Consider the following 72089-nt stretch of genomic DNA (forward strand, 5'->3'; position numbering starts at 1 on the left):
GATTTCAGGTTCCACTGAAAAAGTACTAGTTGTGAAACTCCTAAGAGAAAGGGGAAGGTGGGATGACCTTCTCAGGCCAAGTGCAGGCATAGGGAGGCAAACCTGCATGAATTACAACTAATTCGTTGATGACACAGGAAAAAAATGAGTATTGAAAGTGACTAAAAAGACTTCTGTTTATGACAAATTAAATTATTCCATATGTGAAAATAAAATGCTTTTTTAGGGTCTTAAAGATGCACAGCTGAAGACTTTCTTCTTGTCCTAAATGCAAATGCTATTAAAATCACTTTTTCAGCAATTAAAAAGCATTAGGTAGACTTTCAGTTAAGATAAATTTACCTCAAAAATGTATTCATCACTCTCTTCAAAAGTAAAGCCCCAAAGCAAAATGCACATAGTTGCCAGCAGCTTTAGTAAAAGCTAAAATTAGCCATGCTGATTAAGTGGATTTTGCATAACCTTAACTATTAATCCTTCATATTGGTCTTCTTTTCTTTGAAAAATCTTTAAGTACCAATAACCTAAAGGTTTATAAAGTCACTTTTTAATACTACTTAGTTAAGATTTAATCCTTTGTATAATAGTTAACATTGGCACCATCTTTTAATAGCCCAAGATTTCTAACATGCGCTTGCTGAACAAAACAGACATTTTCAATTCCAGGGAAATAATGGCAACATGCATAGAGCAGGAGAACTTTGATTTAAAGAATTAAAAAATGTACTTACAAGAGATAAAATGGAGCTAACAGTAAATTAATCTCTCAGTTTTCACCCTTTCCTTAAATAGTGTTCTTTTCATGCTTAATTCTTTCCCCTTCCATTTTCTTTAACTCAGCTCCTTATTTTCTAGTGGCCAGATTGCCTCCCATCTTACCTGGCTAAGCAAGGCATAAATTACATTTTCCAGGGAGACCAATAATGACTTTGACTTCGAGTCTCTTCTTGAAAGCAGCCCCTGTTTTATAGACACCTCCTCTGAAAAGGTGAGATAGTACTGAGGCTTGGATCATTCCGTTGCTGTCAGAGGGAAATTAAATTACCGCCTTTAAAAGTTGAAATTGTTCCTATTTTCAGAGTAGGTCAAGGAGGAATGAGGTAAGTTGTTCTTCATAAAGTGGTGCATCTTTGCAAACTTTGACTCTTGTTTAGGGTTGGTCCTGCTAACAGAGGGTGCTCTCCCTAAAGATTTATCTAACACCTTTTGCTTCAGATTTGCTCGAGGCTAAGAGTGCAAATATTAGTTACCCAAGCTCAGCCGACACCTGGAAGCTCATTAGTTTACCGTAACTCCTTTGTGTGCCCCAGCCTTGCCTCAGCATTTCATAGCATTTGCTCATCTGCCTGTTTTTTTTCCAAAAAGTAATCAACCTTCACATTTTGTAATAATTTGCATTTTCTGATATTTATTTTTTTTAGCACCAATAATTTGAAAAGAGTTTGGCAGCCTCAGTATATCCTGCTTCCTTTACTTTGGAAATAATTAACAGAAATCAAAAAAAAACCCGCAGAGCTATTATAGGTGGCTGGTAATTTTAGCTCGCACCTCTGTTTTGCCAATTAAACAATTAAAAAAATCAATTAGAAGGCAAATTATTAATTGAGCACTAAACATTTTTACTCTTTTATATCAGCTAAGCTTTTTTCATCTGTGTTCAAGCATTAATTCTTTAATTGTTTTAAACATCACTTCATCAGCAGTAAACTCAGAGCAGCTGACAGTTGTGTTTTGTTTGTATATTTGATCAATACAACCAGCTGAAAACTTTCAGATCATTGATCATGTCATGTTCTGCTGAGTAATTGGCCAGTAAAACTGAATGTTTGGAAACTGATGACTTAGTGGTTCAAGGGTCAGTCCAGCAAGAAACTGAAGCTGACTAAAACAGACTTTCTTTTCCTCTTTGTCTTTTTCTTCAGTAGGTGGTCTTGTGGATGATCCATGATCTCATCTGCAGTCTTCATGATGTTTTTCCTCTTTATTAAGGACAGACTGTTGTTCCATTGATCATCTTAGTCTGCTGCCTGAACTGCATTGTAAAAGTAGTAGTAATGCTATTTCAGATGGAGAGCATAGTGACATTTATGGGGTTTTTTTAATGTTTTCTTTCTATCCTTTCCAACTATTTATGACTTTGTCAAACTTTCACCTTCACAGTTGAAATTTCTCAGATGTGATCATTGACCAAAGGTCAATTTTATCCTAGGTCACTCATTAAGTTTGAGGAAAAAAAAATAATTTAGTTTTGTGATCTTAAGTCATGTAAAAGTTTGCTTTTTCTTACACAAAGGGTTGTGGATTTTTTCTTACAAAACTTTAAGCAACACTCATATCTGATGACTTTGAAATTTATCTCAGAGGACACTTAGTATAGATATTTTTTCAGTGCTTTATTATCAGTCTGTTCCTATTTGGTAGAGTTATACAGATTATCCAAGCTATTTTTCCTTTTAAATGGTATGGACCATGTGTGGACAGAAACAGAGCTTTAAGAAACAAATGAAATTATGAAATTGCCAATGTTTGGGGACTTGAATTATTTCTTCTCCTCTTGATGGAGTTCCTGTCTTAGAATAAGTGCATGCAGGTATTTTATCTTCCTAAATGATGCAGTGACTTTGCATGAGAAACAAGCACCTAGGAGAGATTGCACAATGGCCCAAGAATCATAAAGAGACATAGTGCCTGCAGAAGTGAGTGGGGTGAGTGAACTCATGAGATTTTTACAGGATTTTTACAGATGCTGTGAGTGGGATAATGGCATTATTCCATAGTATTCCCTGAATTGTGCTCAAAAAGCCAAACCTTTTTTTTTTTCTCTATTTTCAGCTTTAAACAAAAGTTTCCTTCATTTATCATAGTGATGAATGTCTACACAAACCTATGAATATATATACAAATAGAGTGTGAGAAGAGTTTGTATTCAAGCTTTAATGATTGTCAAGAGGATAAGTTTTAAAGTGGTAGTTGGGCAATGATAGAGATAAACCACAGTGGAAAAGCATAGCAGTTTTTTGATGCTGCTATTGTTTGCAGATAGGTTTGTCACATCTGTTAAAATTCTAGTCCTATAGTCAAATACTTATCCATACTCTTAGTAGATTGTGATCACAACTCACTTCAAAAGCAGTTATAATTATGTCTTTTATAAAATCACCTCTTTCCCTTACAGACTCATAGGAGAAATTTGAATGATAAAAAGGTAATCTCTAATGTCATTACAGTTTTCATATTTGAATTGGTTGTATACTGAACACATGCATTTAATATTTCCTTCTCCACAGAAGCTGAGATTCCGTAGTAGTGACTTTATTAGGCAATCATTCAACTTTTAAAATACAAAGTAAGTTAAGTACAGGAAACGCTATTGTGAAGTTATGGATGAAAAGATACATTTCAGCATCCACTCAGCAGTACATGCAGGTTACTGCAGAGAAGGGCAGAGCTATGTGAAGTTGGGTTTCAGGTCTTCTTTCTGACATTTTAACATTTCAGTTACAAAGCTCTGTTAATGTCAGTTTTTGAAGGAATATATGAAGTTTCATATTCTGCTGAGCATTTCAGCAGACGTGCTTTCCAGAACAAAGCAGAACATATACTTACTTTCAGAATATACACAAATATGAAACACAAAGCCAACAAAAAACTTCTAGCTCTCCATTTTTCTTAATTACATATTGTAAAGTAAGCATATATCTGCATGTTTTCATAGCTCTTCAGAAATGTGCTCAGTGCGAGGTAATTCTGCAGTAGATGTGAGAAGATACAGATAGGTATTGTCCTCTGAAAGGGACATTTGCCTGATGAAAGATCTAAATATTTTCCTAATCCTGATATTGATTTCTTCTGTGGCTTTTGAGAAATCATTTCTCTTTTCATTAGGAACTCTTTTCTCCTGTGTAGTGTCTTTCCAGGGACAGAGAAAGATCTGTGCATAACAGCACTAAAATATTTTTGCACTGGAGTGCTTCCAGTATTGTGGCAAGAAGCAATTGGTATCAGTTGATTTTTTTTTTTTTTTAAGGGTTCTTTGTCTTTTGGCAGTGTTATTTCCTACTTGTGTTCTCCTTCCTTTCTTTCATCTGTGAACTTTTCTTATTTTAAAACTCAGCACATTCAAGGGAAAAAAAGAGAAAAAAACTTATCAAAAAATTAATATCACCTTACTTTTAAATACAGGACAAATCAATACCTAGAGAAATTAATGGCTGTAAAGTATGCCATGCAAATAACCAGGCATTGCAACAAACAGGAATTACACTAATCACAAGATCTTCTCCTAAGAAAGTGCTCCCAGCTTGCTTTGTCATGCTGACATTCTCGTTGAACTATTGTAGGAGAACAAAGATTTTGTTCTGTTTAAACCTTCTCCTTGAATGGCAAAGGTATGCTTAAGGCACTAATCCAGCTGGATAACAATTGCAAGCTCCATAACCAATAGCACATGACAGAGCATGCTGAGAGATACACACCTTGGGTCTGTTCTAGGCATCAATCCAAGGCTCTGTGCTGTAACTGCAGAAAAAATACTGAACCTACAGCCTTTAGGAAGCCCTTAAAAATCTTATATATAGCATATGGTTATGAGGACTTGGCTAATCTTGACTGGAAGAAGGGGATTGAAATAAAAAATGCAAATCCTTTTTGCGATACCCATTGAACATCCTACTTCCATAGTGGAAGTTCAGCCATGTTGAAAGAAGACTGCAAAAATAGCTTTAAAAATATCAGTAACAGTCATATGAAGAAAGATATTTTAATGGAAGAAAAATTTAGGTAGCATTTATGTGTTATTTTCTCCTTTTAGTCCAGTTGATTAAATTTATTTTGGTGAAGGCTAAGATCTGATCCAACTGCCAATGACTTTAATGAAAAGCTTTTGTTGATTTTGTTTGTAGAGCCTGTGTCCATATAGAGTCCAAAATGGAAACCTTTTGGTATTCTACTTGTGGAAGTGTGGGGAAAAAAAAAAAAAGGAGAGAAATTAAGAAGTTCAGTACAGGATAACCAACACATACTGCTTAAGACACTCAGCTGGCTATTGAGGAATGCACATTTTAACCTGACTGAGGCTAAAAAAAACTTGGATTCTTGGAACTCTTTCAGCTAACATCTCTAATAATCATTGGATCTATTCTTCATTGTTTTGGACCACAAGTCTGGTTTGCCCTTTTCTGTTTCCAATATGTACAGGTAGTATGCATCAGAAGTGTCTGAAACATGAGGTTTTTGCCAAAAGAAGACAATATAGCTTTAGCATCTCTAGACACTGAATGAGGAGTGAATCAAAATTGGGACACCAATGACTCATGCTTGTCAGCATACCTCTCTTTCCCTATCTATTAAGATTCCTTAAATTTTGACCCAATATAAGCCTTGGAGAAGAAATACACATCACATAAGCTCAGTGGAGAACTTGTTAATTTTTGGTTGTGTAATCTGCCAAAGATTCAGTCTGCTTTGAGAAAGCTTCAGCCCCTATCAACTTCTGTGCATTAACTGGATTGGACTGTTCCTACAGACACGGAGCAGGCTCCATGCTAAAATTCAGAGGCCCCAAAAAATTTTCCCTGCCTTTTTTCTGCTTTTGCCAAAGGATGTATGTTAAAATAAAACAAAGCAAAGCCGCATGAATACAGGCCAGAAGCAGTACAAAAATTATTGATAATCAGTAGAACACAATCTGCTGGATAACCTGGAACTCAGCGTAAAGTTACTCACTCTTTGGCAAGGAAACAAATAATTGAAACCAATGACAAGCTGCAGTAATAGTCTACATAAAAGGTAACAGCTTTGTGTTGCTACAACTTCTTGCCTTGGTGCAGACTGAGAGAAAAATGATGTGAGTAGCAGCACCACCAGTGGGCAGATTTTAAATACATTTATATACTGCTATATTTATTCTGCTAAAATAATGATAATTTACAAAAATCTGCTTTTCAAAAGCTAGAAAATGAAAGGTTGCTTTTGCCCTCTCTACCCCAATCTATACCATAGATCATGAGGTAGTCTTTTATTTACATAAGCACCCGTGATTTTTTCTGCAGACCTCCATGGAATGTGAGAAACAAGAAACATTTCTAAGAGCTCAGTGTGTAATTGCACCCAACATCTACTGCTCACTGCTCTTAATATTGCCTTCGATGCAGTATTGATTACTCAGAAGCCAAAAGCTTTAATACCACAACCACCACCAGGTCTATTCACCGGTTCAGTCTGAAAGAGGCAATTAAGAGAGATACAAAGGAGATGGAGGCAAAAATGGGCTTGCTTACCCATAAACAGTTTTGTTGCATGCTTATATAAGTCTGGAGTATTTCATCATAGGAGGAAACTGCATATGATTTCATCTACACTATATGACTGTTCAGTTTACTCTGGGCCAACCTAAAACATGAGGGAAGATCTAAAGAGCTCAAATGAATGAGATGCTGTATTCATTCATGTGACTTCTTTGCTGAGGAGACAACCTCTAATGGTAAAAAAGGCAGTGCTGCACCATTATACCTACCATATACTTTAATATTTTTTTTATTTGTGTATTGAAATCAGGCAAGAGAGAGCTATGCTAAACAGTTGTGTCAGTTTTTTTCTTTTGATTCTATTAGTTTAGCTTCAGGGTCAGGTTCATGTTTTGTGATATTTCCAGAATAACATAATCCTAAGACATCACTGCACATCTGTAATGCTGTTTAGAAGACTAAAGAGAGAGAGAGATAAAACACAAGTTATTTGAAAAATAACCTGTATTTACTGAATTTCAAATAAGTATTTGAATTACTTTGTCAAATTAAAGTACTGCCATATTACTTATCTCCCTTTCCAGGTGCAAGAAGTAGTGTTCACTAATATTTTGCAGGATAAAATTAAGGAGTACAATGTATAGTATTTCTTGCAAAAGGAAAAAATATTTACAGGATAATGGTGTAGCACAAATCTTTTGAAAAGCAATATCAGCTTCTGTCTCTCATAGTGTGCTGCTGCTTAATAGTAGATAGTTCTATACTGCTGATATAGGGAAGTGAATTTTATGTAAATGCACTAATATAATGGGATTTCTTAATCCTGACTGGTGGAAGAAGCTTTTCAAGCATATTTGCTAAAGTCATAGTCAATGTCATTAGTCATAGTCAGTGACATGACAGACAGCATTTCTGTAAGAAAAAGAAAATGAAAGATACAGTTTCAGTGCTATAAAAACTAGTTGCACTATTTCAAACTAATTCTGAAAACAAATTGTGAGGCTCTGCAGAATTTTATACATATCATAAATGTTGAAATAATTTTGTTTTGTCACTATATCCCAAATACAAAATTGGTCCGAACAGAATCCTTTCTTTTAATGTGTTAAAATAAATAAATAATAGTGGTAATTAGAAAAAACAAACCAAAAGCGGAAAAACCAAACAACAACAACAACAACTCCCCTGAACAAACAAACAAAAAAACTTGAAAGGGAAAAAAAACACAGTAAAATGTGTTAAGAATTTTAAGAATTTTTCTAGGTTATTAGTGTTTTGGTGAGAAAACCTGCATATGACTGAAAAAAAGAAATATTTCTATGATCATTCAGTTTTAAAAACAGGTTTATCTGATGGTTTTGATTTTTACTTTATTGTGGTCTTATGCATCTTGCTTGAAGCATTTCCCTTGGTATCAGCATCTGTAATGTTCTCCTCAAGTATATTCTCTGGTACCTAATAGTATAGTTGCACCACCTTTTCAGACTTTGCATCAGTTGCAACAACAATATCAGTCAGATACTTATTCAGATACATATTCTCACAAACATTAGTTTTCTTTCAAATTTGGTTGGGCCTGGCTAGGGATTCACACTGATACTGTGCCTGTGAGCATTCAAAATTCCCACCAATGTTTTTTACCCACCATGTGATGTGATGAGCACACACCTCTGTCTCCTGACAATGCAGAGGTAACAGGTGGCTGCTGACATCTAGTTGATGGCATGGGGGTGAGAAGTAAGAAAAAAAATTCCTATGCTAGAAAATATATAAGTTGTTAATGTAAGAATGGGAGAATAATATAGACATGGTGTATATAATCTTTCTGCAATAAAAGCTAATAGTATGACAGGTTTCTAAGGGTAAATGGGATTTAGCTATTAACAAAGGAGAAGTTTCAGAAGCACCAGATCAACCAGATACTGGGCCTGTATTTTCAAACAAACCAAATTTGACCTCTGGTTTTGTATTCATGTGGACACTTAAATGATGATCCAGAATGAGGTAACCCTTGGATAAGGTGCTGGGATTTTGAAGCGTACATAGTGGAAAAAAATGGGCATACTGGTTTTAAAGCAGAACTTGGCATGTGCAATGAAGATTCTATGTACATGATTTTGAAAATTTAGCTGTGTAGTGAAATAGCCTACAGATTAATGACATAAATAGGGAAATTATGCTGCTTTTGAACATATGGAAGACTTTACCTTATATTTTAAAAATGTTAATAAGTTTAGTTTAAGATCATTCAGATGTGTCTTTCTAACTGTTGCAGTGAATCTGACTTGTTACAGCAGATATTCTCCTGGCAAAATTATATCAAGCAAGTTTGCCAGTAGGTAGCTCTGCAAACATCCTGAAGCTCCCAACTTCTAGAAAATGTAGACAGCTCTCCCTGAAACATCAGTGAAAGGGTACTGTCTCATCAAACAGGGTGCATTCAAAGGAACCAGGAGTCTACCTGTGTTTCTGGTACTTTTTGTATTGTTTTTCATATATACATATCCTCCTTTTTTTATCCTGACATTTTTGCATGATGGCTCATTGTTTTTAAGCTTATTCCCCTAGAAGATGAATGATCCAGGAGTGTGGAACAGCGGGACATGCCAAGATATAAATGAATAGAGCATGGTTTTACATGAAAGGGCTTCTGCCAGGTTTTCTACTGAAGTGTGCAAATTTAAATCTGTGGATCAATGCCCTGCTCTCTGCACACTCACTATTGGGTCACAACATACTGACAGTGACAAACTCCTGAGCGGACAAGCCCACTTAAAAATACTGTATGGAGGCACTCAGCAATAAAGGACAATTGCCTTCACAGCCAAGAACTACCAAGGACTTTTGAAGACTGATGACCAATATGGAATATCATTTTACATACATACTATACATCCTAATGCTGTTGCCATGCTGAATTGCCAAAATTGTCTCTGGTACAGGGAGTGATGTAACATTAGTTTTGCCCTCCACTATAGTTTCTGTAGAATTATTCCCAGCAAGATTAATTTGTGTGAGCTCCTCCACTGCAGTTAACTTGCTCACAACTAGCTTTAACTCTTCAAGATATTGTATACATATATCTGACATTGGAAAGCTTATAGCAGCTGGCATCACATTGGCAGTTTCCTCAGCAATATCAAAATATTCAAGCTGCATGATGCAATTACCAGAAGCAGTGGGAGAATATTTTATTTCTTCAGTCTCAGGCTTTTTTATGGTCTTTTAGCCAGTGGCTCACTGTTATGTCATTCACTTCATGAAGGACAACACTGTTATATGGATGGCTTACTTCTAAATTTTCTTCGAGGAAAAACATCCATAGCTGTAAATTCTCTAACCATCTGACTGATAATCTGTTTCTCCATGCTATATGCAGAAGAGAACTGATGGTTGTAGAGCTGCTTTAAGATGAGTCATTACTTGTTTACTTTTGCTTTAATAGTTTTGCCCAAATTTCACTGTTTATATCTACTGCTCAGTTACAGATTCTTGCCTAGTTTTCCTGATGTTCTTAATTTTAAATCTCTTCCAGCATTACAGCTCTCCAGATTTTTACCTGTTACCATCTGTTGATTTTTTACCCAAATATTATTCATCTGTTTTCTAAATGGAATCTCATTGCAATATTCTGCCTGTGTTTCTAATCTTCCCATGAACCCTTGAATTATTTCTCCATTTTCAGCAGCGTGCTCAGCTCCTCCTAGTTTAATAGATCTGCAGATTTCATTAATGTACCATTTACTCCCTCTTCTAGCTCATTATTGAAGCTATTAAATGAGATCAGAAGTAATACTAATCTTTGTGTACTGAACTAAATGCGTCCCTTCAAAGTTATTGTTTATCATTACCCTTCATTGTTTGTCATCACCCTTCATTTCAGTCAACATGATAGTTCATTTCCAATTTGATTTAAGTTTGGGAACAGAATTTTGACACATTGGAGATGGGAGAAGAAAGGCTAATCAGCAATCCAGCAGAGGCTTCTAATTAAGGCTCAATTTAGAGGATGAAAGTTAGGAGTCCTCTGCTGCAGCCACAGTGGAAGGTGGAAACTGTCTCCATAACTTAACTGAGAGCACCTTAAGCTCAGTGCTAAAATATCCTAAAGAAAACAGTATACTGCTAAAATTCAGACATATGACAGTATAGCTTCTGCTCTCTATTCATTAATTTTGTATTATTATTAAAAAATCAAGTTTGTCTGGCAGACTTCAAAGTGTTTTAGTAAATTTTTTTTCTCAATAGCAACTCCATTATGTTGCCAGGGAGGGAAGCTAAATTTATGAGTAGCAATTACAAAGAGAACTCTCAGAAGATATGAACTTCTATCTTTGGTCGTTTCAGAGACATACAGTCTTGCTTCCAAAGAAGCTATATCTTTCTACCATTCCTTGCACAGTGTAAAATTTCAGGAACAAGATTTTAATTTTCACCACCCCTTTAAAGTTCAATTTCTAAACTCTGTATTAAATATTATTAAACATATTTATGATACCTCATTAGGAAACATCAATTCAGTGAGGAAAATCTCCTTTTCTCAAGATGCAATTCCTCTGATAATAATTAACCCCCATGACTTATAATCCAACACAAAGCCTGTTCATCTTTCAACTTAATAAAATATCTAGCATTTTGTAAAGTGAGTTTGCCAACCCTTAGCATCAGGGCCAATTACTCCTACTCTTCATTGAAGTGCCAAAAAAATCTTTGTCCAAATACATTTGGATACTCAGGAACTGCTTGTTTTTTTATTATGAGTACTTGGTTTGAGCTCATTTGGTTACATATAGTCTGTGTCAGTGCAAATGTGAAGGCCTTAAACTTAGTCTGGAAAAACATTGACTCTAGATAGAACTTACAGGTCTCATAGTTTTATACATACATATCATGAACGAAATGATGGGAAAGTGAATATTGAAATGGAGGTTGGGGCCAGGGTATTTGTTGGATGTAGGGAAAATAGTCAGAAAGTCAGTGCGTCCTAGAGGCCATCACATGCAGTGGGTCTAATGGAAATATAATTGCAAGTCCCTCTACTGCAATAAGGAGCAGGTTCATGAATTTAGAAATACAATCAGAAATGGGATCACAAATGTAGAAATTAGGTTGCCAGAAAAGTTTGAGCTTAGTTGCTATAAGTGCAGCTTCTCTGAATTTTGAAGCTGTGCATCTTTCAGTATCTGTCTACTTATCTGACATAACCTGCTATCTCATTACTGTGAATCTGCCTTAACCTCTGAGGCAAATTTTGTTCACTCTTCCCCAGACTGCTTATGGAATATTTTCCTCCTACTCAATCTCTCCTAAAGCCCATCTCTGTCTCTGTTGATTCCTGATAGGGAATCAGCAGTGACACTTTTTAGCCTTGTTTTTGTGGTTAAGCATTTTTATAAAACTTTTTATTGGATTTTTATTGCTACTATCTCCTTTCTGCCCCTCTCCCCCCTATTATTGAGTTACATGTTTATTATATCTATTGTGAAATTGAATTGTATTATTCTCTGGGAAAAGATTTAATGTCCCATTTTCAAAGGTGCCTAGTAACATTTAATGATGTAAAAAATAAGCATTATTATTCTGGTTCATTAATGCTTATTAATCATGATTTAAGGTGTCCCTGATGAGTTTTATTGTAAACTGTCCTTACCTTGCACATGAAAGCCTGAGGAGGCTGATTCAACCAGAAAACATTAGCTAGTTCATTGCATTGATTTTTGGTTGTCTGTATAATACATGTGAGGGATATGTATGTTTGTCTAGACCACGTGTATGTTTGTCTAGACCATGTGTCAGCATGTGTTTTAGGAATAAGTTAGTAAGTTGTACCTCATTTCCCCCTTTGTTCCTTTGTATTCAAGATGCTTTTACCTTTCCTTTGAAAGACACTTGAGGAAATACTTGCCTGCTGTGAAAGCCCGATTTATTTTGCATTACATCTGCACTGTCTGGTTCTGCAATGTGCATTTTGGAATTAAATCAGCTTCTCTGCATCTGCACAAAGGATTTTTTTTGCTAAGAAGTTGACTCTTTTATTGTGTGCATTTCTGGCAAAAGTATGTGCATTGACTTAAACAGTGGCTTTTCTGTGTATGTTAAGGTTTATTTTTTTCACTATCAAAGAAAGTGTCAGTTACATGTAAAATGCTTTGCAGAAGTAGGTCCTCACCCAGAAAGATTTCAAAATCAAGAATGTGCAAGTGGAGTAAAGAATAAAAAATACTACTGGTCATACATTACAGCCTAGCAGTCCAGTATGTGCAGATACTGACCTTGGCAAAAGCAGTGTGAATGTAGCGGTATAATAAACGCGGGAAAGCTCCAGTAAGTTAAAAAAATAAAATAAATAAATAATTGCAGTAGTGCCATCTAGTGTGCCAGGTGTTGCCGTTTTCTGGGAGGGGACAGTAAGCTACTTTCAACCCATCTCACTTGTTACCTGACTCTCCTCCTGCTGCTGCTCTCTTTTCAGCCTGCTGACAGGAGAGCAGTAACAGCATTGACAGAAGGTAGAGGAAGAGACCTGAGGGCTGTTTTGCAGATGCTGATTCTGGCACACATGCCATAAGGTTGTCATTGCTGCTCTAAAAAAATGAGCATCCACGGGGTTTTAAAGAAGGAGAAAGATGGCTTTTCTGTCTGTACTCCCATACAAATCTTGCTCTTTTACTCATTGGTTTCCTCTACGAAACATGTAATGGCTAAAACATCCTTTCTCAGCCACTGCAGGCAAGTTTTTTTGGTGTTGGGAAAGAAAAGAAAAATAATTTTGATGCCAGAAAAGAAGAAGGGTTGCTGGATTTTGAAGCTTACTGGAAGAGGAGGAAATTATGTTTTGCCTGGTGACTAAAGGAATTATGTTGAGTAGAGGGTCCGCAAAGTCCTCTGTATGGGAGGTGGGAGGTGAGAGCGAAGGGAAAGGAAACAGGGTTCTGTTCTGTGTACTAATGCTTTGTACTAGGAGGAGCCCTTTTACCGTGACCACCCTGAGCTTTTCCACTGCTGCCTTTTCCACTTTCACTAATAACTCACTGAACCTCTCTGCTTTAATCCTGAGATACGCAAAGTGCATGGCTTACCCTTCAGTGTGTGAAGCTGCACAGGGTTTATTTTTGTCTTCAGTTTAGAATCTGCTAGTAACAAGTGGAAGAGCGATCAAGCCAGAAAGCGTTGTCTGCAAAAGAAGATGGCATCTCCACAGCACACATAATGCTGTGTATTCACCTGTCCTCTGCAACTGGTGCCAGAGGATATTGCTTTTCCAGTTGGATTTGCTTGGGTTGCAGCTACAGCAGCATATCAAATTGAAGGTGTCAATTTTTAGCTGTCAAAGTGTTAAGGAAGTTTCAAGTGAATGAAAAGTCTGGATCCAGGAAGGAGAGTGTTTGATCTTTGCCTTGTTATGTAGACACTACATCTGATGCAAATCAAGTAGCACTTCTATTTAAACATTTCTGACTTGAGCAGTAAGAAGAGTGTAAAGGATGTTTCAAATCTCAGAAATGTAGCTAGGTAATGGAAATGAATGAGGAACCCTTCACTAGCTATTGAAAGTGGGGTGGAAAAGAGCAGATATAAGTAATATTTCAAGTATTTCTTGCATAGTTCCTTTCTGTAGAGCTAATTATGTAAACACAGGGACATTCACAGCCACAACCCCTCCAAACTTTATCCTAGGTTCCTATTGGCTATTCTGAGACTGGACAGGAGGATTGCCTCGTCAGACATTGGTACTCACAAGAACTCTTTGGTTAGAAATTAATCTCCAAAGATTATAAAAAACAATGAACTGAGAGGTTAACAGTTGGATCTGTGAAGATTATCCCCCAGGGACATGTGTCATGTTCCCAACTGAATAGAGGGGCTGATAAAGTGATTTGTCAAACACAATATGAAAAGGTGCTGCAGGTTAGGGAATGGAAACACATAAATATGTAAACACAGGGACATTCACAGCCACAACCCCTCCAAACTTTATCCTTTCATAAATGTGTCTTTAGAAATCTTCAAAATACATATAGACCTGGTTTTCTCATGCCCTGCAGCATTCAGGCACTTAAATCCCATTGATTTCCGTACCTAAATGGAAGTTGTAGATTCTAAATTGTCTTTGAGGATGTAGCCTTTAGTTCTTGGTTATTGCTGAAATTGAGAGCACTTGCCCATGCTCGGTACCTTTTAACGAGCTCAGTTCACTTCACCTAATAGACTGCACAGCTCGCTGTTCCCAGGAAATCAATATTCTGGGCCAGATTCTAACTGGAGTCCTGCAATTCACACAGCTCTACTAACTAATTTTTAAAATGTGAATTGTGTGTGCATATAGAATGACATTATAATTTCCTGCCTTTTGAGTGTCTAGATGTGCAACTTTAATGTTCTCTTAATGTATTTTTAATGAGCTTTCTTAAGGCTTCTGAGTGGGAAAAACGTAAAAAAAAAAAAAAAATCTATAATATGGTCTAGACACTACTCAAATGACCCTTTTCTTGCAGAAGTAAGAAACTCAACAGGGAATTCCTTCTCCTGAAAGCTTTGGAGGCTGTGCAGCTTCCAACTTAGAGGCAGCATGATTGAAGCAATAGTTCTTGTAGAGTCCAAACTCGGTTGCTGCACATATCACAAGATACACAGTGGATGAGGCAAGGGCTGACAGGCTACTTTATTTTTTACTGTCAGCTATGTATTTATGCACAGCACAACCTTCTCCACTCTGTATATTTCAAAGCGCTAAAAAATCATACCAATTGTACTCTGCATGCTCAAAGTGCAGATTTCAAAGGTTCATGACTCAGTCAAATCAAAATCAATTTGCACCAGAACACTCAAAAGCACTTCTTCTTACTGAGGGCCATTTCTATGCTAAATTTCAGCTCTCTGCTTGATTTTTTTTTTTTTTTGAGAGGGAAAAGTTGCAAGAAATTCTTGTAATGTTAAAAGTGGTTTTCTTCACTTCTGTCATATGCCAAATAGTCAAACTGCATTAACAAAATTTCACTTTTTGGTTAGAGACCAGGCCAAGAAAACTTCACTCCAAGAGGTGAAAGTACAATTGAATTAGAAGGAAGTGTACTTGAAAAAGTGCATGAAAACTTACACACTCTGATCAGTAATATTCCTGCTTTACTAGCATTTAAATGGAAAAGCATTCTATTTTGTTCTGTTGTAATAATTGCAGAGAATGGGGAACATGTATCATAATAACTTATATTATTAATTTGATGACATTTCATGTGCTGATTTGGTATCTAAGTCTCACCTAAGTGTTTTAAATGTAAAATCAGTTCCTTTTCACTGTTCTTTTCTGGCCCCAAAGCACACTAAAACTCTGGTTATGTCTACACTATGAAGTGCTGTGTAGCGTGGAGGTTTCTGAGCATGCTTAGAGGTGCAAGCTTGGTTCATTGAAGTGGAGAGAGCTTTGTGCAGACTAATTGAGGCTCAGCAAGATGTGTTAGTGTAGGTAGAGCTTTCTGTTGCCTTGGCTGAATTCCTTCCTACTCTTTATTTAGGTAGCTCAGATACTCAGGGCTGTACATAGAGGCTCTTCAAACAGTATGAGGAACTCTTGAAAGTGGGTCTATTTGCTACAGCCCCAGTCAGGTCTTTGTAGTGGCTAATGACCACTGGAGCAGTACTGTATACTCCGCTGAAAAATGCCTTTCCCCCCTCCCTCCCATCTCCTTTGCTGGAGGAAGGCAGGCAGGTACAAAGAAATCATTGAGCATCTGCTCTAGATGATGGTTCTTAAATGAAGCTGTGTTAGCTGTCCATTATGGCAGCTTTTGGCTTTCCTTAACTCCAACAATAGTGAAAAAAAAGAGCTGTATCATATTGATATGGTGCAGAAAGCCTGCTCTTAGAGGCTTCTAAATTCTAGGTACCACCAAAGAATTACTGTTATTTGTTATTTCCTGCACTTCTCTCAAATGACTATTTATTTCAGTAGTCATGTTTGAAGTCAGATGCAGGATATAGAAAACTTTTAGTACTGTATTTTTCCAAGGAGCATACAGGAGAACACAAAGTCTGTGACAAATTCTGAGATTAAGAGAAACTCAAACTGTCTGGATCTAAAATGTGACCTACTTTGAAGGTTGTCCCATGTAAAATTTAATTTACTGACCAACCAAATATAGATGTATCCGTGCTCGTGTGCTGCAATAAAATTATGTAAAGATCATGAAATGTGACAATGATCTTTGAAAAGCTAGGATATAGAAATGATATTACAGATTTTAGTAACGATTTAAATTAAGTGTCTTCAATATACTTAACCTTGCATTAAACTTAGATTTAATAAGACAGATGTGTATTAAGTACTGAATATACTTAAGGGAGCAATCTTGCGTTGGCAGGGGATGGACTCAATGACCTCCTAATGGTTCTCCTCCATCTCTAATTTCTATGATACTAATTGATTATTAAAACACTTTTATTGAGGATTGATATGTAGCTATTATATAGGTATTAATCTTACAACCCAACTGATATTTAATTCATGCATAATTTTAACACACAGTGTCATTTTAGTTTTTAAAGAGTAATCTGGAACCATGCATTCACTGGGACTCTGAAAAATCTTGGTGGTAAATGAGGTTGATAATTTTGAGGTTAATTGCGATTTTATGATTAAAACGCACTTTGCAGAGGTTTACAGAGTAAACAGTAAGTTTACAGAACTCTCCACATAAAAAAAATGAAATATTTGTCTTATCTACAGCATTGCTCTGGAAAGACAAAGAAACTTGCAATGAAAAAAGGTGCATTTATTTGGATTAAATACTATATGTTGTTAAATGTCAGACAACAACTAAATTTTGAATATTTTAAAGGTAATCCATCTATTTCAATTTTGGAATTGTGAAGAAATTTCCCAAAACTCTGAAAGTTTAGGGAAAATGGTGCAGTGGTTTTGAGCATTCAAAAATCATTTATGTGAATGTCTGGCTAAACAAAAAGCAGAAGTTTTGCAGAGCCGTGTTATTAATTCAGCTTGTATATGCCTAGGGCCATGGCTCATAATGGCATTCCTTTCTTTTTAACAAACTGTCAAGCTTTTCAAAGGACATCCCGAAAGCCATAAGTGCCTATTTGTTGGATGTATTTCTCATACCCTAAAGGCTTTCTTTGATACAGACTGATCTTTTACATTTATGGATGGAAGTTACATTAGAAAATTCCCTTTGTGAAAACTTGTAATATCTTAAGAGTGGCAAACATCTGATTTTTGGCTAAGGAACTATAAAAAGTGTTACAACTCTGAATGTTTTTTAAAACAGGATTTTCAAATATATTAAGCAAAAATATTAATAAATGCAAACCCTAATGCAAATATGTATCAGTGCTTGAAAGTTCCTAGTTACTTTAAATAAAGTAAGGAGTGGGGAGGGAATACTGCTTATTTTGCCCATGGGATTTTTAGGGGTTTGTGCCTACTTTGTGATAAATATTTACATGCAACATATGTCTTTTGATGTCAAAAGTGTAATGACCAAGTTTTGTTCTTCAAGCAGAAGGCTAGAATGCAGATGGAAAGGGCCCTAATGTCTGGGACATATTCACCCATCAGGGAGGAGATCGAGTTTTCAAGAACCAGACTGGTGATGTAGCTTGTGGCAGCTACACTCTGTGGGAGGAAGATTTGAAATGTATCAAACAGCTTGGATTGACTCATTATCGCTTTTCTCTTTCCTGGTCACGTCTGTTACCTGATGGGACGACAGGTTTCATCAACCAGAAAGGCAATTGTTTCTTAAAAATAGAAGGTTGCAGCTTTAATTCAAGGTTATTGCTGCAGTCTGGCATAATTAATCCAGTATGCTATTCTGCAGTGTAGCTTTGAAATTGCAACTTTTTTTCAGAGTAATTATGGGATGATTTTTTATAGGTTTGCAACAACTTACTAATTAATATTGTAGATCCCCTTGGATAGCACAATCTTTTGGGATAGGATTATTATTATGTTTCCTATGTATCTTTTTGCTTACTCCAGTTTTTTTAATTGTAACTCTAAATCATTTTGCTTCATCAGAATGTTTATACTTACAGGGATCCTAGCCATGAGAATATTTTTGGATGACTTACAATAGACAAGTTATCTTATTTGGCAAGTGCATTTAGATAGCTTATCAGTATACTCTAATGTACTGAACTTCACATTGATTATTTTGCACTGAGGGACGTACTTTTCACAGACATTTTTCTTCAGCAAATTAGAGAGGATTCTTCATGCTCAGATACGAACTTAGTTCTCTGACAAACAGAAGCCAGACTCTGCTCTGAAGAGTTCTCACAATCTCAGCAGGCAGTGTAAATATGAAAAGGGATACGGCCCATAAATAAGCCAGTCAGATTGCTAGAAAATTGGTTTCACTTCTGATTCATTTATTTTAATTCCATTGGTGTGGACTGGGGGAGAGATTAAGGTCACTCACTAGGAAAAGATAGGAAAGGCCAGTTGTTCCTACAAAACACAGGGAATGGAAGAAAGAAGAAATAAAGAGAATCTGAAGAATAAAAGCAACTGAAGCTGAACCAGTTAGGATGTGAGAATCAAAGTAGTTGGCTGAGGTCTCCTGTATGCTGGGAGGATAATGTTCCAAGGAGAAAAAAAGCAAAGTATATTTGGATGAACCTCTGAATCTCACTCCTGCCTCCTACTCTTCTGCATCTCAGTTCTACCAAGAAGATATATATCATCATACTTCTAGGGTAGTATTTGGATAGGAAATTCTTTTCCTGTTTTGAAGATTGCAAGGATGGAAGGCTACAAGGCATAGGACTTCTTAGCAAATGTTCTTTAGGTTATCCTTATCTGTACTAGGTTGATACTAGCAGAAGCAATATTTTCCTCCAAAATTTTGGTCATGTAGAGCTTGGCTGTTCAGTAGAAAGCAGCCTATCCTCTGCATCCTGCAGATTAAGGTTTTCACCAGAGAGTGGAGGAGTCTTTGTTTCAACATTTCAGAAAGGGAGGCTGGTAAATCTGCTGTAAACAGACCAACCAGCCATTTTTCCCTGCAGAGCCTGATTGCAAAAACCGTGCCAGTATCCCAGAGAGGCTTGAATGGAAACCTTTTCTTTGCCATCAAAATTTACAATATGTGGCCTGCTTTCACTGGCATAGCTTGCTTTTCCCTGGGAACACTTTTTGTGGTGTGTTGAAGTTAAATTTGGCTGAGTCGCTGTGGTTTCTTTGCTGTGCTGATATTCCTTCAGCTGGGGCTGCAGGCACTGTAAAACCCCACCAAGCTCCCGACTGAATGGGCTTTGTTACTTAGTTGTCAGAGTGGGAGATAGCAAGCAGACATTCTGTATGCACTTCGTAAGGAAAGCTAACATTTTGACAAAACTCAGCTTTAATTTCAGAAAACGTTCGCTTGATCCCCAGTATAAGCAGTTGCCTGATTAATATTATGAACTTTACATTTAACGAAAAGGCATTGGCGGAACTCCAAGTAGGCCAGCTTTCATTAGGCAGGAGTTCACTTCTCTTGTGCAGTGATCTGTTGAAGCAATTGTAACTGCATAGCATGGAAAGGCCATCATCTCCTATATAAACATTTTTACAAAGAGCATGTGAAAAATTAGAAAGCTTAAAGCTATGTCCTTTCAAATAAAATCATTCACACCAACTGAATCACTACCAATTTCACACCTAAGATGTAGGACATTTGAAAACCTTTAAAACCACTGTTCCTAAGTTAGTGGAGGTAAGGTCTTTTAAAAGAGTGATCTTGTAGATGTATTGTTCCTAAGGCATGTCAGGTTTTAGGTTCAAGCTTACACCAAGTTTTAAAAGTATTTCTGTACAATTACTGCTACCCTAAAAGGTGCTCTGTGCAGAACAAGTGAGCTGCTAAACATTAGAGGTTGGTGCAGAAAAAGACAGGTGTTGTAGACATGGGGGTATTGAATCTGTGAGAATTTGATGTTATGCCTCACTTCAGCATGAAGGTGGGGAATCAGGATGGGGAGAGAAGATGACAGAAAGGAGAAAAGAACATCCTTCACTTTCCAGTGACAAAGTGGTCCTTAATATCTCTAATCCCCAAATTTTGCAATATCTCCACAAAACCATTATAAATACACTTTCTCTGAAAAATGTTTTCTTCTGTATTTCTACTTCTGCCTGACCTGCAGATACAGCCAGAGAAACTAAATCAGCCTACTCTGGAAGGTATGAGACAATCTGGAAAATTGACTTGACATTCACATTTTTCAGAGATGCAGTTCTATTTCTCTTCATTTCCTATCAAAAAGCATAAATCTTCTTCAATATTGGTGTTTAATTGAGATGTAAAAAATAAATGATAGCTGGTTGCACTTAAATGTTATAAATTGTACTGTATAATTTATAATCTGAAAATTAGAATGAGAAATGCTAGTGTCCTCTAGGTAAGCACTCCTCTCAATATGGTAGAAGAGGATCCTGTACCAGCAAAGGATTTCTTTTTTACAGTTTAAGTTTATGTAGTCAAATGTGTAGTCCCACTAGCAAAGAGTTAACACACATCTAGTCCCACTGAAGTCAAACGGGTTCCCATTCAAAAACTACAGTAAGAAAATGTATTTGCTGCTATTCAAAAGCTGCTCCCATTCAAAAGCTACAGTAAGAAAATGTATTTGCTCTTGCAAATGGTAAGAATTTGCTTTTCAAAATTTAGAATTCTGGTATATTCCTTTCTCTTTACATGGGTGTGTGCTCAGGCACAAGCACATATTTCCTCAAAAGTTTTTTGGTGCTGCATTCAAAAGGAAAAGCAAACTACCTGTGAGATTTATTGTGAATTACTTTGTAAACAATCTTATTGAGTCTTGCTGTGCTGAGGGATGTGTATGCACTTGTTTGTTTAGGACAAGGCACTGTCTAAATCTGGTGTTCATAACTGATTGCTGTTTGGCAGAAGCTATTTGGCAGAAATCCTTAAGATCAATCATTTGAAGTAGGGTTAAGTTGAAGTCCAATATATCCTTTTAGGAAGAAAGTAGTATGGTGTTCTGCGTTGGCATTTTTAAACATCAATACACAGTAAACTGAACTTGAAAATACCAGGAAATATATAGTAAAAGTATAGAACAAGTTTTCTGCTTTGGATTATACAAATTTTTGGTTCAGAAACTGTTAAGAATAATGATCTAAGCCATACCTAACCTCCTAAACATGTATTTTATTAACTTCCAACTTAGTCCTCCTCCTTCTCCTTTCTGCTGTGCTTTTACTTCTGTAGACCTTTCTCAGTTCTGTGTTTCAGTACAGCAAGACCTTGGGATACATATTTCATAAGCACCTATGACTTATTACGATATGTGGTAGTCTAAGACCCACAAAAATATTATGAATTTTAGGTTTCTGAGGTTATTAAACACTTTGGTATATTCAGCCCAAGTCTCTGAAGCAAAGGCTGACTGATTTCTATGTTCCACCAGCATGATAGAGACCTATTCCTGGCTGGAGCCTCTTAGCTTAACAAATAATAATTCAAGGCCACTGTTGGCCTTTTCCAATTACAGCACTAAACCAGATAGTTCAAGTTAAAGAGCAAGCTAATTGATACTCTTTGAACCAGAGCTTATGATGTGTATTTCAATATCTAGTGTTTTCAAAAGGCTTAAAAGCAATAAGTTGTGTTGGGATGTAAGCAAAATCAAAAATGCCTATTTGAGAGCTTAAAGTATCCTGATATTTAAACTTACAGTGACCTCTTAGCAGCATAAAAATAGTCCTTTAGGAAACATATTCATGTCAGCCACTACTAAATCTGAACAGAAGGTGAATTCCTTTTAAGCCTCTAGAAATACATCCCCAGTGCTGGCTAGCTTTAATGACACATCCAGGAAATTAAAGTTGATCTCTGTCTTAGCAAGAGGGGACAAGAAAGGTTGGAAGTCATGAGCTTTCAGAGAGGTGAGCTAAATCCTTCTTGCAGTTAGAGGGACTGAGCAGTCTGCAGCAGTGGCAGTGTAAAAGGATGAGAGATGATTTCTTTGATAAACTATTGCCAAGCCATTCCAGTTGATGGCTAAAGAAACCAGTGCCTGAAACTCCATATAAAATCTAGTAGAACACAATGAAAAGCTTTAATTATCATATAGATCTAATGAGGGAACTTTTGAATTCACATCACTGCAAAACGTTGATTACATGACTGTATCTTTGTCTTAATGCTGGTACAGCAATGGAGAATAGAATATTCTAGAGAAAACAGCTAATCCAGCTAACCAAGTTCAAATTGTAAAAGATCAGCTTAGCTACCTTGCTCAGTGTGGCATTAAACTCTTTAAAAGACACAGTTCTCAAGGAGAGAAATGCTTTCATTAGAACAAATCTACCTACCTGTAATGCACTCAAGCATCAGGCTTTTTCCAACACTCTTGTATCTTGCACATGCAGTCAGGCTGCCATTCAGGCATTTAAATGAAAGGATTATATTTTCATGTGACCAGCACCCATCAGAATTATGTTTCTCTTGGGGAGTTGCTGTCCACTGATCTATTTTGAAAATTTGCATCCTCATTTCATTTTATGTGCCTGGTTGGAAGATTTTGTGTGCAGAGCATTTTTGCCAACTCTGGGGTCTTGTAACTGCAGTCAGCATGCAGTTGAGAGGGAATATTTGCATCTTATAACAGAGAAAATATGCAGTGAGGTTTCTTTAAATTATAAAATGTAATAAAGTTACTATTAACCCTTTTTTGTTTCCTTTAATATTTTCAGGAGTCAATTATTAATGCAAACCCATTAATAACCTGGGAAATGGCATCCTGCTTCCTGTATCACTTTGACTTACCTCTATCCTTAGAAAACAGAGGAGACTGGAGATCTGGAAAGCTCATTGCAGCCATCCATATTCATGTTAATTATTGCTTCAGAACATTTGGAGACTGAGTGATAATTACTAATGGGCCTTATGTTGTTGCTATAGGTCACTGTGAAAAAGGTATAGCCCCAGTATTGGTAGTAGAGCTTACAAAGCAGATTATAAAGTATAAAAATCTCACGCTAAACCCTGATGCAGTTGTGGTAAGGTATTTGGAGAAAAGACTATAGATTTGTTACTATAGCTCTGAACTCAGAATGACAGAACCTGTATGGATTCTGTTGAAGATTTCTGAGGAGCCCATCTGGATGGCATAAGACATTGTATAAGATATAAATAAACAAGTCACCTTGGGATTCATAACTTAATTTTTGCATGTTGCCTATAAAGAGTAGGAACCTTAGTGTTTTCCTATTGCCTTTGTACTTGATAGCAGTTGTACCGTTTGAAACGACACACCACTGTTATGTCATCTTTTGAACTCCAGAAATGATCTTTCTGGTGCCAGCAGTAAGGCTTTCCTGGCATGCACCTACTCCTGGCAATGGGACGTGTGGTGACTGCCAGTACCAAGGGGTTAAGGAGCAGTGACAATAAGCAGATGCTAATGTAGGAAAGATATTTTAGTCTTCTCATTAAAATAAGTCATTTCACTGTCTTCATGGATATTTGCACAGTTTTGCTTTTCCATTGTTAGTCATAAAAGGTCAGTTCATGGAAAATTAAGTTAATAGGGTCAGTGCAATTTGGTGAAAACTAGTTTTAGTTTGTAGCTTAGAAAAGATAGAGGGTAATGCATCTGATTTTATGGGCTTTCTTACATCTGTTCTGAATAAAACTTCTGCTCTTTTGTTCTAGGATACTTACAATAACCCTATAATTTACATCACTGAGAATGGATTTTCCCAAAGTGACCCTGCTCCACTTGATAACAGTCAATGATGGGAGTATTTCAGGCTGATTTTACAGGAAATTTTAAAAGGTGACATTTAAAATTATGAAAGATTAATTGTGCAAACTTAATATAATTTTACTTTGTGCTTATTTTTATTCAGCAATGACCAATGATTCTTGAAGCTAAAACTTATGTAAATCAGAGTAAAGTGATATGATTGGAAAAAATGTTTAGCTGAAAGGAAAGCAAATAGTTTTAATCCTGTTCCCCCTGTCTTCATGTAGAAACAAATGAAAAGGTACTCCACATATACATAATTTCTAAACTCAGTTTTGTAAGGTCAAGTTCTTCATTGAGCAAAGCAACCACATTCAGAAGTGCTTATCATTCATACTTCTCATTGTGAAGGATGTAAAATTGTGGGATCTAAAAACCTGACCTGCATCTCATAATATCCTTACACAATACAACCTCCCCCACACAATGAAGTCTGTGTAACAAATTGTTTCTGTACAGGGCCATTAAGTCATTAGAACTCATCTTCTACCAATGTGGTCAACATTGGTAAAGCTCTGTTTTTATGCTTTACCTATTGTTTTTATATTGGTCCAGTTTCTAACCTTCTAGAAATTCCTTCCTTACCTTCCTTCCATTGGTAGTATTCTCTAAGGTAATTTACAGAAAGTAGATATTCTTACTATGTATCCAAGGAAATGTACTTTAAGATGCCAGTTCATTTCAGATAACAGTATCCCTGTTGTATTTGTCCAAAGTGATCACAAGCATGATTGTCATATATAGTTCAGTAGTTTTTTGTAGCCATTTTTCCATTGTCATGCTTTTTTTTTATTTTAATTTTGCTATTTATATCCTTCATTTTGTCCTTACTTTTTTGTTAAAATGTTCACTTAAAAGCTACCTTTCTGTCTTCCTTTATGTTTAAAGTTGCAATTTACACTTGTCATCCATGCCAATTATATTTTTTTCTACAACTAAGTAGAAGATGCGAAGGACTGTGTTCTGGCACTGAAACCAACTGATAGGGCCTGTTTGTATCTGAAGCAAATGGGCCAGTTACCAGCTGTCTTAGGAGAGCACTTCTGAGGCTGTACCATATCTGGCCCCATGTCTGGAGATTAATAGTTGGCATTGGACAGCAGTTTTATCAAGGAGTTCTTCTTATAATTTTGTGGGCAAGATATCTGGACTTTCTTTGAAGACGTAAAGAAATTAATAAACACTGGATTCTCAATAGTTGATGAAATGGAATTCATTTACCAAACCTAGCTTTTTTACAGTGTTTTACAATGTACAATGGCTTATCCTGAGGTAAACATTTAGGGTAGTTCTGATGAATCCCACTTCGATGCATTTGTTGACTCTGTTCTCTTTATGCATAGTAAGGAATGAAGGGGACTAGCTTGGAGGTAGACGTTTATTGGGAGATCAAGAGTGGAGTAAAATGAAGCTTTACTATTTGTTCAGTCCAACAAAACTTTTAAACATGTATGTGGTCTGACTGTTACTAGTGCAACTTTACACAGGTTTAGTTATATGTGCAGTTCAAAATTAAATTGGATTGATCTTTATAATTTTATTCCCTGAAAAAACATGGTGGAATGCTGGCTGAAACAGGTCCCTTTATGCAAAGATAATATAGCTATTAAATCCATCAGCTGTAAGGCACTCTATGAAGAAATTTCAATAACATTATCCCCATATAACTTCTTTCCTGCTATTCTGTTGTCAGGGCCACTCTGTATGTACTGACCCCATGAGCAACCCATTTCAAGTTTTCAGCTCAGATTGATGCAAAGCAGGATACCCCAAGATGTTCACTTTATTCAGTACCTAAATGCTTAACCATTTATTAAGTGTTACATGAAGCAGAACAGTTTAATTGCTTTGCATTCAATGTCTACTCTACAGTAAGTCCTTATCTTTTGAGCTAACTTTTGAAATTATTAGTACTGGTTCATTCATGCAACAGGCTCTGAGTTATGACAGGGGACTTCAGGGATTCTGTTGAGGGATTTGGATATGTCTACTTATTTTTTTTTACTAACCAAGAAATAAATATGTTTCACTACAAAGGAGAGTATATCTACAGTTTGTTACTGCACTTGTTAATAGAAATATTTTAGTATGTTGTATTGGATTGATAGTATCCCCATTTTATCTTCTTTTTTCTTCGTTAAAAACCTTCCTAGCTTTTAGGATACATGTTTACACTAATTATGTTAATCTTGACAGCCAAAATTTTCAAAATAATAGGGATCTTCCCTTTTCAAGATCTTGCATTTTAGAAAGAGCTATGCTCTACTAGCCTGAAAATCAGATACTTCAACAGCTGTCAAGCTACATGTCCAAAATTTCTAAATGTTTTTACTGTCATCAGGACTATTTAAATTACAAGATCTTGGAGGGCAAGAGCAGTCCTGAGTTGGTACATCATCCTTCACCTAAGACTGTGATCATGTATATGGATAAGTAGTAAAACTTCTGTATGTTACCCCTATGCTGTCACAGAAAATTGAGATTTTTGGTTTTTAGTTAGTTAGCAAGACCAGAAAGAGCAATATAAATACAGAGTAGGAAATAGAGAGCAAAACTCATGCAGCTACTATAAATCACATCATTGCTATTATAGATGGGTACAACTGCTGCCATGTTGCTTCTGTAATATATGAATAGATAAAAGCACCAATATTTTAATAAATGTGGATATACATATTTAGCTCCTCTACAGAGAAATAAGCATGCATGGTGCTTCACAGATAAATGAAAGTGATGTCTTCTTACCCCAAGGAACTGAAAATCTAATTTAGATACAATGCATGAAGAGATGATGAACAAAAAGCTGGATGAGAGGTAAAGAGAGGACATAGGTCAGAGTAGTCAAATGGTTTTTTCTACAGTTGCTCTTCCTTAATTTTATGTAATTTATTTTAAAGATGACATCTAGACCAAAGATCAATGCTGCCAAAAAAAAGTAGTTGAAAGTATTTAGTTTTGAAAAGTGGAATCTTCTAAAAGAGATAATGTAGTTTCATAAAGTCAATGAAGGAGAGCAGTGCAAATATGGGTAAACTATTGCCAGAGGCAGCTGATGGAGAAAAGCAATGAAGGTATTTCATAGTCTGGGTGGTAGAAGATTATTAATAATGCTGATGGGGAGGGAAGAAGGAATTAAATAAGTTTTAGGTTGCAGAGGGCTGCAAGAAGTAGGCACTGGAAGTTAGTAGAAATAGAAAGTAAAGAAGTTGAGGATGATGTGATGTGATATGAGCAGAGGCAAATAAGAGAGAGATGAGCAAGAATAAATGTGAGCAAGCAGGACTAGATTTGGAAGTAAATAGGAAACATATGAACATTTAATTTGGAGTCAGCTAGAAGGTCAGCAGTAAAGGATGCAGGGCAAATAGGAGAAATGATTGTGAGCAGAAAAGGATGGGTAAAGCTTAAGATTCAGATGGTGTTAATTTTCTCCTTAAATATGCTTGAATGAAGCAGAAGAGAAAATGAGATACAGAGAATGCTGACTGCAATGGGAAGTGCAGAGCAGAACTAAAACTGACAGTAAGCAAGGTGGTGCAGTTAAGGAAGATTTTAAAAAATTGAACTTTAAGTTAAATGCAGTCCCTTCTGGATAGCTTTTTGTGTTCTTTTTTCCCTCAGACTTCTTAGAATTGTTATAAAACCTTTTATATATTGTCATCACTGTACACTTTGACCTTGCTCTCATGAACTAACCATTTAGTCTGTGTTGTAGATACATACAAGCCTGCTTTTGCTGCATTCCCATGCACATAAAACAGTGAGATTATAATGCAATACTGTAGTCCATGAAAATATGATTTATTGTTAAATTAAATATGGATGTCATAATGTGAGCCCCTCGGGTCAACTATAAGCTTGAGTGTTATTGAAAGAGCTGCAGCAGCAGCTCTGTTTCTTCATTGCCACTGACAAAAATGCCTCTACAAATAGAATACAACAATGCAGACATATTAAGGAGGCTCTGAGATGTGCTGTCCCTGGCATAACATTGCCATGTGACATTTTCAAGAACTATAAATACATTGACTGCATTATAGTGTAAAAGTTAAGAAGCTTTGCAGTAGTCACTGCAGAAGCATTTAAATCAAGCTGAATTTATTGTGAATACTATGAGGGATTCAAAGCTTTTAAAAACCCAAACCAACCCAAACAAAATAAACCAAGAAATACTTTAAATCATAAAGATATAGAAAGGATAGGACAATATTTTCATCAGGTTTTAACATAGTTTTAAAAAGTCCAGAGTACACAAGTAAAATTCCATAAAGTTCCAGTTAAATGCCTGTCATGACAAGAACAGCCACATATAATTCCTTAGGAAAAATGTATGAGAACACCTCAGACAACAGAAATTGCCACTTTGTAGCAGTATTTTCTTATTACTGAAAGTTTAGACCTCATTTTTTTCACATTAATCCTTTAATCTGAATATTTTTACCTGCAAAAGTGAGACTTTTTTTTTTCCTAAACTCAACCAGTAGTTTTCCAATGCAAAACTATGAAGGAAAAATTTCTTTCTCCAAAATGACCTGTAATCTGCCTTCATAAGTGTCTTCAGTGAAAACACAGTAGTGAGCTTATGTTGGGAAAATTTCTATTGGGATTAGGGTAATAGAAACCAGGTTAGTACAGCAACAGAAGAAGGTCTCTGAAACAAGGATATGTGAGTGAATTTCTTCTTTGCCAGTGTCTTAATTTTGATTGAAAAAATATTAAATTAAAAGGCATAATATGCAGTAGCTGCTAGGTGTCTATGGGCTGATCAGATGGTCCCTGGGAAAAGGACTGTGTAAGACACGGGAGCTTTGTGTGCAGTGTTAGAAAGAGGGCAGCTCGATCAAGTGGTGCAGCAGTTTATTGAAATTGGGAACTGGGATTTAGCCAATATCTCATTCTCACGCAGTACCTGGGATGTGCTTAGGATCAGAAGTAAGCAGACCCCAGCCTCCAGTGAACTGTTAGTTTTCAAAAGCGTTAGCAACTGCAGCACAAGAATAGCTCCTGCTCTGTAAAGGAAAGATACTGTGTGGGAGGCTTTAGTTACCTCAGAGAGGATAACCTAAGCAATTAGGCACTGTGGATGTTGTACTACTGCTAGATAGCTCATGATTAAGTCCCTGCTAGAAACCTCTTTGGGGTATTAGTCTTGTTACAGACATACTATTTGCTTTGCTTAGCAGCACTACTGCATTGTTGAAGCAAAAATCAGGAGCCTTCAGCTTTGCTGCTGGTTGCCTTAGTTGTGCAGGCAAAGACTGGGGATCTCAACAGCTAACGGGTTTCTAATCTCCAAATCACGTCTACGTGGCCAGAAAGTTAGAGGCAATTATTGCTCACCTGCACTTTAAAGAGTTCCCACAGGAAATTATTTGTACATGCACAATGTAATCCCCACATCAGAAGTAGCTACTGTCGTGTTTTTGATTCTGTTTTTTATTGTGCAAGATGAAAGACAATGACAACCTTGCTGAGAAAAAAGCAACTCTCACAAATAAAAAGGAGAGATTTTTGGCCTCTATGATGAATAAACAGTCTTTTATGAAAATTGTGAGTTTAAATTCATCAGATGTGGATGGCACATAACATCATTGGGTTTGATATCAGTTCTATGCCACATGCTCCATTTGGAGTTACCTTTCAGGAGTAAATGTACCAAATCCACAGTGGCACATCATTAAAAAGTACTGTGGTAGTGTTGTGTCTTTGAGACAGCTTTTAATTTATCTCCCCGTTTTAGGATAATTCAGTTTTAAATAACTCAGGCCCATTAAGTGCATTCTGAATGCCTTTCCTAGGATTATGTACAGGATCAGTAATAGCAGAAACTAAGTTAATATGTAATGCAGTTTGGCTAAGCTTTTCCATATAGGCATATATCTTTCCTGGAGTTGAGAGATAAGTTCAGTTTATTAGAATAAACATCTGTACTTAGATACCTATCACCTCTTAGTCACAGATTTATGTTCTATAAAATGAGATTTTGCCTTCTAATATAAAACAGGAAACATATTTCTTCTTAGAGCAGAGCGCATTACCAAAATTATTATGAAAATTGATTCAAGAGGCATTAGAAAATTAGAGAGAAAGCTATTGAATTTAGTGGTGCTAATACAACTTTTATCACAAGATGTTCATGTGTTCCTGAGTATTTTCCATGGGAAGTATTCATGCCTTGCTTCTCATGTTTCTCTCTAAATATCTGCTCTTGACAATTTAAGAAGGTGGAACTGTGATATGATTGTCCTTATGGTCATTTGACAATTACTGGAGAATGGATATTTTCCAATATATATTTTTAGAAGTGAAAATAGGAGGCTGAATTAAAAGATAAACTTAGTTAGGGTCTACTACATTAAAAAACAACAACTGTGTTTTGAAATGCTTGGGTGGGTACCTAATATATTGCGATCCAGCTTCCAAACTAGTTATTTTTCATTATGTTTCTGTGATAATAATAGCTCATAATTTGATTTCATGGGAGTTATTGTCATTCTAAAGGGCTGAAAATTATATAAATGCAGCTGCATGGGGAATATTACAATGTCAAACCAAGTAGTGTCATTGCAGACCTACGTATATCCTGCCACAATGTCAATGTAAAAGTAAAGAAACCATATTGATCAATAGAGCAGAATATCAGAAGTGATTGGATAAAATGCAAACAATGCATTATCTCTTGTACAGTCTTATTAAATGAAAATACAACTTTCAGGCTATAACAGTACATTGGATTCGAACTCACATACGTCTGGGTTTTTAAAGCCACTGCAATTTTTACTGAGCAAGTTTATGCTCCTTCAATGCATGAACACATACGTTCAATATGACCTACTTTATAATTGCTGTGGGAGTTTGCCTTTGCATTTTTTGATAGTTCTCTATTCAGATTCCCAACCATAGCATTGCATTAGCTTATTTGCATTGAATCAATTTTTGCTAAGGGATCTCCCATTTTTACATAAAGAAATACTTAGCTTCGTTACACAGAGAGTGAAGTATCTTGATATCAGTGTTAAACTAGGGAAATTGAGGTAGCACAAGTTCAGTGCAATTTAGCTAAGGTCAAAAAGCAGATAGTACCTGGATTTTTCTGGTCTCCTGTCCTGACTCTGTCTGTGCAATGTCACATTCCTGCTGTGAACACATTTAGAAATAAACATTCATATCAAAGAATATGCAGATGTACCTGAATGCACTATATATGTCTCTCAAAAACACTAATGGGAAAGTCATCTACCGAACTTGTATTGTAGATGGAAATTAAATTCAAAATGTTACTATTTCAAATATATTAAGGACACTTATCCCTAGTGCAGCAAGTCTGGTGTTTGAACAGATTTTTGAGGAGTTAATAATTCTATTACACAGTGGAATAATTTGCTCAGAAAAAAAGGGGGATGATTATATTTCTGAGAAATGAAAAATCAAATGATCAAATAGTAAAATAAGTTCAAGGCATTATTCCTCTATAAGAATGCTGCATCTGTCCAGATATAACACAATTTAGAATATATAAATTGGAAAAAAACCCCATAGCTTTTACTTTTTCATGCTAGAATAACAGAAGACCAGTAACATGATATTTTCTAGAGCTCCCTAACAATTTATTTTAAGAAAGAAAGAAACGTAAGAAAATTAGGTTCTCCAGAGGAGAATTAATTTTATCACATTCATGAATGCTTAAAAAGAATTTATTTTTACTTGTAATATTCTTACAATAATGTAACAGTTAAATGTATTTTCCTTGTTATTCCCTGAGAGAAGAAACTCTCTGTTGGTGTCACTATTTTACTTTGTAAAAGTAACATCTGAAAATAAAGACCCTCCTAATATTTACAGCACTTCTGTGTTCTATTTTCAAATTGTCCATCCTGACACATTTATATAGCATAAAAGTGAATTGGAAGCATTAGAATACAGGGGGTTTTTAACGATGTTGCATTGTAGATAAAATCTGAAGTGAACTGGACGTGCATGACAGTGCTTGTTAGTATTGGACTCAAGTGGTTAATTGCCAATTAAAGGAAAGAAGAAAATGCCCCTGCAATGGCTGTTTGCAAAACAAGGGAAGAAAACTTGAAAAGGTCCTTTCTCTTTCATCTCTTACCATGTCTCCTCTGTGTTTCCATATTTAAGAAACCTTTAAGACACTTCCATGTTAGTCTTCCATTTTATTCCCTCAGTAACACCATTGGGTTAGGTCTAGCAAAGACTTTTGAATTCCTAGAAACCCTCACTGTCTTCTCAGCTAAAGTGTGATTTTTGTTGTTGATGTTTTTTCTGTTGCCTGATTTATTGTAATTCAGGTAACATTGGTATGAAACAACATGGACATCATTAGCGGCTACGGGAGTTTTAGTAAAGGGTTTAAGCAACAAAGAAAAGTTTTGATTTTTCAGAAAGGATTAACTGTATGTGCCTTAGGTGTTTGAATGTTTCTAAAAAGAAGTCAGAACCCAGTGACAGTACTACAGCAGTTTGCACTCTTCTTTCTCCAAAATTATGTGAAACATAATTTTACAAAGAATGTTCAAAACCACATTTTTAGATACTGTGTGTCCTTATAATGAATTCTTACTGTTTACTTGGATGATTAAAAAAAAAAAAAAAGGTGTCAAACCAATGCTCTTGTTACTGCAGATGCAGGATCGGCACTCCCAATGAAGAGCTCATGCAGTATATTTTCTGCCTGGGCTAATACCTCACAGTACTACATTGGCTCCTGCTGTAACAATTGAAACTGCCATGCACTTTACACATTTATTCCTCAGTCACTGTGCATTGTAAAAATCCAATCTAAAGATCTTAAAGGAGTGAATAAGCATGGCTGAATGCAGAGCCAGAGGAACATGCTTTAGTCCTTGCAGAAGGGGAGAAGAGAGTGCTTTTGGCTTCTGCAGCTTCTGAAAGTCATTTGAAAGCACTCTCTTGGACTTGCATGCCTTTTATATCTGCAACTCAGACTGTCGCCTCTGATCTCAGCAACCAGCTTTATGCTTGTCTGGCAGTCTTTTTCTCATGAGCTACCCCAGCAGTTATGAGCAGCTGGGTGCATAAGTAAACAGTCCCCAGGTTCTACATCCTGTCCTTTACTCAACATCTTTATAAGCTTCTGAAAACGATCCTTCACTAAGAAATACAATTTGCAGAGCTGAGTGGGGAAAAATCGTGTCACCCCTCCCTCAGGTATTGACTTTGCAGGGTGGGAATTAGCTTCAATACTGGATCTGCATCCTAAGACTTCAGTAATTCAGTGTTTCTTAATATAGGTTGCAACAGCAATTAGAGTTGTGGAATTCCCATTTTTATTCTTTTGAGTGTTGTGGATTTTTTCTCTGTTCCTTTTTAAATATCGTGACATTTCTCTTCTTTTTTTATTCCCTGCTTGTCTTACCCCCATTAGTCCTGTGTTTTCCAGCAGGCAGATGCTGATTTTCCTCATCCATGTGTAATCCCAATGAAATTTTCATTTTCCATATTTTATAGTGTGCTGCTATTCACCTTTTTAAACACAGGCAATAGCAGTCCAAGGGAGAAGAATTCACTAACCTCCTGGGGAAACTAAAAATGATCATAGTCTAGCAAGTCAGTCTTTAAATGTCCTTTGCCCATTCCACCCTCCCCTCTGCTACTCTTTAAGTATTTAAATCTGCCCCCTACCAGTCCAACTTCCTCACCAGATGGTGCCTTCTGACTAGCTCTGCCTTTCTTCAGAGGATGAATAAGTACGGCAAAGAGCACAAGGAACTGGTGAGACAGCTACTGGAATATTTCATCAGCGCTAGTGTCCACTTTTTTAAAAGGACAGTGAAAAATAGGAGAGAGCTCAGGAAGGAGCCACAAAAATGATTTGAGGGCTGAAGAAAATGCCTTACCGTGGGACTCTAAAGAGCTCAATCTGTCTAGCTTATCAACAAGAAGACTGAGAGGTGACTTGATTACAGTGTACAGGTACCTTCATGGGGAAAATATACTAGGTACTAAAGGACTCCTTAGTCTAGTGAAGAAAAGCATAAAAAGAGCCAATGACTGGAGGCCAGACAAATTCAAATGAGAAATCAGACACATTTTTTAAACAGTGCAGCAATTAAATATTGGCACAAATTATGAGAAGGACTGGATTCTGCACTCTTGCCTTCACATCGGTGCTGAGTGTAGTTTGGAAGAGATGCCTTAGCCATACGAGTTTCGGATACATTCCAGGGAAATTAGTGAAATTTAAGAGCCTATGATTCACTGAGGGTAAACCTAGATGATCTTTTGATCTCATGGTTTTTTATTCTACAAATTTAAGAGTCCTAGCTACAATGACTGTTCATAAATCATTAAAAGAAAGCTGGTATGAGATGTACCCTTGCAGTATTAGATACTGCTTTTGTGGAAGTAGATCTGTATAAATGATTATTTTGTTAGCCTAAAGACAAAGCTAAAACAAACTAACAAAGCAAGCAACCAACAAAAATAAATGGAGTTATCCACAGTATATGATTTTATTATTTAGATTATTTTAAATTATTATATTTTTTGAAGTCAGGACAAGATTTTTAATTTGAATATTTATGTTTTCTCCAAATCTTTTCAATTACCTTTTTTTTTTTTTTTTTTCCTGGCTGAAAGAATTCTACACTTCTTACACCATAATTGCACTTACGGTATGCTTATTTTCAATCAGAAAACCACTCAAATTTTGTCCAGGAATACAGGGAATCATGTTTCATGCTAATCCTCATTGGTTGTTCTTACTTGTTCTCCTCTCTGAGAATCATTATCATTTATGCAGGCAGTGATAGGTTTTTAAATGATGTAATCATATATAGGTGTGAAACAGTAATGACTTTATCTTTAAAGATAAAGATTTTTTAAAGGTTAATTATATTCCACAAATTGTTTTAAAAGTAGAATGCTAATATTATTGTAAGACTCCAATTTGGAAAGCAATTTCCCTGTCTAATATTTATCATTTAATCTCAATATACTTCCTTCTTTTCTTCTCTCTTGCTACTGTTTCTAAGTGCTGTGCTAGATACTTTCTTTCTTTTGTGTTTATTCACACAGCTGTCGGTATTCTATTTCCTCTCCTCCAGCCTCAGACATCTCTTAGCCAGGCCATGCATATTTGTCTTTTCTCTTGGTCTTAACTTATAATTTATTTTTCCATCTCTTGATCCCTTTTGCTTTTCCTTAGGCTTCATTCAATTTCTCACTGTCTTTCCAAACAAATCATACCCAGAACATGAGACTGTACTAATAACAAGTGTTACAGCTTGATGGCTGATCTGACAGGTAATACGTGTTTCAAGTGAACTCCAATGCAATTTCAGCCAAGGAAAAGGCAAGGAACAGTCTCATACCTAAGACTGGGGAAGTGACAGAGGAAAAAATATCAGTCCAGTGGGGAAGGCAGAGTCATATGTAGCATGGCTTAGTGGCTGAAGCAGGAACACAAAGGTCTCAAGAATGTGGCCAAGGCAGATTGAATGGAAAGTAGAGGTAAGGAGAAGGAGAGTGTGGCAGCAATGAACCTTAGTCAGAACCCAAGTTTGAAACTCTGCTCTAGCCATCATGAGATATTAGGTATAGAAACTTTATGGGATTTTTTTCCACCTGGATCTCAGGAGAGGCATTCTCACACTTCATATGTTTTATTGGTATTATCTGATCTCTTTTCACCCCCTTTATAGTGGTAGCATCAGCCATAATCATCTCTTTATCTGATCAGCTACAAATCTGCTCTCCTTGTTTTATATGTATTTGGATGACACTTTTCTCTTCACACTCTCAAAAAGGCACCCAACATCAGTGCAGTCATTCAGTATAAACCTCCACCTCTGTTTTCTGTGGGTCATGGACCCTCATGATTCAGCCTGGATGTTTCCCCTCTCTGTGCATTATCCCATGTCATATGCTATCCCCCAGAATTTTATAAGTCTTCCAGAAGTTCGTCATAGACAGGTAGAAAGCAAGGACATAGGAAAAGAGAAAGGTAGATTCCCTTTCCTTATACCAAATATAAGCTGAGCAGGGAAAGTACTGAAGTTAGAGATTAGAGTCCTTAATTGAATAGTCCCTAGTCATAAGAATTTTGGCAACTTGATGATGCTAATATGTGGGGAGTGATGTTTTATTTGTTTCTGTGGTATCAAGTGGTGTTTTTTTGTTTTGGTTTGGTTTTGTTTCGGGGTTTTTTGTTTGTTTGTTTGTTGTGGGTTTTTGGTGGTTTGGTTTTTTTTTGGGGGGGGGGGGTGTTTGTCTTTTGTTGTTTGTTTGGTTGGTTTTGGGTTTGGTTTTGGGTTATTTTGGTTTTTTTCATGTCAGCTATGATCAAAAGCTCAAATGTGTATGTACCTCTTCCCTGGCAGTTGGTCTGAACCTTTTGCCAGAGCTCATGCCTGGTTTTCATTTATTCTGAGTATGTCTGAATAACACACAGAGTATATTCTGTGCATGTTCTGTAACTGGAGGTGGCAGTGTTCTGCTGCATCCTTTCCATAGTCAGTTTTAGTCATGGAAAGTCCATTTTAATTCTCTCTGTCTTAATCTATTGCTTTTAAATAAGCAAAGCATGTGCACCTGTTTGAAAGTTGTAATAGAGAAGATTATTATGATATGAAAAATGTCTTTACTTAAACAAAAAGGCTTTCCATGACCTTAGTTTTATTAATTTATAAGCAATGTTTTTAAATTACGTATAAAACATACTGTGGAATAGCACTGGTTCTGTGTGCAACAAAAGCAAACCAAGTAACACAAAGACATCCCTCTTTGTCATGGATAGCTGGAAGTGTGAATATGCTGTATGGTTGCTATAGTTATGCAAAATATTTTAGAAAAAGAAAGTCAACTCTTTCACACTGTGAAACCAATCCCTTGTTTTAACCCCCTATCAGTAATAACCATAGCCCTGCTGTAGAGTTGATCTTTTTTACTTTCCAAGACTGAGAAGCAGTTCAGTCTGTGGAGCAGTGAACACTTTGCTAGTCCTGCAGAATTTGATAAATTTTGGGATATTTTAGTGGAGCAGAGGAGTCACTGGAGATGAGCTGAAGGAGACACTTTGCTATAACATCCTGCTCCCTTACACTGGTCACAGCTGCAAAAATGGTATTGTATATCTGTGTATTGATTTTTTTACTGACCAAACCACTGTATGTACCTGAATCTGTAAAACAACAGAATATTGATCTATTACAGAAAATGATCTATTTAAAGTATCTATTCTCTTTACTAGTCTGGGGTGCAGAGACACATCTATTTGTAGCCTGGCATATCTGTACTGCAGCCACCAGTTTGCACAATCTGGAGGTAAATTTAACCCACAGTTCCTCCTTAAAATTACCTATATATTGCTTAAATCTTCCACCATCAGTTTCCATACATATATATGTGTTTATATGTGTGTGTGTGGCCACTTGAAACAGAAAAGCTATTAAAGGACAGAGTTGGATTTTTTTTTCCAAACTAGCAATATGTTTAACAGGTTTGCACAGCAACTCCTAAATGATTTCACTTAAAAGGACACTGTGAATGTTAATTAAAAACATTCATTAGGGTTTTAATAATTCCTTAGAGGCTTTAAACACGAATCTGTTTCTGTACCAAAAATGTTTTTCTTCTTGTCTTAATCCATCTATTTTGGGGAAGTCAGTGTGTGCTGCTGGACTGTTAACAGTGCTTCTCTTCCTCCTGTGCCTACCTTCCTTTAAGAAAAAAGGACATTTGACTGGCAATGAGGAAAAAATCACATTCAAATTCAAAATGTTTCTTTTACAATGAGAAATTGGAAATCAGAATTGAATTTCAGCCTTTTCATCAATTCAGACATACTTGATTAGAGAGGCGTTTATGTAATGTTGGTTGGATCTCTAAGTGTAGTCTGGTAAACCTGCCCTTTTCTTGCACAAGTGCAACCTTGAAGTTTCCATTAAGATGGTATCAGTATAGATGGGTCAAAATTTTCTAGTTTACCTGAGCATGTATTGGGCATTTTTGTTGAGTGGTATTGTTAGACAGGGATTACAGAATCATGGAACATGCTGAGTTGGAAGGGACCCACAAGGATCATCAAGCCCAACACTTAGCTCTGCACAGAACCATCCCCAGGAGTCCATGTGCCTGAGAGTATTGTCCAAATGCTTCTTGAATTCTATCAGGCTTGGTGCTTGGTCCTGGGGACCCTGTTCCAGTGCTGGACCCCCTCTGATGAAGAACCTTTTTCTAATATCCAACCTAAACCTCCCCTGACACAACTTTAAGCTATTCCCTCAGGTCCTGTCACTGGTCACCACAGAGAAGAGATCAATGCCTGCCTGTCCTCTTTCCCTCACAAGGCAGTTGTAGCTGCAGTGAGGGGTCCTCTCAGTCTCCTCTTCTCCAGGTTGAACAGAACAAGTGCCCTCAGCCACTCCTCATGTGGCTTCCTCTCAAGGCCCTTCACCATCTTCAATGCCCTCCTTTTTGGACACTAAGAGCTTAATATCTTTCTTATATTGAAATGACCAAAACTACACAGAGGAACTGTTGTCTGAAGATGGTTGAACATGGCATGTAGGTAAAATTCAGTATTCCAAAATCAAGGGAAAATGTGACCCAATTTGAATGTCAATGTGACCAAACTCTAATTAGACATAAATATACACACCATTGAGTAGGAGATTCTAATTCCCTTCACCATGCACAAAAAGGAATGGATATCTTTTGAATCTCAGTGGATGTACAGATTTTGAAAACCTCTTTAGATGTTTTTGATAGTATTTTCTGATTCTTTCTGCATATTTCCGTACAGAGAAAAATAACTAAAATATTTAGACTTTTGTAAAGTGTGAAAATTGTGATGCTGTATGGCATCTTTATGTCATCCATCTGTGTTAGCAACCCAGATTGTCACTTATGTTACTGGAATTTTGATTTCCTTTCTTTGGTCTTTCTCTCCTGCTTTTTTGGTTTATGCTGTTGAAATCTAAGCCTCAGTCTAATCTCATTTCATTGTTCAGGCCAATTTTTTCCCCTTTGTGTTTCTGTCACATTTGCTGACTCTGTCCAGGTATGAGTCACTGTAATACACATGATATTAAATTGATGTTCTTTTTTATTCTCTGGATTATTAAACATCTGTTTAAATCCATATATATCATTTGTTTGTACATTTCATTTGCATGATTGAATGCTTTTTGGTAGTGAGACAGATTCTGTATATTGTAATGTGCCAATTCCAGAACTTTTCAGAAAAGTGTATTTCATAGTTTTCACTTTGTAGTCTACAAGGAATCTTATTATTTGAATAAGTATTGATTGCATAGTACCAATGTACAAGCCTTCCTTTTATTCAGAAAGAATGAGCATGGTTGATTATGAACAAAAGCATTCACGGCAATCCAGCAGGGAAAAGGTATCCTGACACCAGCAAGTTAGTAACTGTCCTTACTCTAAAATTAGGTAAGTGTAAATGTTGATGTGCAATGACTTCTGTAAAACTGGTATAAAAACCAAGATTTGACATTTTCATTTTAAGGAAGGGATACTGTCTATTGGTTTCTTGTCCTCACAAATTTGTGTGAAATAATCCTGTATTGCCAGGTATATTGGTGAGGATTAGCCAATGTCTACTTAAAAGGACCTCAAAGGGACAAGAAGAGATTAGCAGTGAACAAGTATTCTCAACAAACACCATATACTACCATTTTGATTATTATACTAAAGTCACAGTAGTCAAGGGAGATATAGCCATCTCTCAGATTAAATAGTTAATGCAGATGAACCCAGGTTGGGCTCAGTCTGATGATTTTTAGTAGTAACATCTTAAAAAGCTGAAAGCATTTCTAAAGGTGCTATAAGGTAGGGAATGCAGAAGGTGCATTTTTACAGAAGAATGACAGTCAAGTTGTCATGGTGGGACACAGTTGAACTCTGAGCATACCTACCCCTTCCTTTATAAATTAACCCTCCATGGTGGTACTCATTAATGGAAATGTCAAGGGTTTTGTTTTGGGTTTGAGGTTTTTTTACAGTTGTAAGCTCTACTATAGATTTCTGCACAGTCAGAGCTTGAGGTCAATCTCTTTATCCATGCTGGATAAAGGGCAGCTACTTACCTGTTCTAAATATTCATGATCCTGACCATCAGTGGCCATATCTGGAGCACTTTCCAGTTGAGACTCTGAGAAGATAAAAACTGCAGAATTATAATAATCAGGTTTATTACATTACATCCAGGGTTTCCCCCCTTATTTCACTTATCAATATGCCAAGTAGTTCATTGATAATGTTTGCTTTGATACATATCAGTCTGCTTGCTCTGCAGACTTTAGGTGCTATAAAGTTGTCTCTCTCAGAACAAGATGTTCTCAGGAAATTTTCGCAATTTTTCACTACATCTCTTGACTGATCTTCAGTGTTTAACTTCACAATGCAGCTTTAATATGAAAGCAAAAGACAGAGAGAAGTGGAAAATACTCACCAGTACCACTGTTTAAAATCTCTGAGCAGTCACCAGTCGACTTTTTCATACCTGCAAAGGAGGTCGTGAATGAACTTCTAACATGATGATTCAAATCTGACTCAGTGTGCTTAAAATGACCTAACATTTTCTCAGTTTCACCAATTACAAAACTCCTTTTAACCTGCCTAGATGCCTTTGTTGTCCATCAGATAAGTAATTTATGAAACTATATAACTGCATTAGAGAGGATTAAAATGAGATTTTTCTGCCTATCTTATGCCATGACTATTGTCATTTGTAAAATAAAGCATTTCCTTTATCTACCATCACAGAAGCTGAAAGAGTAGTCAGTTGTGGCCTCTGAGACTACTTGCCTATAATATGTGATACATGGGTTCAAAAATCATATCTGCTCTTTCATCAGTTTTGGGGGATGAGATAGAAATATCAGCTTTACTTCAGTCTGGAAAAACAATATTCCCAAGTTACTGGCTGCTACAGCTGTACATTTTGGATGAGAATAATTAGAAATTACTGTATAATACATTGCAATGTATTGCAATGAAATATCTTATATAGTTATAGATAATCTTACGATTATATGATATAGAAAATCTTGTATCATCTTCATGAAGATACAAGCACGACTGAAAGACACAGTATCCCACTATGGTATAAAATAAATATTTTTGATAGAGTTACAAATATTTCTGGTGTCAAAGGTTTTTACCGTATGTAGTGGGTTGACCCTGGTCAGGTATCAGGTATCCACTAAAGCTGCTCTCTCACTCTCCCTCTGCAACTGGACAGAGGAAAGAGGAAAAAAAACCAGCTAAGGATTCATGAGTAGAGATAAGATCTGGGAGAGGTCACTTACTGATTACCTTCATGGGCAAAACAGACTCAAAGTGGGGATAGTACTTATATTTATTACTAATACCATAAAAGCCAAAGAATGGGAAATTAAACAATCTTAAAAAACCTTCCCCCACCCCTCCTTCCTTCCATGTTCTCCCTCCTCCCCCCCAGCGATGCAGGGGGACAGGGAATGGGGGTTGTGGTCAGTTGTTGTTTCTGCTGCTGCTCAGGGAGAGGAGTCCTTCCCCTGCTCCCGTGGGGTCCCTCCCACGGGAGACAGTCCTTGATGGACCTCTCTGGCATGAGTCCATCCCTCAGGCAGCAGTTCTTCCCAAACTGCTGTCTCGTGGGTCATTCCTCCATGGGGTGCAGTCCTTCACGAATGAGCTGTACCAACGTGGGTCCCCCACAGGGGCCACAAGTCCTACCCCAGAAAAACCTGCTCCAGTGTGGGTTTCCCTCTCCATAGGCTGCAGGTCTCTGGCAGGACCCCACTCCAACATGGGCTTCCCACGGGGTAACATCCTCCTTCCTGCATCCACCTGCTCCAGCATGGGCTCCTCCATGGGCTGCAGGGGGGTCTCTGCACCCCAATGGTCTTTCCTGGGCTGCAGGAGCACAGCTGCCCACACCATGGGCTGCACCACGGGCTGCAGGACCTCAGCTCCGGCACCTGGAGCACCTCCTGCCCCTCCTTCTGCACTGAACTTGGTGTCTGCACTGTTGTTCCCATGTTCTTACTCCACTGTTCCCTGGCTGGAATTTCTTCTACGCAACATTCTTCTGTTCTTAAATATGTTATCACAGAGGTGTTACTATTACTCCTCACTGTTTCAGCCTTGGCCAGCAGCAGGAAGTCTGTCCTGGAGCCAGGTGGCATTGACTCCATGGGACAAGGGAAGTTTCTATCAGCTTCTAAGAGAAGCTACCCCTGTAGCCCGCCCTGCTACCAAAACCCAGCCACAGAAGACCCACTACACCATAATGGCTCAAAAATATACTATATTTTGAACTAATAAACTTTTCCACATTTTTCAGATTTAGTCTCAAAAGACTTTAGCATAGATATGATAAACTTGCTGTTTTAGAAAGAACGTAGGAAATAGCTTTAATGAACAAGTTTTCTAATAAATAGAACAGCAGATAATACCAAAGAAGAATATTCAGCCCTTTGCAAAAGAGCTTAGGTAAATTTAGGCACAGGAAATGGAAGAACAATGACAGAAGGTAGCAGTATCTTAGAAGGAAATGATTGCAAGGAGGTAGAACTGAAGGAGTAGTCAGAATAACCATAAGACACGTACATAAGCTGGTGGTAAAGAGAATACCTGCTGTGAAGAAAGCTGCACATTCATCCTTAGGCATGCAACATCTAAGGAAGCCATGAGGACTCCAGAACAAAATACCACAGGAACAAGGCTGCAGGTAGAAGAGCAGATTTAAGAGACATTAACACTGGGAAATCGAGTGGGTCCAGGACAGCTGGCAAAGGCATTCAGGCAGGGACTGGGAAGAGGGAAAAGGGAATGATGACAGAGCCTTGAGAGATGCCAGCAGAGACAGGACAGAAATAGAGGATCCATCAGCACTAACTCTCTAATGCTGTCAGCCAGATGAAGAAACAATAAGTTGGTGTCACATAAACCTAAGGGTGGGAGTTTCTTGTGGAGTAGTAAGTGGCCTATGGTGTCAAAGGTAACGGAGCTATCAAGGAAGAATGAGCACAGAGAAATGACCCTACAAGGAATAGGCACTTAATGTGAAGGATGACAAGACAAATTAGATATTTGGCAGTCTACCTAAAGCAACTCCTTCAGCTACTGTGACCACCTACATTGGCAGAGTAATTAGAAGATCTTCCAAACACAGTGATAAATGGCCTGAAAGGGGCAGGGAGATCTATGCCTATTTATAAAGTGCCTGTCATCGTAGTATCCAGATATCACAGCAGGCAGTTAAAGAAAGATAGATGCTATCCAGTAGTGGAATATTTCTTCTGTAATGGTTAGGTATGTTTGGAATAAAGAGATATTCCAAATAATCAAAATTTTGTCAAGTATGACAAAGCAGATAAGGCTTGCCTACAGTGATTTACTGCGTACAACTTCAGGAGTAGGGACTATTCGTTCTTTGAAGCTGAAATAAAAATATCTTTTATAGAATTTTGTAATGGTGGCCCTCTTCCTGAAGAAATAAAAAACCAGGATGACTTGACTAGCTTATGCAGACAAGAGCTAGTGCACAATGTAACAAGCGGTGCTAGAAAATCATGCTTAGGGCTTAGAAATAATGAGCTCCTAATGTGTTTTTCTAATCAAAGTGTCAGCATGAAATTTCACTGTATTTGGAGATCATTCTATTACTGAGGCAGCAGTGTATCAAAAGTTCACTGTGGATATTATTTTTGTTTCATCTTTGAATTAGATTTGCTTTTGCTCCTCCCTTTTAATAGTTTTAAGTCAAAAGCAGCACAAACAAGAGAAGAGCAGTGCTTATCACATCTATTCCAACTTTCTTGGACCAACAGACATCCCTGTCAGTCTCAGTTATCTTTCTATGCAACACTTCTTTGAACAGAGATTTGATAGGTGTACGTTTTCTTCCTCAAGATTTAGGCACATCATAAATCAAACAGACCACATGAAGGGACTTCTTCCCTTATTTAGTCTACTGAACACAGACATGAGTGTACTCTAGGTTCTCCAATAGCTTATTTTCTAACAAAAGCATAATGCTGTGCAGTACATATATGACAACAGGATTTTCATGGGTTTTACCCAGGTGATATTTTCCTGTCACAAAACCAGAGCCATATTTCCACTACTGAGTCCACATAAATGTAGCAGCTGTGGTGCAGTGGTGTTTTTAAGGACCTCAACGTCCTTCATTCTTGAGAGACAGGGTTTCAGTGTTACATTTTGTTTTAAAATTGTGCATATATATATGACATATATTATTAGTGACATATCTATAATTAGTGTCATGCATGTTTATGTTTCTAGCAATATGGAAGAAATAAGCAGAATAGGTTTGGTTTATCTTCTTAGTTAAACCAGTCAAAAGTATCCAGGTTCTCTTCTCTTAATTTTTGCCTGGTTTTGATTATTCAGGTTATATGATCATTGTAAAGTTTCATGCAATTTCTCTTGATACTTCTCCCAAGAAAATCTCCAGACAGCTACACTGGCAATTTTTCCTTGATAATTTTTTACACTCTTGTCTCACATTCACCATCATATTTAGGTATGTAGCCATATATAGATGAGTGCAGGTATGGCCAAGCCTCTTACATATGATACAGGGAAGTGCAATACAGTCTGGTATTAATGACAGAACAAAGACCTTGGGGGTTGCTGGAGTCTCTTTAATCTGTGCCTTACTTATCTAACAAAATCTGCACCACCACATATGTGACACAGAGAAGTCAAGCAATAACATGGTTATACTAATTTGCTTCATGGTACATGCATATTTTTTAAACAGCTGTTTAATATTAGAGGTTGTATGGGAGATAAATCATGCATGCCACTTGTCTACTGTGATGCAGAATGTAACTGGGAATTGGTATGTAGCCTTGTACTTAATATACACACAGTGCATTTCAGATAACGCTCATAAAAGTTTTCATGCTGAGAGGAAGTTGGGAAAAGTTCCTTTTAGAAAATCCCAAATTATCTGCTTTACTCAACTTGAATTTCACAACAATAAACCATCACCCAAATTAGGCTCCCAAACCAACCCTGTCTTTAAAAAATTGTTGCTGGAAAGAGAAAGAAACACTGTCTTGTACTCATTAGTTTACAGGGCAGAGATAGAATGATGCTGTAGAGATTGGTTTCAGTAGGCAAACGTGAAGGAAAGGGAGAGAAGCTGTGTTGGATTTGTGTGGCTAGGTTTTTGGTAGTGGGAGGGATAGAGGCGTGGCTTCTGTGAGAAACTGCCAGAAGCTTCCCCGTATGTGGCAGAGCCAATGCCAGCCGGCTCCAAGAGAGACATGCTGCTGGCCAAGGCTGAGCCATTCAGGAGTGACAGTAACACCTCTGTGAAAACAGTTAAGAACAAACAAAGTTATTGCGCAGATGAAATTGCAGCCAGAGAAAAGAGCGGAGTGAGAACATGTGAGAAAAACAGCTCTGCAGACACCAAGGTCAGTGGAGAAGGAGGTGGAGGAGGTGCTCCAGATGCTGGAGCTGAGATTCCCCAGCCACCTGTGGTGCAGACCACACTGGCAGTTGTGCCCCTGCAGCCCATGGAGGTCCATGGAGGACTGGGGGATGCAGAGATCCACCTGCAGCCCATGGAGGAAACCCACGCTGGAGTAGGTGGATGCCCAAGACAGTGCTGTGACCCCACAGAAGGTCCATGCTGGAGCAGGCTCCTGGCAGGGACCTGCTGGCCCATGGAGAAGAATGCTGTAGTAGGTTTACTGGTAGGACTTGTGACCCTGTGGCGGAGTCACATTGAAGACTTCACCCCATGGAAGAATGACCAACCTTGCAGCAGTTCATGGAGAACTGCTGCCCATGGGATGGATTCACGTTAGAGGAGTTCATGGAGGACTGTCTCCTGTGGGATGTACAGCATACTGGAGCAGGTGAAGGACTCTTTGCTCTGAGCAGCAGCAGGAACAATGATGAGCTGGTCATGACCCCCACTACCAATCTCCCCATGCTGCTAGAGAGGAGGTAGAGCTTGAGAAGGAGGGAGGGATGAGAGGAAGGTGTTTTTAAGATTTATTTTACTTCCCATTATCCTGCTCTGACATTGTTAGTAATAAGTTCAATTAATATCCCAAAGCTGAGTCTGTTTTGATGGTAATTGGTGAGTGATCTCTCTCTGTCCTTATCTCAACCCTTTGTTTTATTTTCACTCCCCTGTCCAGTTACAGAGGGGAGTGATAGAGTGGCTTCAGTGGGTGCCTGGCATCCAACCAGGGTCAATCCGCTACAGAAGCTTAATGTCCTACAATAGTCCTTCAACACACTCTACACCAGAACTTGTGTAAATGTAGGGAAGGGGAATTGAACAACCTCCATGACTAAAACAATATTGTATTCGGGTCTGCCAACTGTACTGCCAATTCTTTATGAACATCAGGGAAGGACTAATCCCCTGGATTACATAGAAAGACAGGTTATAAATAATGAGTGTTGCATTTTGCATCATTGACTCATTTAAAACTGGAATGTAAGAACATTGTTATATTTTACCTTCAGCCATTTCTTTTGATGTTGTCCAACTTACAGTATGTTTTGTGTTATCCCTCTGACAACTTTGATTACATGCTTCTCCATCCCCAGAGAAATTCTGTGAGAAAGAGCAGGAGATTGGAACAAAGCTCCCCACGTTTAAATGCCAGTGCTGTACTGATGTAGGGTCTTGTAGCACCAGCAGCAAGTCACTGCCCTGGGTCCTCACTTTATTCAAAGAAGAAGGAACCAACAAGGGAAATAGATGAGTATCTCAAGTATTTGATTTCATGGAGCACTGGCCTACCTTAGGGCCAGTCCAGATGTCCCAGTTTAAATGAGACAAGGGTCTTTTGCTGAGGATGGATTAGGAGGAAAAGACCCAAACTTCTCTTTCCAAGCAATTATAAATCCAAAATTAAGAGGCTTCGATTGAAGGAAAACAAATTATGGAAAAGGGAAAATAACAGCCCTTTATTAAAAGGTATGTGTGTATTAACAGGAACACGAAAAAAAACCAAGTAAAATAACTAAGTAATACTCCTATACCCACCAATAATCCCCTTTATGAACAAAACCGATAAACCGGCAAAAGGAAAATAGTTTGATTTCTTGCACCCTTTGGTGCAGTTCCAACCACAGTCAGCAGGGGGCGCCATCGGGTCACTGGAGATGCAAAATTTTGTAATGTCCTGTACCATTCACCAGGTGGCGCTGTTGGGTCATTGAAGGTGTGAAAAAAAACTTGTAGTGTCCTATTGTAGTCACCAGGTGGCGCTGTTGGATCACTGGAGGAGTAGAACTTGTAATGTCCAGTGCCCATCACCAGGTGGCGCTGTGAGATCCTTGGCTGCCACCAGGTGGGGGGGGAGAAAAACAACAGCAATAAAACAGAAAGTTCTCCCAATGGAAGAAAACTCACACACTTCAGCTGATTAGGGTCCGCTGTAAGCAGGGCTTGCAACCAGCCACAGCCGAACCAAGAGCAGCAGCCAGAACTCCCCTCCGACAGGAAAAAGACAAAGGAACCCGGCAGTGTCTGCAGCCCGCAGCAGCCTCTCACCCCGGCAGAGAGAGAGACTCTCCTCTCTACCCAGCCTCCACCCCCTTCCAGTCACACACCAGCCAACTCCCCCCCTTCGTTGTCAAGGAAACAAATCTCGACCATTAGGGGCTCGAGCCAATTCCTTTGTTCAACTAAATGGCCCATATACAGAGCGCGCGCGCGCGCGCGCGCACACACACGGCTGGAGGAAAGGAAAGAAAAATTCCTTGCTAAAAATGCGAACTATGACACCAAATTAACCCTGTTTTAGAAGGGCACAATCTAAGATGGAATAGGCAAAAAGTTTTCAGACAGAAGCAATGCAGAAAGTTGAGATTCCATCCCTGTACAATCATAGAATCATTAAGACCTCTCAGATCATTGAGTCCAACCATTAACCAATAACTCCCAAGTCCACCACTTAACAATGTCTGTAAATGCCACATTTTCATGCCTTTTAAATATCCCCAGGGATGGTGACTCAACTACTTCCTTTTGCAGCCTGTGCCAATGCCTGACAACACTTTTGTGAAGATATTTTTCCTAATATCCAATCTAAACCTGCCCTGGAGCAACTCGAGGCCATTTCCTCTTGTCCTAAAGATAACACAGATTCAAATTTTCTTAGTGATCCCTTGCTTTATCACACTCTTACTGTAAGAGGTTCATTGCACTAGCTAAACAGCTGCTGCCTTCTGACAATCGAGAGAAAAAGTAGATTTTCTTTTTTTAATGAAAAATATCTACAATAAGAAAAAGTCATGTGTAAAGTCTGTATCTTCCTGGGGGGAGGGGGGATGGAAATCGTGAAGCTCAGATGCTTAGATTAAAAACAAGTTGTTTTACCATTATGCACGATGCTTGCAATCTGCAGCTGTTCACAAAACACAGGAAGACTTAATATATAAACAAATAAGGTTGTTGGCTTTGTTCTTTCCTATTCTTATAAAGGACATGTACTGTACCTCTTGGGGTGTTACATCAAGGTGCTGTCCTTGAATCCAGACTTCCTCCTTTTGGCATTTGAGAGGGAGGGAAAGAGGAAAATGTAATCATATCTTTCTTTTACGTTGAGAGGAATCTTTCATGCTTCTTCTTTAAAGGGATTTTCTAAGACTCAGAATACTCAGTATCATCTCACATTTAACAGATGGAGAAGGAACTAGATGAAAAATAAGTACTTTACATTCAGATCTTACACTGATGGTTAATCTTACAATTGTTCTTTCTTTTTCAGTAGCTGGTACATGTCACCTCTATGCAGTTCAGTTTCTCAGGGTCTAGGAATCAAGTGGTATATGAGCTGCAACAATATTTCAATATTTGTCCAGCCTTTGTCATAACGTTAGCTCCCTGATCTTTCATACCGCTGATGGCAAAGTTGATTTTACCACCTACACCTTGAGGTCCCATGGCAACAAGTATCTGAGAATGGTTCTGGAACAGAGATTAGACTACAAAACTGTTTATGGCCCGTCCCTGGATGTGTTCAACCCCAGAGTGAATGGGGCTTTGAGCAACTTGATCTAGTGGAAAGTGTCCTTGGCCGTTGCAGGGGGATTGAAACTAGATGATCTTTAAAGTCCCTTCCAACCAAACCATGGGTGATTTCAGCATGAGGAGAACTACAGTGGACTACATAAGCCAATGCTGGGAATTGTGATGCCTCTGCATACAGGAGTCTGAGTGTCTGCTTAAAAGTACAACCCTGTTAATATGGATATACCCAGTATCACAAATGTTCAATTATGTTGATCCCTTAAGGCTGCCTTCACCCTGCACTTCAGAGAAGCTCTAGTATGTTACTCTTCAGGTACTTCAGCTTCAGCCAAAGAACCAGATCATAAACTTGCAGCCAGCATCAGATTTCCACAGTGGCTATTTACAAACAAATTTATCTGGAACAAAACTGGACAGGAGAGGATCCTCAGAAACACTCATCTGCAGGAACAGGACAGAATCAATTAAAATAAAGGTTACCTAATTCAACATTTATTAGTAACTAATCATTACCTTGTCTGTCTTTACCATCCTATTTTCTTCCTACTTAAACAGTGAAATCCCAGTAAAGTCTAAAAATCTACTTTCATTCTCTTTTTCTGAGGCTGACTGCATTATTTGTAGTTTCACATCCAGAGCCCTAAGTGTGTTATATGTTTTAAATCTCCCTATATGTATGCTTTCTGCTTGTGAGAGATGTCATTGGCAGGACATCAAACATACCAGTTATTTCTCCTGGTGGCAATTAGGACCCAACATGGTTTCCATTGTTCTAAGAGGAATATTGGCATTCCCGGAAGACTGGAGTTTCAACAGCAACCGCTGTATATCATATACTAACTCTGGCAGTCTGACTTCACTTATGACACCTTACTGTACTTATCTACTTTCACTTGTCATTTTACTGTTTCAAACAATACCTTTTCTCACCCTCCCATTGCTGTAGCCTAGTGAATATATATAGTTTAATAGCAGGTATTCTACATGCACAGATGATGTCTTCCCTGGAAAATGCAATATGATATACTTGCATTCCCCATGTACTAAAACGCGAAGTGTGTTATCAGATTTCCAAAACCCACAGTAGTGATCCATGAAAATAACATGAAAAATCAGTCTGCACGACTATAGAGGGACTTAAGTGTACTTTTGTGTTTCTATGTTAGAATGATACTATAATGGTACTTCCAAGGAGAATCAGTATTCTTATTTGTGTAAATTGTAGTCCGATCACTAAAAACTGCCAATCTTGCTCCTAAATCAAAGTCTCACTGAGCCTTTCATAATTTCCTGGAAAAGAAACTATTCTAACTGTCTTGGTTAAAGACACTTAAACTTGCCATACCAACACATTAAACTGGATTTTCTGGTATATAGTAATAATATTTTAACTGTTACTTGATAGGTTTTAATTTTTGTTCTTTTTGTTCTGTTGAAATTTTAATTGCTCAGCAAAAGGTTTTAAATTATGCTTGTTTGCAAACAATATGTGTTATATATTTTTATCCACGTTTCATGGATTGTCTTGTTCTACTTTATAACATATTGCTCATTTACCTTTCTCTCTTCTGTTTTGTATGAGGCAGTTATACTCTTTCTTCTAATACAACTGGGCAGAATATAATCTATCCTATAAAGGATATTTGCATGTTTTATAGCAGGACAAATGGGCAATGCATTTTTCTTTGCAGAAATTAATAATCTTCATTGTAAACAATATAATCCATCATGTTTGGCCTATGTAGTGAAGTGAATATCCTGATAGCTATCATGAAAGCTTACTGAAAGCACAGTGACCATCTGCATCTCTCTGTTGGGCTTTAAAGGCCAGTTCTCCCTTCTAAAGATTTATAATACAAAGGGCAATTCACTAATTAGTACTGTAAATTAGTGTTGCCATGAGGTTAAAAAAAAAAAAAAACTAACAGCCCCTGCAGTATTTCAATTAATGTTATTTTTAATTGCTTGTATTAGCATTTGAGAACAAGATTGATTAGCTTTTGACTGTCAAAGAAACAGAACTTGAAGCTCTTAAATACTGAAATGGAAGTTGTTAATTATACTTAAAAATCCATAGATACTGTACATGGTAATCTGGAAGGTCATCTGAGTACTAAAGAGGGTATGTTTCTGTTCTGTTTAAATAAAAATTAAAAATGTTTGCATAGAGCCACATGTATTTCTCATGCTCTCTTCTAATTGATCATGCAAATTAACATCTCCAAAATCACTCTAAAAACAAAACAGCTTTAATAGTGCATCTGTTTATAGAAAGTAATTTAAAGTGATTAGTTAATTCTCAATTTGTGATTAAAGTGGCAAGACCTGAAATCTCTCCTAAAGTTGTCGTGGGTTTTCCTTTGTAGACAACAATTCAGCAAACAGCAGCTATTTGCTATGTCTCAGAGGTTAGCTCTGAGGCAGGACTTGTGCTACTTCATCCCCAAGTTCAAGATCCTACCTGAGGCAGGTTTAAAAACCTCACACCAGGAAACAGAAAAACCAACAAGCACAGCAGACATCTTCCAGTATCAAGCTGATAAAGATTCTGAGGTGAATTGTGCTGTGTAGCACCTTAAAGCGATACCTGTGTCCAACAAGGTAGCCACAGGCTGCTAATCTTTCCAGAATATATATGTAGTTGTTATTTATAAGATTAAGGAATGGAGAATTAAATAATTCTTCATTATTTAACAGGTCCTGTTAGAGGAGCAATCTGGGAAGAAGAGTACCTGGATTCATGTCCTTCTTTAGCTTGAAAGAATTTAAATACCTCATTTATGTCACAGAGTTATATATTAACAACCAGACCATTAAGAAGCATGATGGATGGAAAGACAAAAGTTTTTTCTTCTAACCAGCCCACTGAAGCTGTGCTGTTTTGGTTAACAGCTGAGCTTGATGATCTCAGAGGTCTTTTCTAATCCTAATGAGTCTATGATTCTATTCTATGAAAACATGAGTGGTCAAGTAAACCTATCTATTTAGCTTTATTTAGTTCTATAGATCCTGGGTCCTAACAGTATTTTGGGAGAAAAGAGATATATTTTCCAACTATATAATTTTTGGCTGTAGCCCTTAAGCACTTGCTGAATTTCCCCATAGTTAGTGGGGCAGAATCACAGTTGATGTACAATGTTAGCTCTTTGTGAAGTGCACACAGAGGTCTGCTTCCTTAGTGACACTTGGGCGTGTGCTAAAAAGCTTTGCTGAATTGGAATCTTTAACCCAGATTGCAAATGGAGTGGAGCATGTAGTTCCACATCTGTTTTGTCATCAGCTGGGCTGGTCTAAGTGCTCTGTCCTGGGTGTCTTGTCCCCACCTCTCATTTGGCTTCTCAGACACATACGTTGTTGAATATGGTTATCTTAGCCACTCCTGGCTAAGAATACTCTTTTCCCCCCCAGGCCAATTATTTTTCAGCAGGATTATCACAGGTGGAGGATTGTAATCATCAGCCTATGGATATAGCATAACATGTCAGCTTCCACTTTGAAAGCCAGTGGAACCTTGTTACTTCAGGTGCCTTGGTGCCTTTACTGCATTAAGACTCTGAGATAAGTTTGCTGAGAGATCACATAACTGTAGATTCTTGTTGGCCTTAAGCATAGGATAGGTACCAGGGAGAACTGGTACCCACTAGGATATACAACAAAATACAGGTATCAATGCATGAGAAACTTCACTGGCTATCAAAACTTGTGGCACTCAAGAAATTCATGTCTGTAACTGTAGCAGCCAAGTCTGACTCGTACTTCATATCCTTGTAAGTCCACTCGTTTATACATCTTGAATATAACACATGGAGGTCCTGGCTCATACCACTAGAGTAGCAAAGAATATGGATATTACCTTGGTCCAAGGAACACAGTACTACCTGACAGCATTGTTCTGTCTTCCATGTGCTTCCTCTTTCTCTTGCTATTTGATTCACATCCCCTTACTGACCTCATTATTCAACTCATATATTTACAGAAAAAAAATTATTGCAGATGGTAAGTAATTATATACTATCTATTCTACAATAATTGTAATATGAGGGAACTGCTGCCTAGCATTATACTGCTTTACATCTTCTAACTAGGTAATAGTAAGAAGTGAAGGATGTAAAAGAAAGGGAGATTAAGATAAATGAAAATTAAATTTAAAATGAGATAAAAAATGAAATCTGATATTTTTCACTGTTAGGAAAGCAAAACAAAACCACATTTTAACTGAAAATTTTCATTTTGGAAAAGGATTTTTCAGCTGAAAAAGCTTTCATACAAAAAATTCAGCTATGTGTGTCAAAACAGTGTGTCAACTCATCAGAGGACCAGGATTTTTTTAGAGGCAATTAGAAGGTATATTTTAGAGCTAATTTGACTATCTAATGAGAATATCGCAAATGAAGTGATTCAAGATAGCTCAAGTACTAGTGATCACAGTTTGTCAAGGTCAAAAGTTTCAGTTATTAATATTTATATATATATATGTGGGAAAATAATGCTTTAAAAGTTTTAAGTTAATGCTTTAAAAAAAGCTACAATGTAATGGCCAACAAGACATTATCATACTAATCTCGTCTAACACACTGTTGAATTTCTAACTGCAATACACATGTCAAAGAGAACACTACATTTAATTCCTGGAGAAACAGATGATAAATCAAACTAAATTGAATTAATAGTGCCTGATTACTAGTTATATACTTCACCTGGAGTATCATATTCAGCAGTGATCACCATACTTTAGGATATAATTGATCTTCATGGCTTATAATACAGAGCCTGAAGTACAATAAACCTTCAAGAGAAACATTAAAAAGAGACAGAGTAAAAACAGTACTTTATTTTTAATATTTGCATAAAACCCTTGAGGTTCAAGGAAATCACTGTGCATGGCATTTTTAGGAATCTTCAGGTAATGAATTGTGTGACTGGTGTAAACACATTCTGCTGATCTATGAAAAACAAAACTATCCTTAAAATGTTTCAATTTCTTTTTTCCTACAGAGCTGTGAGTTTCTGGGAATGTGGTACTAAGTCTGCTTGAAAAATTAGTTTATTTTTTTAAAAAATGCTTTACTTTATGGCTTCTTTAACTTGACTTATTTGTGTTGTAACAGTGTTGTGACATGATTTTTGGCTGAAAAGGAAGATAAAATCATTCCTTTCATTTAAAACTGCTCTAGGTATACACAATCTGTTTCTTCTTAACCTGTCATATAAATCAGTTTGGAACAATCTGATGTTGAGAAATGCTACAAACTTACACATAGAAATTGCAAAATGCTGGATAATTGGTACATCATACTGGAAGTCTTAAAATACAATTGGGGACACTGGGTTCCTTAAAACTTTACAAAACGCACATTACTTATTTTTAAATATTTTTTTACTCAAACAATGCCTATTGAAAGATTGATAAGTTATTTCCTAATTTCTTATGCCAGTGAAGAGATTCATTTAATATCTGTGTCTTATTTTATCTATTTGTATAGTGGGAAAATGTCTACCTACTTATATGTGTAATCAAAATCTATTTCTTGATGGCCTTCACTTAATGTCTAAGTACCAACTTAGTGTTTTACAAGTGCACAGAATCAGAGCGAGAGGACATTAGTTATAATGCTAAACATTTTTTCTGTTTTCCCTTCATTAAAATTAAAGATATAAAAATACTTCCTCAGGCTAGACATAAAGATTGATTTCTAAAGAGCTTTCTAAACTCATTGCTGTGTTAGGAGAGAGCAGTGAAGGATGTGATTGGCTTTCTGATCACTGAAACTTTGATATGCATACAGCCCTAATTTTTACAGACATTTACTTTTTTGGGACTAATAAGTAAGAGGTGATCTTCTTTTTGGTGGCTACCCCACTAATTCCAAGGATTGCAGTATGGCTACGTGGTTTCTTTTAGCTCCAGAAAGAATGACAATCACCCAAGGAAGGAGAGGAAACTTACCTTACTGTTTATGAAACTACGGAAGGAAGGTGACAGAGAAAGAGGGCTGTTGTACCTGCTTTATGAACAAAACAAAAGTCAGACCTTTCCTTTAGGATGACTTTGATGATGTTTTCTATCTAACAGCGTCTTAACAGCATGGCATCCCTCTGCTGAGGAGCTGGTACTTCCAGATTTTGCCTTGACAACTGGAAGAATGCTGTTCCAAAGAATTAACATCTCACAAGTTCTAATGTACATGCAGAGCTTATAGAGAGTTGGATGCGAGGAAGATCTTTGCTTAATACTACTACCAGGAGAGTTAGGAGCTAGGAATTCACTCTAGGAATCCAGTCCCAGGTCTTTTCATGTGACAGGTTTTACATAACTTTGTAAGCTACTGTCAGACAGACCTGAAATCATGGGTGTTTTTACCACTACACCAGAAATAGATGGGTCTGTGATAAGAGCTCTATATCATGTATCTATATCATATTTCCAGTTTTCTTGTAAGCGTATTTTTACAACATACAACTCATATTATTTTAATGGAATGTGAATTGATTTGCTTACACTATAGAAAAAGTGAGAGTATAGGTCTGAGAATGAAGTTTCTTCCAATTTAATTTTTTCAACACAATCAGTTGTTGAAACATTTCTAAATCATACAGGTTTTGATAAATCATTCTCATATAATCTTTCCTAATTTCAATTTTTACCTAATTGTGTGTAAATTTCATTTAACCCTCTTAGGACTCTCTTTATTGAAAGACAAAGGTACACTTGTCTGAAAACACTGAAAGACTTCATGCACCAAGATATCAGACTCAGCCAAATATGAATCCATACACTAGAAGTTTGCTACAGTATCATGCTGTGCAGGACCTGGGCAGCCGTACTGGTTTATTCTGTATAAGTAAGTCCTTTTGCACCATAAGCATGACATTTTCCCTGTAGGATAAGACTTGTTAAGTCCAATGAAAACCTATCCATAAGCTATTCTTCCATGATTCTGTCAGAAAAGATACGTCTTGCAGGGGAAAAGACTGTTAGATCCAATGCACACATTATAATAACATGGCCACAGGAAAAGTATCTAGATAGAAGATTTTCTGGCAAGAATGCATGATAACAGCCTTCTTTAGCCAATGAAGGATATAGAAGTCTGCTACTGAAGTTTACAGACCTTCCTTAGTAAACCCTTTTGTTAGCAGAAAATTATGTGTTGGATACTAATTTGATGCATTAGAAAACTACGCCAAAGCACACTTTAGTTCTTGTCATGAAAATATGGAGAATGAGGTCTACATATCACTGCTGTGGCAAGTTGACATCCAACAAGATTTGTGCTATTTGAAAAACCCTATTCTTGCTGAATGCATTGCATATGTAAGTTCACTGTAATTCACTTGGAACTTTGCTGCTACAAATAATGATAATATCTCTGTTTTGATATGACATGAAATTTATTTAGTCTGGTACCTCATTTTGAAATATATTCATTAAAAGTGTTGAATGGTGAAAAATCTGTCAGCATAAATGGTGTTCATTTTCAGTATGACAGTATTCACAAGTCCCAAGAAATAGAACAGTTGAATGGATAATGTCACATATCATAGCATTATTCAGATGGTGTGATCTTTTTATTGATTGGACAGCAGTTGCAAATTTAGAGCTTATGCTACATTTCACTAATATCATGACAATGAAGAACATGAGCAATGATCTGTCAAATGTGTGAAAATTGTGCCATGAAAGTAAATAAAGACACAGTTTATAATTCTCCGAAAGGAAAAGGATAACATTTGTTCTGGCATTAAGCAATAATGAAACTTTGTGCTTTAAAGATAAAATGGGGTTGTAATGGAAGAACAATTCTTCCATTACAGTTATTATGAAATAGCTGATGTTTAGCTTCCCTATAGTGTAAAACAGCCACTTCTCATGAAGGCAGAGACAGCTGTATTGAAACTGCAGTTTGCAAGCTCTGTACTATTATCAGCCTTTAAGACAGCAGGCATTTTATCCTGAGTTTCTTTGTTTTGTTGTTGTAAATACTACTGAAAGCTTTTCCAATAGCACTCTTTCCTAGTAAAACAAATAAAATCGAACTTGGATCATGTGTGAGACACTCATTGTAGCTTGAGTCTAAAGGGCCAGACTAACAACTTAACTAGAATTCTTAAAGCATCTTTAACCAAATAGTCTGGAAAGTTCCCAGACAGGGAACAGTTAAATGAGTAATATCTCTTATCATAGCATTATTTGGATGGTGTGAATAATGATACATCAAGGAACATAAGTAGAATTTGTTCTATATCTTTGTATTCTATCCCTCCCACTACAAGGAGCAGATGAGGGAGCTATTCAGGTTTACAAATATAGATGCTCAATGGCATTGTAAATACTATAGGGTATCCCCCCAGGCCCCCAGCTGTCACTCTAGAAAGGCGAAGGTCTTTCACAGATCCTCTTTAGTTTTTGCCAGCTCCACAGAGAAGTCTAGAACACTCTAGATCATTACAGTGACACTGGGTCAAGGCTGTTGAGTCTCCCTCAGAGTGTTTCTGGGATTTATTGTGTGTTTAAACAGTAAGGAGAAAGAAGTAATGGAGAAACCAAAAATATGTAGTCAGTCCTTGAGCCAGAGGGTCAGAGACTTGATGCTTGTCTTACACTGTGCCCTGTTACTAGAGGAGCATCTGTCCTAAGTGAGACAGGTCCTTGGATCCTCATGTTTAGGGCATAGAGAATTCAATACAGTCCTTTGCTTCAGCATTCGGTTTAATTTGAAAAGCTAAAGCTTGGAAGAGGAAAGATAGCTGAAGGGGTCTACATCTCCTGAGTTCCCAGGAGCAGAGAGAGAGGCATGTCCTTGTGCACTTCAAGGCTGTATTTTAAGAGCAATTTCACAGTCACCATTTCCCCTCTGGAGGGCACTCTGGATCAGAACTAGAGCAAAGGATTGGATTAGAGCAAACCTCTGGAAGGGATAGAGTTGCCTTAAGGTGTGCCTTCAATTTAGGTTGTGTAATCACAGTCTTACTGCACGTTGCACCTAGCTTGGCAGTTTATTCATCCATTTGATGATACTGTTGGACCAGCATTGGCTATATAGAAGGTCCTAGTGGCAAAGAAGAGCTTTAAAAACGTTTTGATGTTGCTTTCCACAGAAACAAATGTTTACAGACTATAGATGGGCTGTGAAGATAGTATTCACAAGAATAATGAAATCTCAGAAGAACCAGCACACTCAGGTATGTGTAGGTTTAATTATTTTTCTGATCTAGCCTGAATCTGCATTGTTTGGGCCATATATTTTGTTTATTTTCACTTGTTGAATTATTTGCTGAGCCAAATTTTTCACAGCAAGCAGACAGAAATATCCATATGCATCTTTTCCAAGCAGGACTGTGCACAAAATATACCTATTTTTTGTTCAGGTTTTGTGGGTGTGACTGACATCCCTTACACATTTACACATCCTCATTGGAGCTGGCAGAGCAAGGGAAAGATTTCATGGTTGTTTGTTGGGTTTTCTTTTTCCTGAATATTGCTACCTTTTCATTTTCATTTATTTGAACAATTCTTCTGAAAATCACTTGTCAGACAGGTTTGCATTTCTTTTACACATGCTGCTAGACTCTGATCTGTATTTCTCTTTATTACCATGCACTTTGGAAAGCTGGGAGTGGAAATGCCAAAATGGATGGATTTCTTCCAAAGGGCAGCTCAGGGAAAGGTAGGCATATAGGCCTGATCCCAGTCAGATTGAAAAATGTTGCATATAGCTCCTGGCCCTTTCAACCTGGCAGGCTACATCCTATTGTTTAAATCCCATGGGAAGCCATCTCCTGGAATGTTCTGCACAGCTCACTGAGCTGTTTGCAAACATGTTCTGTGAATGCTTTATCTGCATCAAAGCATTGTGCAATAAAGTCAGGCACTCCTGGCCTTACTTGCAAATAATATCTTGCTCCCAGGAAGCACTAGAATCCCATGAATGATGATGAATTTGCATCAGATGATGCACTTATCCACTCATCCTTTGCATGCACAGAATTCACAGAGTCACAAAACAGTAGAAGTTGGAGGGGATCTCCAGAGGTCACCTGATCCAACCCTCCCTCAAGAAGGGACACCTAGAGTTAGTACCCTAGGACCATGTCCAGATGGCTTTTGAGTATTGCTAAACATGGAGATTCCTTGAACTCCCTCTGCCAGTGCTCAGTCACCTTCAACAGTGAAAAAGTTTTTTCTTATGTTTAAATGGAATTTCTTGTGTTTTTGTCCATTGTCTCTTGTCCTGCACCACTGAAAAGAGCATGGCTCTGTTGTCTTTTCACTCTTTTTTCAGGTATTTGCACACATTGATAAGATCCCCCACCCCAAGTCTTCTCTTCTCCACGTAGAACAGTCCAGCTCTCTCAGCCACTCCTCGTAGGAGGGATGCTCCAGTCCCTTCAATATCTTTGCAGCAATTCACTGGACTGTCTCCAGTATGGCCATGTTGCTGTTATACTGAGGAAAGAGCAATATCCACTGCTCTCACCTCTCCAAATGCAGGAGGAATGGTGGATGCAATTTTCCTTAATGAATTTCTGTTAATGTCAGATAATGTGTCTGCCTGCAACAGAGTTTTATACTAGAGAGAGGACCACTGGGGATGAACTTTGGGCAAACTACATTGCCCTGGGAGAAAAAATGTGGTCTATGAACCCCAGCTGCAGTAATTACAGAAAAAGTTTTTTATATATGAGTATATATATGTATATAATTTCAGTGCCTGTGCTTCCTTCGAGAATGAAACTGCTTCACAAGGAAAACAAATGAAAGTATATGACATAAATTGGTGGATTACAGAAAACCAAAATAAGCAGTTGGAGTCAGTTAGGTATGTGCTAGTCATTCTACAGTGTGCTTTAAGAGTGAAATCTCCTGTCATGGTCAATATATTCTGCTACAACTGTCCTGGTTAGAACTCTCTTTTCTAGAACAGCAAAATAAGAGTCCCTCAGTCTTCATCAGCAGCCCCATGTTTCTGCTGCTGCCACCCCCCGTGGTCTGTCCTTAGTGCAAGTGGTTCACCAAGGATGCTGAGCAGCAGCTTCACAGGAACAAGCCAAGAATTCAAACCTCAGCAAAACCATTCAGCTATGTGTACCCTGGAGTCACAACCATGGAACATGTCAGGAGAGCAGCAAAACATTGCAATTCCTCTACGGGATATCAAGGGATACTTTATCTTGCTACAACCATTCATAGGCCCCTATCACTTTCAGATGATGGCAGAAAATCATTGGCACTAAAGTCCCTACTGCCCAGCAATGACAAAGAAAACGTCACCGTGTATCAATTGTCTTGGAGCAATTGTCACTGAGCGCTGACAGAATGCAAAGTGCACTGCCATTCCAATTACTAAAAGGTCTCTTAGTCCAACTTGGTTTTCCCAAAGGTAATTGATATCAATTTATTTATCTAGTTTTTCCTAATTACAAAAAAGAAGAAAAAATGGCTTCCTGAGATGCATTGGCATTTCATAGTGTTTTCAGGGGAAAAAATTCCCAGTAAAGCAGACAAAATATATTTCTGTAGGAGAATGTGGTAAGTCGTTCTCTATTGATTTTAAAACTTCGCATGAGGAAAGTTTTGCAGTATTTAAAATGAGATTGAATAGTGAATGCATTGGAATTTTTTTTTTATCTGTATTATCAAAGTCTGAGGTTGGTTTTGATTCAGTCTTTTTTTTCCCTGATTAAATGTTTCATGTTGTAATGTAATAGAATTAATAAGATCTGATACACTGACTTTTAATGAAATTTCATTTTTCAAAAATAGACACATAAAAATGTCTCCATAATAAACTTAATTAGAGAAAAATAGAAGATTGTATTATTTCATCATTAATACAAAGAGATGGATAATTAGGAGGATGCAATATGCATATTGAGTGAAATCAACACTCCTGCGGGAGGCTGAAATATACAGGCCCTATGTGAGAAGTTATTTAAGCCAAGAAATGAGACTCTGAGCCCGAATCACTAGAAGTCTTTCCAAGATATAGAACTCAGTATTCTTCAATAGTTCTTTTCAAACTCAGTGCTCTACTGCCTCTCTCCTTTGCTTTTCTTTTGTTTGTGTTTGTGGTTTTTTGTGGGTTTTTTCCCCTTTTGAGTGATCTGGTGCTATTTCTCTGTAGCCTAAATATCTTTGTATTAGCCATTTTGTTCCAGTTGCTACCCAAAAAAGCCCCAAACCTGTTACATTTTCCATATTCATTCTCCCTTACTGTTCCTTAGCCTTTTATTAAAGCTCTGCTTTCTTGCTTTCAGTAATTTTCTAGACATTTTTCTTAATTTTCTTTTGTATTAGTATGTCTTCATGCCACAAAAAAAGTTTTTGTGAAGATCTCATTTCATTTTATAACTCCCACTTACATCAGTTAATGCACTGTACATGTCAATATTTTTATTAACCAGATTTTATTAAGAAAACAATAAAAATCCTCTACTTAGCCTGAAAGCAAATTATTTGTTAATGTGGTATAAACTGTGTTATTCAATGTGTTGATGACTGAATCAGTTTGTTTTACTGGAGCATAGAACAAATTAATTTTCTGATGCAATCAGAATGAAAGGTAGTTTTTCAACTGTTGAGGGTGAAATTCACTCCTGTTCACAGGGTTTGTACAAGGACCTCGTTTAAGTTTGGCAGATGCATGAGCCTGTATGGGTAGTCTACATTGACAGAAATTTATAGACCTGATTTGTTGAGTCTATTATATTTGTACTTGTCTGAATAAGCTAAAGCTCTTACTGGTGGATTTCCTGTTGTAATTCCATTTTTTTTACTTTGTCACAAATTTTATGATAGTTATACAATTAGTCTTGTCAAGGATGGTAGCTTCCCAACCTGTCCTAAAATATCACAACCTTGTTTAAAAAGCATGGCCAATATATTTTAAAATAAAGGTATTAAATGACTCTTATATTGACAATTAAGATTCTCAGTAACCAACTTTTGTAAGAAGCTATATAATAATCAAATAGTGTAACAGGATTTGGAGGAAAAGTAGCTATTAAGGCATTTGCATTTCAAGCCTACAAACAACAGTGGTATTTGGAGAAGTATTACTTGCTGTTATTCCAAATTAAGGTGCCTAAGGTGACTTCTAAAATCCCTTGACTGATGGATGTAGAATGGTTTGGTTTTCTGCTCTAAACTAAATCTATTATGTAGTGAGATTTTTTGTGTGTGTTGGGTGAAACATTGTTCCTTTTGTTTTTAAACAATAGTTTTTGTTCCAGGCAGCTGCAATAAAGCAGCATGCTGTATCCTCTTCTTACAAAACCTGGCTGAGAAATATTGTTCGAGAAAGCACGAGGAGCTAAAGCTAACTTCAAAAGTCAGTGAAACATATTCTGACTATGCATTCCTGGAGTTGGATTTTAAAAATGAGTCTCTCAGCTTCATTCTGTCACCCAAGTTTTCTGTAGATGTTTCTGTGCCTGTACTCCCCAAGCCACCTGTAGTAGTGTGGCGCCACCAGTTGACTGCAGCCTTCTGCAGGCTATGTCTAAAGCACATCAGTGTTTTAAGATCATGAAGATCCAGAAATTAGTATTTCCCCACTTAAAATTTTGACACTGTGAAAAGGACATTTTTCCAACTGAAGATTAGTGCTGTGAGTTGTTCCCTACCCCTTCTAACAAATAATTTATTTTGCCATCACTCCTCATCAGATACCTCATGACAGCGGGTCTGACGTCCGAGTTCAGACAAAGACTGGTCATACCTGACAACCAGTCTCAACAGTTGAATGTTTGTAAAGAAACATCTGCTGGGAAGGTGTCTATTCCTTAGTCTGTGGGTTTGTTTCATGTCAGCCTGGTCTTGATGTGTTTTGGTAATGGCCTCAAGGTCCACTAGCTGCAATTCCTGCTTCAGAACTGTGCACAGCTCGGTGTGCTGCTGGGTATTTCCATCACCTCCACCTCCTTCATGCAGAAACTTACCACTAATCCTGCTTCTCACCAGGGAGGTGTCCTGCTTTTGGCCAGAACAGGGTTAGTTTTTTGCAGTAACTGGGAGGGGCATGGCCAGGTCCCAGTGTTATTATATACCACTTCACATAATTGCCAGGGACTCTCTCCTTCCAAGGAGAAGAGCATTTTTCTGGTCAGGAGAAAATGTGGCAGGGAAGAGCCAATCAGTATTATCATGGCCTTTCCATATAAATCCTTTCTTTGTATTATACCTTTTGTTTTTACTTTTGCTGTACTCTTCATTTTCTTATCTTACTGCTGGTTCCAGTAAACTATTCTTGTTTCAACTTGTGATCTTTGCCTTTTGTGCTTCCAGTTGGAGTGGGAGGGGGAGGCAGCAGTTGCATGGTTTTAGCAGGAGTACTAAATTAAGGAAAACACCATTCCTAAATCATGACAGGAAGTATACACCTCATACACCTACAGTGGCCTAATTCCTAAAATAGGATCTGAGGAACCACAGATGGAGACGAGCTCTGAGCTCTCTGACTTCTTACTGGGGCTCCCAGTAGCCTCCCTCCCCAAACAACTTCCCCTCTTGCAGATCTCCCTCTTTCTGTGGGTGCTGTGCAGAGGAAGCCAGACATCTTGCTCCAGGCTCCAAATGCCACTGCAAAGGTCAAATATCTGGAAAGCAGCCATCACAGCAAGTATGCATACTTCCCAGTTATATGTACTTTAATTATCATGAACCTCTTCAGTCAGTGTTACGGTCAGAGTCCTGATGAAGACGAGGCAGATGAAGGTGAATCTTGGCCTGCATCACCTAACCCGCTCTAAGTGTGCTCCAGGGCAGAGCCACAGCCAGCATGGGTGAGCTGCCTGAGCTGCAGGATTTGCAGCATCTACCTTTTAGTTTCAAAGCACGCCAGTCATTTCTTAAACATGGTCCTGGGTACATTCCACTGATGTGGTGCTTGGTTTCACCTTAGCATTAATAGCAGCCCACAGTCTACATTCATCCCAAGACAGAAATGAAAAATGGAAAGATTAAATCATGCTTTGAAAGTGTCCCCTGATCTCTCCTTTAACCTTAGAGTGCGTCTAGCTGAATAGCTTTGATTAGGCGTCTGATTTTAGATGATGAGATTTAGATGAGTCACATTCTAAGGCAATATTTTCTCTCTCCATGTGTAGTAGTTTTCTCCACAGCTTCTGGAGTGGGTATCATATGATTTCCCACTCTTAACTTGGTCTAATTACGCATCTTTTTAGGGGCCCATTTGTAGCTCCCTTGCATCCAAAGTGGAATAAGTGGGCTCCAATGGCCACCAATAAAATAGCTGTTAACAACCCATTTTCTACAGATTTTAAAACTCCTGGGAGAGACCTGAGACAATGGAGGCTACCACTGCAGGCCAAGATGCCTCAGCTCTTTTTTTAGCATGTGGAAGCATCAGTCTATCCTCCCTGGCTACAAATCATAATTCAATTAGCATTATTCCTTAAATGCTTGTCTGCTGTTATAAAATCTATTCCCTGTTTACTCCTGTGATTCACCTTATAGATGCATTTTCTGTTGCCATCAGTCTGTATCTTTTTATGTCATTTTACTTCTCTACTAGAAGCCATATAATTCTTATCAGCTTCCATAGTACATCATCCAATCCTCTTTATATGTTGCTATCAATATTCCATTCTTATATATTTTAATCTCAGACAAGAATATTGTATCATCTTTACTTTGCTCTGATAAAAGAAATGTAATATTTTGGTATGAAAACTACTCTGTAATCCACATGAATATACAAGAGATTTGTTTTCTGTATTGAAAGAGGTCTTCTTTACAGTATCTTTAAATCAGAAAAGATATTACATTTTTTAACATATTTTTCCTTTAAAGGATTAATTTAGTGTTCATGAAAGCTGCCACATTAACAGTTCTGAGAAAAGAATCCTATTTAATTGGTCATGGAAGAGATAAGTAGCAGCAGTGTAAGATTCCTAGACTGCTTATGCATTCTCCTGAAAAAATCCATGATCCTGCTCCCATTCAAGTCAATAGGAAAATTCCCTCAAACCTGGTACTTCGTTTAGCTTCTAAGTCTGCCCATGAAAATAATCCTTATGATAATGTGCTGTATTCTTAAAATTTTTCTCTAACTAGAGATGCTGTGAATTTGCTCTGAAAACTGACCACCTTTCATATGGCCACCTCTCTGGCTGCTATTGGTCTAGGCCAAGTTCACATCAGGGACATAAAGAAGAGAGGGACTATAGTTCTTTGCTGCTGTCTCAAGTCCCTCTGATGATATTAAGATTTAAATGGTATTACTGTGCATGATATAATACAAATCTCTTTCAAAGTCACATTTTAGCTCTGGAAGGAGCAAGAGACTTTACCAGAAAATTAGTGGTATGGTGTCTACCACTGTGGTTTGTATATGTTATGCCCAGAAGAAATCTTACTTTATAAACAGATGGATCCTTTTTACTTGATTCACTAATGCTTTACAATTAACTAATTAACAGGTTTATTGCCAAAATTAACAATAAAAGTTGTTAAGGAGTTTTGACCAAAGCAGTCTTTGGCAATTACATAGATACAAAACAATCTGTGTGATAGTTTGAGGCTAAACATTCCACAGATCAGAATTTAACCTGCTGTTTTCAAATGAAAGTTGACAAATAGGAGACCAATCCCTGCAGATTTTCTCAACCATTTCATATTTGAGAGCCTCAGCCTTAATTAGTATTAATTACAGGTAACACAACAAAAGTTTGAAGGGCTGATAATGCATTTTCTTGACAAACAAAGCTGTTTAATATCCTACACTTTGATGGACTAGCTACTTTCAGTCTCCTCTAATGATATAGTTCTGGGTCAGGAATCATTGTGCTTTTTGTGCTATAAATAATATTTGGTTTTAAAGGGCGTCATATAATCTAGAAAGATATAGCACAAAGGACATTTAAAATCTAATTATTTAATATTACTGTAGGTCAGAAAGAGAAGGGTGAATTCTCGTAAAAATAAACTACTGACTTTTGAGTAATCAGCTGCACAATTCCTATGTAAAAATCCATCCCTTTTAACTTGACACTACAAACCCATAAATGAATAGACCCATACAATCAAGTTTTAAAAAGTCTTTTTATCTTTAGAATTAATTAATAGATGGGGACTAGCAATTCACTCACTCCTGACCATGAAGGTTGCAAAGGAAAATATATACAATATATACAAAAAACACAAAATACAGTCTAAGTAAGTCATGGTCAAATCAGGAAAAGAGTTTGCAAGTATATCTAGTTGGTGTGTGTGCCCATCCTTATATGCACCAACTAAGTAATCACAGAAGCACAGAATGGGTAAGGTTGGAAGGGACTACAGTGGGTCACCTGGTCCAACCTCTCTTCACAAGCAGAGTCATCTCAGAGCATATGACAGACGATTGCATCCAGGCAGTTCTTGAATATCTCCAGTGAGGGAGACTCCACAACCTCTCTGGGCAGGCTGTTCCAGTGTTCGGTCACCTGCACAGTAAAGAAGATCTTCCTCATGTTCAGGTGGAACTTCCTGTGCATCAGTTTCTGCTCATTGCCTCTCATCCTATTGCTTGGCACCACTGAGAAGAGCCTGGCTCCATCCTTTTGACACCTTCCCTTCAGATACTGATAGACATTGATGAGATCCCCTCTGAGTCTGTCTCTTCATGAGGCTGAACAGGCCCAGCTCCCTCAGCTTTTTCTCATAAGAGATGCTCCAGTCCCTTAATCATCTTTGTTGCCATCTGATGGACCTGCTCCAGGATCTCCATGTCTCTTTTGTACTGAGGAGCCCAGAACTGGACACAGCACTCCAGGTGCACCTCACTAGGGCTGAGTAGAGAGGCAAGATCATCTCCCTCGACCTGCTGGCAATGCTCTTCCTAATGCACCCCAGGATACCACTGGCCCTCTTGGTTACAAGGACACATTGCTGGCTCATGGACAGCTTGCTGTCCAGCAGGATCCCCAGGTCCTTCTCTGCAGAGCTGCTTCCAGCAGGTCAGCCCCCGGTCTGTACTGGTGCATGGGGTTACTCTTCCCCAGGTGCAGGACCCTGCACTCTGCCTTTGTTGAATTTCAGACTGTTCTTCTCTGCCCATCTCTCCAGCCTGCTGAGGTCCTTCTGAAGGGCTGCATAGTCCTCTGGGATATCAGCCACTCTTCCCAGCTTTATGTCATCAGTGAACTTGCTGAGGAGGCATCTGACCCTTCATCCAAGTCACTGATGAATAAGTTAAACAATGATTTATTATCCTATCCACTGTGACCAATTATGCTTTCTTCTTGACATTGCATCTTGCAAACTGTTTATATTTTTCTTTCTGGACAAGAACTATCTCCTGAAGGTAATACTTAAACTGACGTTGTATTTTAATGAGCACTAAATTTTTAGTAGAATGGACAGAGAATTAAGAATGTAACTCTATTATCAAGAAAGGAAGTTGTTAAATTCCATTATGTAAAGACTACGAGAATATATGTTATTATTTTCTCTCAGTATCTTACTAAGAATAACTGGTTTGTTTAATTTTCTGGTCTGGAAAACTGTCCATTAAGTGATCAGAAGAATAAAATATTAATTTTCTTTTTGAATAATGGCATAAAGCCTGTATAATATTGATTGAATGAGACTTGTTATTTGTTTGAATAAGATATCCATACTGGAAAGTTTGTTTGGACTGGGAAGTTTGTTATACTTAGCTATTGTCTTAAACACAAGTTAAGGTCATTTTTTTCCAATGAATGCATTTTATTTCATTGTTATGCTAATTTTTATTCATTTTAAAGGCACTGTTCCTTTTCTGACTCATAGTTATGTGAATGAAATATAGACGTACATTTAGTTTGAAGACAGTCCTTAATTTTATATTTAACAGAGTTAATATATTTGTTTATCCTACTGTGTATGGTAGATTGCACTTTTTAAGAACTGCATTGTATTATGGATTCATTTAATGAACTAAAGCATATTTGCAGTAATTTATTCACAACAGGCATGTATTTGAGAAGGACACCATGAGAGGTCATAAAGATTGGGGAAGTTTGGAATTGCTTCAGATGGCTGCAACTTTGCTTCTTTAAAGTTCTTAGCATATACACTGGTCAAAATATTTTGTGAAACGCCTATGTACTAAAAGGCAAAATTTCAATTTATGTCAGTTTTCTTTTAACTGATGGATAGTATCATTCCCTTAGAAAGGGGTGTTATAATAATAGAAACACTGAGAGATTTAAATATAGCAGAGCTAGTGGACAGTGCTATAATATACAATTTATCCTATTTGATACTTGTTAACAAGTGCAGTGATCCATGAAGAAGATTCTTTGAGTTTTTGTGTCTGAGTTTAAATTAATGGTTTGGGAGTAGAGTCTATTACTGTGTGCTATATAGCAGGCAGTCCTTTAAATTCAACACAAACCACACACAGACTGGGGTTCTCAGGGTGCCTGGTTATGGTTGTGAGTGGCAACCAATCATTTCTTTCTCATTTTCATTACAATATGTCATCAGAAACACAAGTTTGTAAGGTGCTTCTTCTGTTTACCATATGTTTAATATTCATGTCCCCAGCAGTTGGGGGGGGAGAGGGAAGAGAAAGGGTAACTTAGCAATATTACTACCTTTTTCAAATATGAAATAAGAACATACATTAGTTTTCAATCTATCTGACCTCTAAGGATTAGTAAAGGAGAAATAGACATCGGCAAACAGCATCTGAACCCTTAGGGGCGGTTGCTGAAGTCATATGCTGGTGTGGCCTATGGAGCTGTATAGTGATTTCCAAGAATAATAGAGATATTATGTGAGTGAAACCACAGAATGATGATCTGAAGATCAGCAAGAAGTAAGGTTTTGACCTTGAAGAGGTTTAAGGGTGCTTTCTGAACAGCTATCTGGGACACAATTAAAGGCATTTTAACATGATAAAGCCCTGAAGAATGCAAATCATCATCTCTGCACATGGAAGACCAAAAGATATTGCTTTTATAGCTGTGGAGCTTATGATCAGAAGTGATATGAAATATTAGAAATGTGGCAGTTTTATAATAATTTTATACTTATTGTAATAATTTTAATTTGCAGCTTTTTGCCTGTGAATCTCTGGAATGGCATTAAGTATTTCTCACTTCAGCTTACCCTGCAGTATTGGAGTGTCTCTGTGGGCTTTCTTTTTTCACATAACTGTGTGCATACAAGTTGCAAGCAAACAGGCATTAAGATGATGTCTGTTGTTCAAGCTAAGGAAAGAATAAGGAACAAGAATTCCCAAAGACATTCTCTTAAGTTTCCATGTGAAGAATACACTCCCAGATCTCCTGAAGTCTCTTATAAAATTACAAGTGTGGTATTTCAAGGAAGAAAATAAGTAAGTCTTGTTGACTTCTGCAAACTAATTATTGCCAGAAAATGGGAAGATGAGAAGAAAATATGTAGATGAGGAAATTCAGTACATTATTTTTTTCTTCTTTGAACTCTGAAGCGCTTTAATCAATATCACCTGGACCACATAGAGGGCACAGTATACAGCTTTTCTGTAAAACACGGGATGAACTGAACTATGTAATCCACTCTGTGGGTTCAACACATTGAAACTGAAAACCAGAGATACATTACATGTGAATTTATTCTCTCCTGAGAAGTATGAATAGGTCCAGAGCAAAGAGAACTCCATGTAGTTGAAACAAAGGTAAGCGCTTTTATTATTACCAGGGAAGTGCCATAATTTGGCTGCCTGTTTATGACTGATATCTTTGGCTCCCTGAATGCCTCTCTTCCTTTACTTAGGGAAGTATTTCTCACAAGCTATAGTAGTATCTAGTTTCTGTATTTAAATATTGCTAATCAGTCTGATATATGACTGCAGGGCTAAACCTTAGGCAAAACATTATGCACTCTACAATTAAAGCATTTGTATTATCTTCTTAGATAGTTACTTCTACATTAATTTGACTGAAAGTTCATCCTCCACATACTCAAACCAATTCTCCATTTCATAATCATCAGGATAATAATTGTATTAATAATCATCATAGCACATTTAGGTTAGATTTGCTAATCATTGAGATTTGTCTGCTGGGAGAGATAACATTTATAAATGTCATGTACCTTTCCTTTTGGAATATATATGGCAAAGGTGTGTCCTAAAATCTGCCTACAGCACAATAAGTGTGTTATTCTCACCATCTCTGATCTCCCACTTGATGAATGGATTTCATTTAAACTTTAGGAGACATCAAGTTTTGGGCTAAGAGCAAACATGGTAAAGTTAATATAAAAAATTTATTAGAGAGACGTATAAACAGCTGGACTTCTGTGCTTCAGCTGAACTGTGGTGTTTGACAAGCAACCCAAAGTGGCACATGATGCCTTAAGAGGACTTATTCTGGGTTAGATAGTGGAAGCGATGACAACCATGTGTAAGATAAACATATAGAATTTTCTTCAGAAATTTGCCAAGAGCTCTGACACAGAGGAGCCCAATTTTGTTTGGAGCAGAAAAACCTTTCTTGCTCAGTCTCTCAGGAGCTGCTGGCTCACCCTAATGTGATACAATCAGTGTAGCCTGTGCCACGGACTTCAAAGGCAATGGGACAGAACCTCCTCTGAGGTGCAAAGTGGAGTCCCTGTGCCTGGTTCTGTGGCGACAGGAGCCTTGTAACAGCTTGCAGTAAACAGAGAGATGTTCTCAGTCCTTCACTTCCCCAAATATGAAATTTAACCCTTTCATGTTATTATGATCAAAATCATATTGGAGATTTATATAACTGCTGCTGCTGAATATTTGAAAAAAACCCTCACAACTGCATCACATCATTCAAACATTTACTGTGTGCAGGCTGTTCTGAGATGAAAGATACTGCCTTCATTTACACCCACTAGGAATCTCCAAACTGAGTCACTTCCACAAAAGGTATAATGAATTCCTAAGATACTAAATTAGTCTGAAAGATATTGTAGAGTCTTGCATATAGATAATCTGCAACAAGTGTAATATAACAACTGTAGTAGTCCCTCTGAGATGAGAAAGATTACTTCCCTCCATCAGTTTTTTATTGTTCTCTGTTGATAAGGACCTTTACTACCATTAGGGTTCTTCTCTTCTGTTTAACCAAGAATGAAGAAAGCTATTTTTATCACTGAACAATATTTAGTTCTGTATAAAAATCTTTCATGTTTTGACATGTTTATAATGCTTTGAGCTCAATGCCTCAGTGAAAGAATAGCTGTTCTCAGCTCATCTATTTGTGGCACTCAACAGCAACTTTTAGATTTCCTTTAGTTTATTAATCTTTACATCTATACTCTGCTTTATACTGAATGTGTAGCAGCATTCATAGCTTTTATTTATGTCTGTATTAGCTTCAGCACTGATATACATTGCTAATTAAAGATGTACAGAATTTATTTGATGTCATCAAAAACATACTGGCAGTTTCCTGCCTTGGAAACTGAAAAGCTAGAAAACATTTAACCACATTATGGTCAACAGTAAGAGTTTGCCTCCTTCACATGGGTTTCACATAGCTGCAGACAACTAGGGGAAAAGTGCAGTATTTATTTTCTGCATAAATGTTTTTCAGAATTTAAACCCCATTCAGAGTGAGGAATTTTCAGAGAAAAAAAAGGTCTTCAACTAACAGTGGTGTTTTATGATTTCAATTCACTCACCACCTACAGAAAAAGGCCGACAGTTTCAAAGTGCCTACTGACACTATTAAACAAAACAAAATAAATATTAGTTCAAGCACTGTGCAACTAAAGAAGAACGGTAGATTTTGTGCCTGTATAATGCTGCTTACATATGCGCAATGCTAACTACCTCATAGGCATTGATTTGCATGGTATCTGTGTAAGACACTCCAGACACAGACGGATTAATGAGCTCCTCTGCATTAAACCACCTTCGCCATTAATTTTGAGACTAAGAGGGAAGGAGGGAGGGGTATCCTCTGATACAAATCTACTTATTCTGTCAACTATCACAAAACTTTAGTCTTTTACATTAAGATCATTACGTACCAATAATAATATAATAATAATAATAATAATAATAATGGCCAGTCTTCGCGAGCGA

General features: G+C 37.4%; 1 protein-coding gene across 1 annotated transcript; it reads left to right on the forward strand.

Moving 5' to 3' along the window:
- Positions 1-7969: 7969 nt before the first annotated feature.
- Positions 7970-24010, forward strand: LOC126651985 (cytosolic beta-glucosidase-like). The gene is given in 5 exon segments (XM_050338482.1): positions 7970-7982; positions 13493-13555; positions 17762-17989; positions 23174-23271; positions 23927-24010. Coding segments are annotated over 5 exon segments (486 nt in total).
- The last annotated feature ends 48079 nt before the right edge of the window (positions 24011-72089 follow it).

The sequence above is a fragment of the Myiozetetes cayanensis genome, unplaced genomic scaffold (genome assembly GCF_022539395.1).
Source record: "Myiozetetes cayanensis isolate MyiCay16 unplaced genomic scaffold, myiCay2020 scf7, whole genome shotgun sequence".
Taxonomy (NCBI): domain Eukaryota; kingdom Metazoa; phylum Chordata; class Aves; order Passeriformes; family Tyrannidae; genus Myiozetetes; species Myiozetetes cayanensis.